Below are 72,089 nucleotides of genomic sequence, written 5' to 3'. Positions count from 1 at the left end.
TTGTACCACATTTTAAAAAATATATTATTTATTTCCTATTTGTTTTTAGTTCTTTATCTATTTTAGATCTCATCTCCATATAATATGTGTAGTGTAGCTGGTAAGAATCTTTTCTCATTCTGTAGCCTACCACTTTGTCTGAATGATGGTTTGCTTTTTATATGCAAAAGATTTTCAGTTTCATGAGGTCCCATTTATTAATTATTGATGTTAGCGTCTGCACTAATGTTTCAGAAAGGCTTTTTTTTTTTTTTGCCAATGAGTTTCAGGGTATTCCACACTTTTTCTTGTATCAGGTTCATTGTATCTGGTTTTCTGCTCAGGTCTTTGATCCATTTGGAGTTGAGTTTTTTGCAAGGTGATAGATATAGATCTATTTGGATTTTTCTACATGCAGTTATCCACACTGACCAGCACCATTAGGTGAAATGCTATCTCCTTTTCCAATGTGTGTTCCTGGAAATGCTATCTTTTTCTTTTCCAGTCTGTGTTTCTGGTTGTGATTTCTTTAACACAAATCATGTGTTTATAAGTGTGTGGATTTATGTCTGGGTCTTCAGTTACATTTCACTGATCACTGTGTCTGTCTTTACACAAATGCCAAGCTGGGTTTTCTGTTTGCTTGTTTGTTTTGTTTTTAACTGTAGTTCTGCAGTACAACTTGACATTGGGGATGGTGACACTGCCAGCAGTTCTTTTTTTATTCAGTCTTGTTTTACTTATCCTGCATTGACTTCCTTCAGTTGTCTTATTGCTCTAGTGATGTGGGAGTGTCATATATCAATCTGTTGATTTCATTGGTTAAGTAATAATAAACCAACTGCTTGGCCTCATAGCTTAGAACATAGGTGGGCGGAATAAACAGAATAGGATGCTGGGCGGAAGAGGAAGTGAGGGCAGACTCTGCTCTGCACCATGCTCAGCTCTCCCGGGCAGATGCACGCAATGAAGCTCCTCCGAGTAGGCTAGAATCTTCCCGGTAAGCGCACCTTGGGGTGCTTACACACATTATTAGAAATGGGTTAGAACAATATGTAAGAGCTAGCCAATAAGAATCTGGAACTAGCCGGGCCAAGCAGTTCTTAAATGAATACAGTTTGTGTGTTGTTATTTCGGGCATGAGCTAGCCAAGCGGCCGGGGTGTTGGGGACGCAGCCCCGCCGCCGCTCTTGTTTCAACACTCTAGCTAAGCTTTCAAGTATTATATGAATAAAAATTAAGAGAGTAGACAACCTTTCCTTGTTCCTGACTCTAGTGGAATGGCTTTGAGTTTCTTTCCATTTAAGTTGATGTTGGCTATGGACTTGCTATAAACTGCCTTTATTATGTTGAGGTATGTGCCTCTTATCCTTGATCCCTCCTGGACTTTTATCATGAAGGAGTGCTGGATGTTTTTCAAAGGCCCTTTTTTGCATGTAGTGAAATGGTCCTGTGGTTTTGTCTTTTAGTTTGCTTATAGGAAGGATTACACTATTTACCAATATATTGAACCACCATGGCATCTCTGAGATGAAGCCTATTTGTTCTTTTTAAATATTTTCTTGGATCCAAGAGAGTGGTGGGGAGGATAATTGGTTATGGAGAAAAGGAAGGATAGGTGAAGGTTACAATTGACCTATTTGTTCCCATGGTCCAAGTGGCCTATGAGTTCACAGGGAGAGCCTGCTGGAGTGGAGGTCTAGGATAAAGCAAGGAGTTGCAGTAAGGAAGTTTGGAGGGAAAGATCTGTGTGATCCATTGGAGGTAAGTGCAGGGTGGGAAGGCAGGCCAGAGCAAGTTTCTGCTACAGAGTTGGTGATAACGCTGGAGGGTTGGTTTTGTAGGAGCCAGAGGAGAGGTGAAGATTTGCAGTTAACCTACCTGTCTCCCTAGTGGGAGTCTAACTTTTTTTTTTGTTTTTTTTTGGGGGTTTTTTTGTTTTGTTTGTTTTAATGCAACAACCGATTTAAAAACACCAACTTATCAATGAGCAAATTAAGGGATGCTTGTACAGAATTTATTGGTACAAAAATGAGGAGGAAAACATGTGAAATTTTGGCCGAACATGTGCATTTCCCATTTCTGCCAAGGAACTTGCTGGCAAAGAGTGAAATGCCTGTTGGACATGGAGGCTGGCCTGTTGCCCAGTGCAACTGGCCCACACCTTGTTTGGCATCACAGATGGAAGATTTTGTATGCTCACAGGGCCAGTGGATGGTATTTCCACACAAGTCTTCTTGTAGTCACCTCAAAAGGTTTCTCTTCTTTCAAAAAGATAAACGGCACTTTTGATAAGCCAAGTATGGTCTAGGGATTAGCAGCAAAATATCAACAGGGAATGTGTTAGAAGTGTGAGGTGTCAGTCTCTACCCCAGATCTTCAAACTCTTTTCTAGACCCCCAAATGACACCTGCACTCATCAAATCTTGAGAAGCACTAATTTGTACATTCATCATCACATCTTCATCCTGCCATTATCCCTCAAGTGCTGGGACTACAGGCTCTACCCATGTCAGTCTTCAGACAAACTGAAACAAAGTTGGAAATATCAAACCTTGAAACATACCATATACTCAGGAACCAGTGCTCAGCCCCATATTTTATGTGCCTGCACTGTTAGAAGATTGCCTGAAAAGCAGGCCAGAGTTGGAACTATGATTGCATGCTACCCATTCACAACGACCAAGTTCTAGGTCTGCTTCACCTCATTTCCTGCGTTGTCTGCTACCTGGAAACAGAGAACTTCACTTCAATATGGCAGCTGCAGCCTTGAGGTGAAAGAGATAAAGAGTCACCATTATAATAATCAGGTTTTCCAGGGAAAGTTTCTTGTGTAATAGGATACAGGCATCCATACAGAAGGCAGAGTGATAGAGAATTGGGAGATGGAAGATGCAGTATGGTGAACATGTGGTGCATAAAAATATTGCTCTTAAAGGAAAGGAAAGGTTTAAAAGACAAAGAAAGTCATTTCCAGATGAGATGACCTGGAAAGTTAGATGTCTCTGAAGCACAGTTAGTGTATTTTCTCCAACTGAGTAGGAAAAAAATGTTTGGCCAAACCCCTTGTAATGATAATTACATTGGTGCCTGCCTACATTCCCTGTCTCATTATTTTCTGTAGGGTTAATGTTAACAGATTAGGAGTTTTCTCCCTGACCTTTTCTCTCTTTTTCTGATATTGCTTCCCACTTTGTGAATTCTGACTTTCCTGCCAGGTTGTACAGGAAAGACGTTTAGAAGGAACAGGTGAGACAAACAACCCGTGTCCAGTACCCATGATGAATTGATTACTACCCTGGTGAAAAGGCTGTGCTCTTTATGCTCAACTATTGTAAAAATGGCTTTCAGTGTAAGTTTTCAGAACTCTGTCCAGTCTCTTGGCATTTGGAATAGTACCAACAATTCAAGTACAGCCGTGCTGAAGAATGACGAGTTGGTGGGTAATTTGAATCACAAGATTTCAACAGCTCAGTGGAGCTGGGCTCCGAAGAGAACAGAGCAGGCAAAAGAAATGCCGACCGCAACCATAATGAAGGCAATCAATCCATCATGGTGACCAGCAAACAAGTCCGTGTTAAAATGGATCTTTGTGCCTCCTGTCATGGTGACATATTCAATTAGGCAACATTCTATTATTATTTCTCAACTTTTGTGGTTTAACAAAAACATTATTGAAACAAGGAGAAATAATTCTAAACACAGGCAAAAGAAAACCCTTTGATCGGAAGGGTAATAATGTCTTTCACAACCCCTGACAAGTAAATTATGAACGGTGGCAGGAAACCTCTGTAGCGCAATGGTAGTTTGAATATGTTCTGGCCATTGTGGAGGTGCCGGGGGCTTGGGAATGTGTGTTGAACCGCTGGGAAGGAAGATGACTTTGTGTTCCCTTGAAGGCTGATGGCTTTTAGAGCAGAGCGAGTCAGGTTAGGACACGGTTCTTCCCAGAGGAGACCTTTATGAATAGTCTTCCTCTGACTCTGCTCTGTGGCTGCAGAAGGGGCAGGTGATTTAAACATCCTTTGCTTTACTTCCTAACTGACATTTTCAAGTGATTCATTTTAAACATGGGACAGTTTACCAAGCTATTGTCCCCAAATTAAGTGAGTTTGTACTTCGTTTCCTGGAGGACAGAACTCAAAATTGAGTGCAGCAGCATCTGAACTTGAAAATGCTGAGAATGGTTTGCACAGAAGACAGGCCTAAAGTCACATGTACCATTTCTAGTACTTTCCGGACAAAACCAGGAAGCTCAGACTACAAGGTTTTTTTTTTTTTTTTTTTTTTTTTTTTTTTTTTTTTTTTTTTTTNTTTTTTTATCTCAAGGGTTGTTGATCTGAAAATAATGCAAAGGAGTAATACTCCTTTGGAAATTAAGTATTACAGTTTCTCAGAAAATTGGGAATCAATCTACCTCAAGATCCAGCAATACCACTCTTGGGCATATACCCAAAGGATACTCAATCATGCCACAAGGTCACTTGCTTAAATACGCTCAAAGCAGCATTATTTGTAATAGCCAGAACCTGAAAACAACCGATATGCCCCTCAACTGAAGAATGGTACATTTGTGGTACATTTGCACAATGGAGTATTATTACTCAGTGGTAAAAAGCAATAACATCATGAAATTCACAGGCAAATGGATGGAACTAGAAAAAGCCTGATTGAGGTGACCCAGACTCAGAAAGACAAACATTGTATGTACTCAACTCTAAGTGGATATTATATGTAAAGCAAAGAATAACCAGGCTACAATCCACGGCTCCAGAGAAATGAAGTAAAAAGGAAGACCCTAAGAGGGATACATGGATATCCCAGGGAAAGGAAATAAGGTGAGATTTCCTGGGAAAACTGTGCCTGAGAGGGTGCAGTAAGGGCAGGGGATGGGAGATGAGGTCATGAGGTAACATGATAGTCAAGGGGAGAGAGGAAAAGAGTGGGGGAGCAATGATTGAGAGATTTTGGTAGAGAGTAACACTATGGGGTTAGGGAGAAACCTGATGCTAGGGAAATTCCCAAAAATATACAACAATGACCCCAGCTAAGACTCTTAACAATAGTGGAGAGGGAACCCGAACTGGCCCTCCCTGTAATCAGATTGGTGAATACCTCAACTGTCATCATAGAACCTTCATCCAGCAACTAACAGAAGCAGATATAGACAGAGATCCACAACTGAGCTCTGGGAATCCAATCGAAGAGAGGGAGGAGTGAATATATGAGAAAGGGAAGTCAAGATCATGATGAATAAGTAAATCTACAGAGACAACTGAACCAAGCTCATCGAAACTGAGGCACTCTAGACCAACAGTTATGGAACCTCCATGGGACCGAACTAGGCCTTTTATATGTGGGAGACAGTGGTGAAACTTGGACTATCTGTGAGGCTCCTGGCAGCACGTTCACCAAAGTCTTTATTTCCCTGGTTCTTGCCATCTGTTCAGTGATTTATTCATATAACAGTTCATAAAATGCATTCAAGCCAATATTTACTAAATCTACATATACACATAATAAATCTACATATACACATGTATATATAATTGTGCATTGAGGTGTGGAACTATCCTTTGGGCTAAACTGCCACCATTTTCGTCTGATCAGCTATATCTATTTATAAAAGATCACTACAGCTGAGTTGGTTGACTATCACCATTCCTTCTTATGAGGATGGGCTGGAAGGTTCGTGGGACCCTCACCAGAGTATCTGAGCATCCAAGCACTCCTCCAAACCAGTTGTATGAAACTCTGCCCTACTTAGACATGGCCTCCGGGGAAGGCTAGTGTGTAGAGATAGGGAACAAGCAGGTGAAGGGGCTCTATCTGGGCTTCCGTAGATGAATCATAATCTATGTGGAGTGAAGACCTTCCAGTGTAGCTGATTTAAGGCTGACTGCACTCCTGCCCATAATCATGCATCCATTACTATAGAGGTATGTTATTTATGTTTTAATAAATAAAACTCTACTGGCTTGGTTGCTTTCCTTTTTTGATCTTCAGGTTGAACCCGTATCTGTCTCTGGATTTTTATTATTCATACTACATATTACTCTGAAGGAAGCCTAATAAACTCATTGGTTCTTCAGAGTGCACTTTGGTACTTCAGTTTGTTGTTAGAAACTTAAGAGGAAGGGGTAGACATGTTCGTGTCTCCATTAGGGAAGGGATTTTAGCAACAGCCATAAACTGTACTACACACAAAAACATATGCTATTGTAATATTAAGCATATGTAATGATATTAAAATGAACTTGCAATGGCTTGGAATTTTCCATATGTCAGATATTGTTTATTTGGTACTGTATGTGTGGTAGGCCACGTAATCTCACAATAACTTCATGAATGAAGTGCTATTACTCTACCCATTTTACTGATGTGGAAACTGAAGAAAGGAGGAATTCAACTTTTGAGTCTAAATTCATGTTTGTGTGTAGCAAGGCAGGAATTTGAAGGTATATTTAAGAGACACTGTACTCATGCTTTAAACTATTTGATTCTGATCTATATTGTTTAAGGTGGGAGGTGGACCTATAATTATAACATAATTATTGTTTATTTGTAAAATGGAGGAAATATAGGGTATAGAGAAAGAGATGGCTTTAGTTTCAGTACAAATTTTAATAGCGGGTGATTCTTTGAAGACTGTATCCTTAAACAGTTTGTAGGACCCTGAGAGAAAATGATAAAGAATCTATGAAGTAGATGGTTGTGATAACTTCAGACCATGACCAAGAGACATAGGTACAGATGGCCAGTGATGCTAGGACATTGTCAGGAAGCTGGTGATAATACAGAAGGCTTCAGACAAGGCCAGCTGGCCAGGGTCTAAAAAAGCCTGGGTTAAAACCAGTCTCGCTGAACATAGCAGACAATGAGGACTACTGAGACCTCAAGAACAATGGCAATGGGTTTTTGATCCTACTGTACTTATTGGTTTTGTGGGAGCCTAGGCAGTTGGGATGCTTACCTTACTAGACCTGGATGGAGGTGGGTGGTCCTTGGACTTCCCACAGGGCAGGGAACCCTGATTGCTCTTTGGGCTGACGAGGGTGGGGGACTTGATTGGGGGTGGGGGAGGGGAAGGGAGGCAGCGGTGGGGAAGAGACAGAAATCTTTAATAAATAAAAAAAAGGTGGGAAGGAATGCTTGGGACGGTTAGGGGTACACAAGCAGGATGCCAATAGTTAGATCTGCATTGTAGGGAAATCATTTCAGCAACATTTTCCAGGTTGAACTAGAAGGGCTAGACCCAAGAAGAGTAAAGCGTTTGAGGCCGCATGATATAAAGGAGTATCTATGTTCATCAAGAAATGGATGCCACAGGAAGAGATGCCATAGACCAGCTATGCTCAGAGCTATGCCTAGCAGTGTATGGTGGGGACCAGGACATAACAAGTGTCTGCTTTTTGTCACAGACTGCTAATTTGGGGGTCTGTTTCTAATTATCTTCCAAATTGTGCTTCTTCATTTTATGGGACAAGGACATTGATACTCTAAATGAATGATCTGCTCTGTTGCTGGCTTCATGGCTGGCCTGCTTTGCTACTCAACAGCTAGTAATGGATATTTTTTTGTTTCACCAGAACCTTGCTGTGCTGGCTATCCCCTGTGTATTATCAAGTGCCCTTTTCCCCCTAACAATTAAGCCCCAAAGATAACAGGAGAAAAGTAATATGCAATTCAATAGAATCTTTGCAATATTTAAAGGTCTAATATTAAGGGCTGTATTGGGTTATTGAGCATTCAATTAAAGCGTCTCAAGTGTTTAATTTAGGATTTTCCATAGGACAGGTATTGTTTGTTAATTAGTTAATTAAATAACAAATGATTATTGAAAACATGCATTAGGATTAAGCAAGCTGCAAGAGAGATAAAGATATCTCCAAGGCAATTAGCTCACTGTAATTTTAATGATAAATGTGTAATTAGACTCTTATTCTAAAGAGATTGCTTGGAATGCTTTTGCAAGCATTAAACAGGCATGTAACAAGATACTTACTTATATAACAAGCAAAATATAATTCTAATTCTTATTAAGCATCAGCCCATGTGTTCAAATGATGCATAATTTGCTAAAAGCAAAAATTTTACAAGTATTAGTACTTATAAAAATATAATCCATTAAAAGCTTATGCAACTAAATTATTTTAAAACCAGATTTATCCCCAAGCCTATTTATTTCCCTTCTTAGACAATTACCGGAGCCTCTCAAATGTATTATGACTCAGTGTGCATTTATGCATTTATGCATCAGCACTTGAGAGGATTACTAGGCACATCACAAATCCCCACCCCCACCCCATCCCAGTGTCTACTTGCAAAGAATCAGTCTTCTCCGACAAGTCTAGAACCTGCCACAGTTCTGGCACATAGTATTATGTACACATTCACACAGACTTGAATGAACGCAGTCAGGAAGTGTAGATGTTTCTGATGATGTATAAATCTGTTTGTTCTGCTTTATTGTAGCCCTGGGATGGCATCTCTTCAGATGCTGTTGTAGATTTACTGTTGGTAGCTAGCAGCCTGGCTGAGTAGGGCTGTGGACCAGCATAGATTATGAGGGCCATGGAAATTACATTAGTGATAATCAGACTAAATATGAGCAAATGCTTAATGAGTGTTTTTCATTTATTACCATAATTTAGACTTTTAGTAGTCCTATAAGGATGGTTGCTATGGCTCATCATCAACCCCAAACTCATTTCTAAATGAGTATGTTAATGGTATCAACAGTGTGAAAACTGAATCCAACCAGAGTATTTAGGGTTGCAGTCTTTGGAAAATGGTTAGGTTTTTGGTGACTTTGTAACAAGAATATAAACCAGCCATAGATACAGACACAGTGTCTTGGGATGTCACCAGAAGGCCCTCATGAGAACCTTGTTGGTTGCAGAACCACACCTGCAAGCCTGCCAAGCCATGAGCTAGATCAGCTCTTTTCTTTATGGGTTTAGATTGCATTAGCCATTTCCTTGCAGTGGCTAACAGGGGACTTGTGAAAGATTAGATATAATTAGAGAGTGTTAGCCCTGTCTGTATTTCCAATGGAGAATCAGAAGGGGTGTGGTCATAGACTGGATTCACTTACCTGTTCAATAGTGAACCATATATTGTGGAAATTTCTTTTAAGTTATTATTTTCAGTTTTTGAAATTAAAATACAATTGCACTATTTCCACCTTGCCTTTTCTCCCACAACCCTCCCTTTGCCTCTCCTTGTTTCTTCTCAAATTCATGGTCTATCATGTTCATTTGTGTTTATTTTGTGAAATCAGGAGTCCCATTATTTGATGTATAGTTATTCTTGTCACATCATCTTGATAATTTTTCTTTAATTTTGGTTTAATATGAAGTGTTCTTCTCTATATTTTCTGGCTAAATTTGAAGTTTACTTAATCTTATGTTAGAGTCGCTCTTTTTCAGTTTACATGTGATTTGACTTCCCTGATTTAACCCTTAATCTATTGCCAGTAAAATATGTTTCTTGGAGACTACAAATACTAGACTAGGGGTTTAAATTTTTTTAAGTGTGTGTGTGTGTGTCAGAGAGAGAGAGAGAGAGAGAGAGAGAGAGAGAAAGACACACACATAGAGACACACACATGTGCATTCTATGACATCCACATGAAGTAGATCAAAGGTCAACTCTTCCAACATTACGTGGATTCTGGGGATGACACTTGGGTCTTCGGATTTGTGTGGCAAGTGCCTTTTATCTGCTGACTATCTCATGAGACCTAGATCTTATTTTAACTCCAGTCAACTACGTATTTTAATTGGAGAGTTAAACCTGTTTATATCTAAAGTTATTATTGAAGGAAGCTTGATAAGTACAGTAATTTTGTCGTTTGTTTGGTTGATTGGATATATGTGTGTCTGTGTGTGTTCCTTCTTTTCATCCTTCTGCTGTCATGAAATTGTTCCTTCCTGCATCTGCATCCTGTTGACTGAGACCACTCCTTTACCCTGCTGTGTTTAGTGTTCTGTTATCTTGTAAAGACTGTGCTTTGCGAACACTATCCTGTTTTGTGCTCATCTTGAAATGTCCTTATGTCTTCAACAAATTTAAGAAGATTTTGCTTGCTACAGTGGCCTAACTTGGTAGTTCCCCATTTTCAGGGCTAGAATCATAATTCTATGCTTTCTAGCTTTTTCTGCATTTCTGATGCAAGATTAATGTTCTGATGTAAGAACATTTTTGTAAGAAAACTGATTTTCCTCTTACAGATTTTGATATTGTTTCTTCATTTTGTGTTTTTAATATCTTGGCTTTAGTTTGGCATGAAAAGGTTTATTTTCTGGACATGCCTATTTGAGCCTCTAAATGTTTCTCATGCTTGGGTATCGGTTTATTTCCCTAAGTATGGGAAAAATTTCTGCTACGATTTCTTCACTGAGAAAAATTGCTGAGACATCTACCCTCTTTGGCCCTGACTGCTTTGGGATTGGCTATGTAGACCAGGTTGGCCTAGAATTCACAGAAATCTGAACATCTTTGTCCCTGCCTGAGATTAATGATGTATCCCACCATGTCCAGTGATTTCATTGAAATATTGTGCTTTTAGTTTTTGTTTCAGCTCTTTCTTCTCTGCCTTTGGGTCTTAAGTTTGGTCTCTGTATCCACATACTGGAATATAGTAGATGCAATAATGTTTGTTTACTTTTTTTTTTACTGTGCTCCAGTGCAAAATTTTCTTAACCTTGTTCCTCCAAACCTGATTGTCTTTTTCTGCTTGGTCTAATCCATGATGTGTGTTTTCTATCAGATTTTTTAAATTTAATGGATTTTTCCTTTCTAACATTTCTGTTTACTGTACTTTTTACCAAATATCAATTTCCTTGCTGAATCTCTCATCCATGCTATGACTTCCTCATCTAAATTGTTGACAAGTTTCTCCAATTCCTGAAATGATTTTCTTACTTTGTGGATCTATTTGTTTGTATTTTCTTTGAGGTCTTTGGTGGGTTGTATGGGTTTTCTTTTGAATTATTCTCTAGGTAGCTGAACTGTTTCAGTTCATTTGAATTTAGTAGTGGAGTTATGATCCTTTGGCTGGTTGAGCTGTCTTACTTTTCCATGCCTTGTAGGCTTTAGTATCACAAATTGCATTGGTTTGGATATCTAGTTGTATTTGTGGATTGTTTCGGTGTTCAGTCTATACTTGAGGGCTTAGTCACCAGTACCACTTGGGAGGAGAGAACAAACTGTTGCAACATCAGGACATCAAATCCTACAAGACATAGCCACAGGCTTAAAATCAACTTAGCAATTAACATATCCCTAATAACCACTGAAGTGAAACTGGCAATCATCTAGAATATTATAGGAACTTAAATCATTTAGAGTAAATAAATGTAGAACTGGCACCTGGTGACAGGAAGGAAGCAGTGGGGAAAGGGAATAAGGGAAGAAAGGAAGGGGGAAAGTAAAGAAAGTTAGGGGTAAAACAAAAAGAAGAAATGAAAGTGATAAAAGAGTAACAGGATTACCCAATAGTCATAAAAACACATGAACAAAATTATATAAATTTAAAATAAAAATGAAGGATGTGTCAAAGAATAAGAAAAAGTCTAAGTATTAGTTAAATATGTAAAGAAAAATAAGAACACAGGGGTGATCAATGGAAAAAAGAAAGAAAACAGATGGTGAGATGAAAAATGCATAAACAAAATTAGATAAATATAAAGGGTAGATCTAAATATTAAAATGAGCTTGGCAGTGGTGGCACACGCCTTTGGTCCCAGTACTTGGGAGGCAGAGGCATGTGGATCTCTATGAGTTCAAAACCAGTCTGGTCTACAGAACTATTTCCATGTCAGCCAGGGCTACACAGAGAAACCCTGATACACACACACACACACACACACACACACACACACACACACACGTATATAACATGAACTTTTTAAAACGGAAACTAGTTGATTCCGTGGAAAAGGTATTTGTTTTGCAAACCTGAGCTCCTGAGTTCAATTCCTAGAATATACACAGTTAGGAGAAAATCATAGCTGTCCTGTGACCTCCTCACATACTCTCTGGTACATGGACTTCTAGCACTCACATAATTTTCCCTCACACACACACACACACACACACACACACACACACTTTAAAAAACAATTAATTATGGCGCCTAGACGTGCAGTTCAGTGAGTAAAATGCATGCTACACGAGCTTCAGGCCTTGATTTTGGTCCCTAAACGAACATAAAAAAGCCAGGCACAATGGTGCTTACTTATATTCACAGTTCTGGGAGCCAAAGGCAGGCAGGTGCCTGAGATTCACTGGGCCAGTGAACACTAACACTGCCTAATCAGTGATCCAGGGCTATATGAAAGACCTGTGATGTGGGATTCCCCTCTGTATGCTGTGAATACCACTGGCTAATAAAGAAGCTGCTTTGGGCCCATTGCAGCGCAGAGTAGGGCAAGGCAGGAGTTCCAAGCAGATAGAGAGGAGTCGGCAGAGTCATGGAGAAGCCATGTAGCCGCTGCTGCAGACAGATGTTGGATGGAAACTTACTGGTAGGCCACAATCATGTGGTGATACACAGATTAATAGAAAAGGGTTAATTTAAGATATAGGAGCTAGACAATAAGAAGTGTGAGCTAATAGACCAAATAGTGTTGTAATAATATAGTTTCTGTGTGATTATTTTGGGTCTGGTGGCTGAGAAATGAACAAACAGCCTCCACCAACAGACCTGGCTAAAAAAAAAAGATGAAATAAAAACAGTGAAGACGACTCCTGAAGGGTATTACTTAAGATTGACTTTCACACACATATGCATATATTCACCTTGGGCCCCCATACATGAACACATACCTACAAGCTCATACACATAAACAATTATAAAAGTAGGATTGAGATGAGACTAATAACAAAGAAGAGAAACAGGAAGAGGTTTGGGGAAGTGGCTTCTCACTCTGTACTCTAAATTCCAGTTTGCCAGAGGGATTTGGAAGAGACAGCTCAGTTGAATGGAAGGTACTTGTCTTTCCCTGTGATGTATGCTGGTGTGAGCTTGCATTTGACAGGCATCAGTTATTTCCCAGACTTGTTGGAAACTTCTTTAAATTTCCTTATTTATGCATGAGGAAGATCTGCCGGCCACAATCAGGTCTGTGGGTTGTGAACTAGACAGGTTACATCCCACACACCTCCATTAAAAACTTCCTAGGTTGTACCTTTAGGGCAGTTAATGTTCTATCTGGGACTTTTGAGAAAACAGGGAAAAATACGCACAGAAAGACCTATCTTTGTCCTCTGAAACAGTGCTATGTTTTTTTCTTTATGGGTGCAGTGAAATTTATTGATGGTATTCAAGAGAGTAGGGTTCCCGAAGCCCATCCTATTATTCTGAGGTTCTCCGGTGGAAAATGTGAAGGAGATGCTCAGTGTCAGGGTCTGAGTTGGGACAGGGACTGCTCAGCAGCTGAGGACTTCTCCCTCGCTCTCTTGTACTTGCTGGGGTGGTTGGTCCAGGGAAGGTCATGTAGGCCATGAGGTCCACCACCCTGTTGCTGTAGCTGTCTGTATTCATTGTCATACCAGGAAATGAGTTTTACAAAGTTGTCATTAAGAGCAATGTCAGCCCCAACATCAAAGGTGGAAGAGTGAGTGGGGTGTCACTGTTAAAGTCACAGGAGACAACCTGGTTCTCAGTGTAGCCCAGGATACCATTCAATGTGCCCTCGAATGCTGGCTTCACCACCTTCTTGGCATCATCATACTTGGCAGCTTTTTCCAGTTGGCATGTCAGATCCATGATGGACACTCTGGGAGGAGAAACATGGAAGATCAGGTCCGTGAGCTTCCTGTTTAGTTTGGGATGACCTACACACAGCCTTTGCAGCACCAGTGGATGTAGGGATGATGTTCTGGACAGCACCATGGCCATGACACCACAGCTTCCAAGAGGTGCTATATATAATCTTCTGGGTGTCAATAATGGCAAGAACTGTGGTCATGAGTCCTTCCACAGTGCCGAAATTGTCATGGATGACTTTGGCGAGGAACGTTAAATAATTGGTGGTGTAGAAAGCATTCTTGACCAACTTGAGTGAGTTCATGTTTCTCATGTTTCCCATTCACCACTAACATGGATGGGGGAATCAGCAGAAGTGGTGGAAATGATGATCCTTTTGGCCTCACCCTTCAAGTGGTCCCCAGCCTTCTCCATGGTGGTAAAGATGCCAGTAGTCTCACAATATACTCGGCACCAGCATCAGCCCATTTGAAGTTGGTGGGATCTGGCTTCTGGAAGATGGTGATGGTCTTCCGGTTGATGATAAGCTTCCCATTCTTAGCCTTGACTGTGATGTTGAACTTGCCATCAATAGAGTGACATTGGAACATACAGACCATGTAGTTGAGGTCAATGAAAGAAATTCCACTCCTGAGTGAGCCTCACATGCCTTGGTTTCATCGCTTAAATCCATGACAGCAAATAATAGGCACAAATTCTTAGTGAGACAAATGTCAACCATTTCTGCCTCTGATTTCTATTTGACTTACAATCAGCATTTAAGGCCAAGAAGCCTCTAGATCCTTGTGTGAGGCTTACATAGGTAATAAGTTCACCTGGTAACATATTCAGTGGAGGCCAGTGAGGACCACTGGCTTGTTCCTAGGAACACATTGCATGAAACCATAATGAAGGACCACCAGCTGGTTGTGGAGACTGAAGAGACCAGTAGTGGGCCAATTATTTGTGGAGGAAAAGGATTTAACCTGAGGGAAGCCCAATTTTTCTCCAAGTATCAGTCCATATTCATTAAGTCAAAGGAACTAATTTGTAAAATAAAACCACTTGGTAGCTTATTCTTCCTGATAAATAATCCAAATATTCTGTCTTTCATTGTGTGTGTGTGTGTGTGTGTGTGTTGTTTCTTTTTTTCCCTGTTGCTCTGATAAAATACTCTGACAAAAACAATTGAAGATAGAAAAGGCACAGTCAGCCCATCATGGTGAGGAAGTCAAACCGTTTGGCTCCATTACTGCTGGGACAGTGTGAAGGACACATAGGTCAATGAAAGAAATTAGAGTTTGGTTAGGAATAATGTAGAGGACACAGCACTGTGTGTGTGGTAATACAACCCATCTACTAGCAGGAAGCAGAGTGGGATGAATGCGTGCACCGGCTAGTGCCCATCTCACTTTCTGCATGTTATACAGTTCAAGATTCCCCACCCAAGAATAGTGCTATGTTCAGTGACAGTGTCCTTCTACCTCAATGCAATGACTATCATCCTCTGAAGGTATGTTCAGAGGCCTGTCTTACAGGTGACTCCAGAATCTATCTCGTTGACAAATAACACTAGCCCCGACTATTTATATACATATAGGTCATATCCATATCATATAGTTAGATAAATATTGAGCAGACACATTGTATATGGAGACTGGGCTTTAATTTCCTGACCACCCAGACCCTAATAATCACACAGAAAATATATTAATTACAACACTGTTTCGCCAAAGCCTCAGGTGTATTCCTAAACTAGCTCTTACATCTTAAATTAACCTGTTTTTATTAATCTGTGTATTGCCACAAGGCTGTGGCTTACTGATAATGCTCTGGCCTCTTTCTCCTTTGGTGGCTACATGGAGTCTCCTTAACTCTGCCTACTCTCTCTCTCAGTTCAGATATTCTGCCTCGCTTTACTATGCTAAGCCATTGGCTGATACAGATTTACTCATCCATCAATAAAAAAGCAACACATATACAAAAGGACATCCCACAACAAGTTGACAATTAACACTAGCCATTATTATATGCATATAGATAATATCCATATCATATAGTTAGCATATTGTTTGCTGCCAATTACCTGATGAATTATGAACAAGGAACTATGGAAACTGCATTTTCTTGCCTTTTCTCATAAAATTCTAAGTGATCCTTTAATAGGTGATTTCCATGGTGATAGTCATGGCTTCTGAAAATACTTTAACTCTTGGCAAGGGTAGGATGGCTTTGCTGTTAGTTACAACCGCTTTCTGACTTGGGTGAATTTATCTTCCCTGGTGCAGTGCAAAAGACACCAGAACAAATGGAGAAAATCAAGCTTCTGTTGGAAGGAATGAAGAGAACAATAGATGATGGGCAGTAGATGTCACAGGGCTCAGGATACAAATCTGATACTAGTATTTCAATCCTCTTATTAACTGGTTACAACCTTTCTAAGGGGGAAGAACATATTTAGTAAGTAATAGCCTCAAAGTCTCACCAACCCACAGGGATCTTTCCTTTCTAAGGAGAATGGGTGAGGGATCCCAAAGTCAGGACCAAGAATCTTCCCGAGAGATGTTTATATAACTCAAAATCACCCACATAATTCTGAGTTTGTTATAAATACTTCTTAGGCAAAGCAACAGTATTAAACCTAACTAGCTCTTACATCTTAAATTAACCTGTTTACATCTTAAATTAATCTGTAGCTTGATGAAGGAACATAGCTTTTTGGATCAGAAAATCAGTATCTAATCTTACCCTACAATTATTATCATATTAGATTAATCTATACTTTTAGCATCAGCTTAAGACGGGATAGAAAGCTAAAACAAATGATGGAGCCCTTGGAGCCCTCTTTATTGTGGAGTCTGTCCGAAGCCTCTCATCAGACAAGAATCTAAGACTCCAGCACAATATCAACACTTGCTGAAAAAGTCACCAGCAGAGAAGTAATATGGTTCTATACAAAAAGATTTTATATGTGAATGTTAACAATAACTGGGTTTATAGCTGAGTGTGTACTACTACAGGGAGGGTCTTCATCCACTCTTGGATATTTCCCGAGATTCTCACAAATAAAACTATTAGCTTTTGCTTACAATATGGTATTGTCCTAACTTCTTACATTTCTTCTAGAAATGAAAAACCTAGAGTTTTGCCATATCCATTGTGATTATATCTACACAACTTTGGACTGCTCCTGGGATCTCCTGCAAAGTTCGTAGTTGTGCTGTAGAGATAATAGCTACAAACCCCACTCAAACTACATACAACCTTTGTAAAGACAATAAAGTGTGAGTCTTTCTTGGGAAACCGACTCTTAGAGAGCGCCTTTCCATTAACCCCGCTTTTGCCCATTCCCATTGCGAGGATTATAAGCATTGTGCCACCATGGCTGGCCTTAAGAATCATTACTGTTTGTTTTGTTTTGTTTTCCTCTTTGGATGGGGAGCGAACCCAAGGGCTCACACACAATTACTCCAGTGTTTTATTCCTGTATGTCTCCAGCACATATGGCCACCATTTATCACAGTACTGGATCCAAATTTATTTTAGAACTTGGCACTCTTTATATTGAGGAAACACTCTTAGTATAGGAATATATTAAAATTAAATTTTGGGCTTAGAGTTATTTAAATCATGACTTGCCATTCCAAAAACATCATATTTTGACCCTGATCATATTTCCTTCTATTATATATCTGTCTTAATTGTTCTTAAGTTCATCTATGTAAGGACTTCCCTCCACATACTATTGCTTTCCTTGGAATGGTGGCAAGCCATTTGAATGTCTTTAAGCATACTTAGCTGATGTTCTAAGCCAAACTTGGTTTGGTAGCTCCAAATGAGCTCTCTTCATAAAGCATTTTAATAGCGTTTGTGAACATCTCCTCTCACTAAAAGCCAAGATGCTCTGCATAAATTGTAAAACAAAATGGGGCATGGTCCATTTAACAAACAACATCTATAGACGCTAATATTTCACTATGTTCCTACGCACTTAATAGCGTTCAGGGAACTTCTAAAGAGATCTGGAGCTATTCGCTAATTATTTCCATTAACTGTTCAAATCTGAGCTTTTTCACGATGTTGGTTATGAACAGTAAAACTAAATCAAGTGATACTAATAATAATTTTCAATTAAAAAACACAAGCTAGAAAATGAGCTGCTATCTAAATCTAGTTATTTGAATATACATATATATTTTCCCCTCCCATGCACACAAAATGTAGTCGAATAAATGGTGAGATTTTATTATTGGATATCGAAAATAATTTTCCCCTCAGGATTTGAAATATTTAAAGCTCTATATCTTGCCTCCTGTCACTTGATCAATTCCCTCTTGGACACCATTTGAAACTTTGTGTGATCTGGTAATTTGGAGCAGAGGTGGGTTAGGAATTAGCAAAGGAGGTAAAATTTGCAATGAAGGTGTTCTGGAATGCATACGCTCAGATCTCAGAAATGTCATCCTCTTGCTCTTGTGTATCCTGTTTGGGAAAGGAGAGACCAAGCAGTGAAACAGAGGCAAAGCTACCTGGTGTCTTCTTGCTGGTCTTCCTTTAGAGCTTATTTGTTCAAAAATCTCTCCTTTTCTTATAGTTCAGCTAAGGGGAAAGGTCACAGACATATTTTGTTTCAAGGCACGGCAGCTAACAACCATTGACTACCTATAGGGCTTTAGTATATTGTAACGGCAACTTGCGGAGTGTAGACTGTTTTGAAATTTGAGGCTTTAATCTGCCATGATTGTATAATCCAGAAGTGCCTTAAATGTTTTTTTCTAGATACTGTTTGGGCATTTTACACTATCTCTATGGCAGTATAATCTAAAACTGTGTAAATGAAAGACGTACAAAAGGAACAAGTATATGCTTGTTTGTTGGAAATAGGAAACTTCTCTATTTCCAGTTGCTCAACTTTTAAATTTTTTCCTTGGTATTTTAAATAATAAAATAAATGATAGAACAAATAGATCTGAATGTTCAAGAAATCAAATCCTAAGCTGACATAAAAAAGCATATATCTCCAATACATAAGGACTAGGTTATGAGAAGAGGAATTGTAGTTTTTATTTATTTATTTAAGATTTCTGTCTCTTCCCCCAGCCGCCTCCCCTTTCCCTCCCCCTCCCCCAATCAAGTCCCTCTCCCTTGTCAGCCCAAAGAGCAATCAGGGTTCCCTGCCCTGTGGGAAGTCCGAGGAATTGTAGTTTGGTAGATTGTTTCTGAACCTAAAAAATCTTAGCAGACAACACATACACACGTATTGTATAAATGGCAGAGGAAAAATGCTTTGAAGATGCTCACTTTGTAAAGTGCTTGCTAGGCAAGCATGGGAACCTAGATTTGTATCCCTAATACTCATATAAAAAGCTGAACATGATAACAACATGATTATAGTTCTACCACTGGGAAAGGGGAGATAGGAAGAGCCATGGGACGTGCTAGCCAACCAACCTAGATGAAACCATGAACTCAAACTGGTGAGAGATGCTGTCTCAAAAGGCAAGGAAGACACCTACTATCTTCTTCTGGCTTCCACAGAAATAGCCATACATCTGAATATGTATTATCCACCCCATCCCACAACTATGCACACTCATACTTACAAAGTAACAGGAACTCAGTGTAGTTGAAACTGAGACTGGAATTTTTTTGCTGCTACTGTCGTTTCTTCCTTCTTCCTTTAAAGAAACTGTGATTTCAGAAGCAGGACCTCTGGAAATACGGGTTCCTGTCCTGAGTTCTAGTGAGACTTCTATCCTGTACCAGGGTTGGACCATGTGACTGGGGATGATATGAAGATCCTAAGTCCAACACTTTGCTCTTACTTCACCAAGTTCAGAATACCTCACCCTCAAGATTCTGATCTGTAAAATGTCCTTGCAGATACTGACCTAATCCTAATATTGTATCATCTTTTTTGGGGTGTTGCAACTACTCATGTTCAAGTATTTCTTGGAACATGATAACTGACTGTCGAGCTTCTTTGTACTTTAGGAGGGCAAATAGGAGCTACCACTGTGCTTCACCTCAGCCATGGCACAATAGCAATGTATTGCAGCATCCTTTCTAAAGAAGCTTGAATTCTGCCACGAATTCTTTTAGATGCCCCAAATTGGAAGAAATAAGCAGTCTGAGCCCCCCCCAATTCTTGCTGCAACCCATTTTTAACATATTCAATTCTATCGTGAAAAATGGGTGTGTGGTAGCTAAATACAAGTGCATATTTTTAATAGCAATTCAGGGTTAATGTGTTTTTCAACCAAGAAATGTTTAATCTCCAAGGCTTAATGTGCCATTTATCTCTTGCATTTGGAGATCACCCATGCTGGTGATTAAGTTATCTATCTGATATTTATTTGGATGAATGCAAGGAATGCACAATCAATATTCTATGAATGCAGCCAACTATTTGGTATGGATGGAAATGTGCAAGATTGAGTACCCGAAGCTTAAAACATTTCATTCTCTGAAATCTTAGTTGAAAATGCTGAGATGAGCTGCAGTAAGCCTCATCTGAACAGAAAAAGCCCCCAACCTCACTAATAAAACTTTCAGATTTTTTGATTGAATGCCATTTGAAATTACCCTCATCACGTTAACGTGCAATAGGTAGCGTGCAGTAGGGCTGCCTCTCGACATGACCCTATTAGAGATTGCCACTTGTGAGGAAATCTATTCAAAAGCAGAGTCTGTATTAAGCTGGATACCAGGTCAAATGACACTATTTGGGGGGAAAATGGAGAGGTACTTCAGCCTAATGATTTGTGAAAAGTTAAGTAACAACAAATTCCATGAATATGAAATTGTGGGAAGAATACTCTCATCGCAGCTTTCAGCCCTCAGCTCTCTGTGCAGAAGGTAGCTGCGAGGATTAGAAACGGCACCTGCTGGCGTGCCTGTCTCGCCTTTTCTCTGAAAGGATGCTTTTTAAGATTGTGATTTTAGAGCATGTGAGATGGAAAGAGGAAACTTCAGTTTGGGGTTCTCAAAAGTTCTTTTTTCGTCAGTAAAAGGGAAAGGTAGAAAGTGCAGTGTGAGTAGTCTGACATTTCTTACCTATTTTTGCTTCGAAGAACCTTTGTATATTCATGTAGTTGGCTGCAGAGATGTTGACAGTTTCAGCTGGAAGCTGGAGAAATCTCAGGGAAAAGCCAAAACCTGCCGTATGCATTAAAAAAGGATGGAAATTGATTTTGGGGTGCATTTATGAATTTATGCTTGGTTCCTGAAACTTCAATTTTTTTATGTTTTCTTCATAAGAATATAGTATGTGTTAAAATAACAGTAACACACAATACATTGATCATCAAGGCATATCAATTCCAAAAGGTGCAGATAAGCATTGTGCAGCTTCCCTAGATGTTTACAAACTGAACATAACCTTGTGTAAAAGCCCCCAAATCAAGAAATAGCACACCCCTTTTTACGCTTCCCTCCAGCATTGTCTCTACTGAAGGTCATTACTTGGCTTTTGGATTCATTTTGCCATTTCTCCACCTGCAACATTCAATCATTCTGTGTGATCCCTTTGAGCCTGGTATCCCACACTCAATATCGCATTTGTCAGATATACCTTTAACTTTCATATTTTATTTTGCTTTGTTCATTCTCTTTGTTGTGTTTTTCATTATGCAATTATGTACTTCATTTGTGCTGAACATTGTAGCTAGTACAAGTACTATAGTTGTGAGGACTCTGGTATGGGCTATGTGGTAATCTGCTGGGTGCATACGTAGGAGTAGGACTTATGGGTCACTCACTGGCTGTGGCCATTATTTACATTGAGTAAATATGGGCAATCAGTCATCTAAAAGGGTGGCTGTTTGCTCTCTTGTAAGCTGTAAGTAAGAGCCTCGCATGTTTTCATCCTGACCATTGTCAGTTCCTCCCTGTTTTATTGTAGTTACCTTTGTGGATTGTTGACAGAGATTTCTATCCTGCCTGGTCCCGCAGTCGTTCAAGTCCCAAAGAAATACACAGCGGTCTACATTAATTATAAACTGGTTGGCCTATTAGCCCAGGCTTCTTATTAACTAACCCTTACATCTTAGCCCATAATTCTTGTCTGTGTCAGCCACGAGGCTTGGTATGGTGATAAAGGCAAGGCATTCTCAACTTGCTTCCTCTCTGTCTGGGTGATGACCAAAGACTGAATCCTTCCTCTTTCCAGAATTCTCCTGTTCTCATTGTCTCACCTCTACTTCCTGCCTGGTTGCCCTGCTTATACTTCCTGCCTGGCTGCTGGCCAATCAGCATTTTATTAAAACACTACAAGAGATGGGATACAAGACCATTGACCCACAGCAGTGGATGAGTGGCCATTGGTAGATTTGTGATTGTTGAGGATCTCAACGTTCTCTGCACAGTCCTGTATTCAGTGTATGGAGTGCAAGGATGGTGTTTGGTTAGGTTTCCGGATTACTCTGGTAAAGGTTTCTAAACAGAGTGACAGCACCTAGTGAAACCGAGGTCAGTATGACATCTGCGAGTCAGTACTTTGGAATGGTGGGACACACCTCTCTGCTAGACTTCCTTTCAGTGGCTTCGCTAAGCACCGTGCTTTCTAGGGGATCATCTTGTAGAACCTAGGACTTTTCTAGATACTGGCCCTTAAAGTCCCTTGGTACCCCTCTGTCTTCACACCCAGGGGCAAGTAAGTTAAAGCAGCCTTGAAGTCTGGATTTGCTTGCAGATTAGAAGCAGCTGTCCCTTGGCAGACAGCTGTAGTGATTGATCAGTAAGAGCCATTTTGATTGGCCACTTTTCCTCGATGCCTCAAAGTTTCCATTTATTATGACCAAATGATGAAATGTGTCTTAGTATATAAAAGTCAAGGAATGTAACTCAATTTTTCCTCTCTTTATTTTAACTATGAACTCATTCCTTAGCATTAATTTCCATATGCTGCTTAAGTGAGAAGTCCTTCTTTGTCTTGATGTCACAATAATTTTCTCTAGATAGATCAGAAATTATTTTATGGCACAGTTATTCCACACATGTGAGCATACAAGCACAGAGAGGAATAAATCATGGCCCATCACAATAAGGCATTTGCTGCCTACGAGTTGACACAGTCACTGAAATCAAAGTGTAGTGAAGAATCACTGGTGTTGGGACAGAAGAAATATGACGAGACAGAAGCGTGGGGATGATTCAATGCTTTTCCCATTGGGGGTGGTTCAAATTTTTTTCCTTTATAAAAAAAGATACATGAATTGAACTTAGAAATAGCAGTAGATATCCAAAGGCATAGAGAAGTTCTTCCTGGCCTCAGAAAGTGAGCAGAAGCTAAGCTATGAAATTGTGCAACCACAAAGGATTCCAGACATCCCTGAGAATGGTGAGGAGGCTACAGCTGTCATCCTGGGTGAGAGGTTGATGTTCACATTGCAGGTGGTCGAGCTGCTTGTATCTTAGCCACTGTGCTGGAATTGGCAGAAAGGACATAGAATTAGGCACGTTCAGCATACCACACATCAGTCATGGCATTGCTTCTTGAAGTGACCTGCCATGACTGAATCTTTCCAGCCTCTTGATATTGGCATACCAGGTGAAGTTAGCAAGTATGGACCTCGCTCCTTATGCTTTCGTGGTATATAAAGCAAACTGAAAGGAGGCAGGCTGGAACCAAAGCACATGTTAGGACATGCAGTATCTTGTTAGGACCAGTAGCAAAGTATAGGAGACGGAGGAACTTAAATGGAAAATCCTCTCATTCTGGAAGCTGTACAGTGATGAGTAAGGTATCATCTGGTTTGAGGAGATGAATTAAAGGGTGTTTTCACTCGGAAGGAATTCAGAAAAGTATTTTGGAGGACAGATGTATCAGTTTATCTTTGTCTACACCGAGTTTTAGATACTCAAAAATTTTAAGTTTGTTTTGAAAGAAGCTGGCTATTTGACTACAAGCTACCTGAAATTACTGGGTGCGAGCAAGAACAGATCATGAGACACACAATAAACCCAATTTAAGGGTTTATTAAGACAGAGAAAGACATGTACACAGGCCTGAGGAAGTTGGTGCAGGAGGAGTGCATGGAGTGGGTGTGTCCAGCTTTTAAAGGTTGCCTGGCTCATACGCATAGGGGCTTACATAGCTGCGGCATGCATGGATCACGTGATCACGCTGCATATAGCTCATGTAGGGCTTGAGGTTCCTGGTGTCAATGTAAATTGCCTGGGCACTTGATGGCGCATGCGTGGTTCTGGAACCTGGACGTGGGCTGGCTAGACATTTTGCCAAAGCGCTGTGTGATGGAAATGATAACATTGCCTAATACTTTACTTATATTCAATTATTCTTCTTTAATAATCCCATTGCTATTTTTCGCTGTGAGGGTAGCTCTCGCCTGAACAGGCAAGAAAATGGAGCGTGTCTAGGAGGAGAAGCAGTCACCGGTGCTCACTAAGATTCAGGAAAGGCTTCCGCCAAAATCTCACTCCTTCTGGATGCTCTTGAAATGGTTTTGCCTCAGTTTCTCGCAGTACGTTTTACAGGATAGTGAAAATAAAATAATATATATATTTTTCATTAGGTAAGTGAAATCAGTGATTCTTTGCCAGCGGCAGCTTCACTGGAAAGAACAAAAGTAAGACACAACATGGAGAGCTTCAGTTGGAGACCTTTCTAAAATTTGACAAGCCGGACCTTTTGAAACAGCTAATACCAACCACAGGTCTGATTGTTTGTTGCAGATGGGTGCCTTTCCAAAGGTGACTGGTAAACAAAGCTGCATTTGACCTACAGCAGAGAACAAGGTTCAAGCAAGCAATAGTGCTCACATGAGATGGGGGCAGGGTAGAGTGAAAAAAATCCGTTTTGTTCAGTGTCAAAAACTGTCCGTATGTGATGATTAATAATTGCAGATATTATTAATGTGTAAACTATTACAGAATAATTGCAGTAGACTTTTATATAATTTCATGTGCTACTATGCATTTGATTTCTCACAGATAGTTCATATAGAATGAGGTTAGGTCAGTCATTCTAAGCAGAGGTAACGTTTGCCTTCCAGGGACAGTTGGCAATGTCTGTGTGTAGGTGGAGGCTGCTCATTCATTTCCGGCTGTCCAGACCTGAAATAATCCACAGAAACTATGTTAATCACAACACTGCTTGGCCAATAGCTTAGGTGTATTTCTGACTAACTCTTACATCTCAAATGAACTAATATCTATTAATCTGTGTATTGCCATGTGGTTGTGTCCTACCGGTAAGATTCCATCTGGCATCTGTCAACTGCTGTGGCTACATGGCATCTCCTTGACTCTGCTTACTCTTTTTTATATCTTTCCCAGCCTGGCTATATAAGTCATTGACAGAAAGCAGTTTCTTTATTAACCAATCACAACAAAACATATTCATAGCCTACACAGGGGACTCTTACATCATCCTACTTTTTTTTTTCATTAGAAGAGATTCAAGGAATTTTGTGGTGATAACCAGTGGTTGAGAAGCACTCTGCTGCAAACCATCCTGCAACTTAAAAGCAGCCCCCTCCACCTAGAATTTTCTGGTTAAAATGTTAATATAGTGGAGGCTGAGAAACCATGGGTTGAGGACAAAATAAATAGCATTTTCCTTACAAAACAAAGAACCATTTTTTTTTCTCTGAGTTGTTTTCCCACTCTGGATCAAGTTCCATTCTTGGCAGATATGTGGCCGGATAGGCATGGCGAGGAAGCTAGCCATGTGTGCACACATGTGCATGCATTCCACTGCTTGATTCCATGCTAGCTGGTGGGATTAATTGTATTTTAAGCCTTGCCATTTGGGTATTGGATGGAATTAAGCTATGCTGGTGTTTTATTTTTCATGCATAAAGGCAATACAACCTTGAGCTTCATTGAGACTCTTACAAACCACTGAGTCTTGAATGAATATAGCCCATTGCCTTTCCCCTTTTGCTTTCACTTTTTAAGACACACTGATGGAATCTGCTTTGACTCTGCTCTAACTACTTACAGAATATTTTCATATACATTTTCCTATTCAGTGTATTAAAGTAAATGTCAGTTGCAGTGGTACTCCTCTGTTTTTAGAAATGAAGAGATGGAAACCTGTCACAAAGTGCTTCTCCGGGGCTCAGGACCGGCTAGTGTTAAAATGCTTGCATTTAATGTTTAACAGTGGTATTTATTTTCATAGTGTTGTAAGACTTGTAAGTTACCTTGGGGCAGAAGAAAACCTTACTAATTAATATCTTACAGTGTTAACAGGGGCAAAATACTTATTTTTAATGTCATTTTTCTATGCCTAGTAATTTCCCCTTGACTTTACTGACTGTAGATCATGAACTAAGAAAACAAAGTAGAGAACCAGTTTGAGTTGATTCTCCAGTTTGCATCAAATTTCTTTCCTGAGTGCTTACTTGGGTGGCCATCATGGAAAGGCTTGCAGTGTACACACTTACACATATGTATTATCTAGCCATTTTTACCTCATGTGAAATGTTGAATGCACCTGTTATTTTTCAGATACATAATTATACATGCTTAACAAATTCCACAATGTAAGGGCCAGAAAAGATTTCCTATTTGATACTCTTTACACAAGGAAGGTAAGTCACTAATCAGTGCCAGTTTATAAGAAGAGAAACAGGATGGAGGAGGCCAAACCTCAGCTATCCTAAATGCACGTTCTATAGACATCCATACCAAATGTCTATCTTCTCTACATGGTTCTGTGTTTGGGAACAAGTTGGGTGATCAGCCAGTTACTTGTATGGGTGTGTCCTGTTTCTAGTTCTTTGAGCCCCTTATTTTAGGACATATTTCAGTTCTCATCACAAACTCCCTGATTCTGAAGCTCTTACAATCTTTCCACCCCCTCTTCTGAATTGTTCCTTGAGCATTAGGTGTGGGGACATTTTGTAGATGTATCCACTGTGACTGGGTTTCCCGGCTCTGCATTTATTTGGCTGTGGTTTTCCTTAGTGGTCCCTGTCCATTGCAAAGAGGAATTTCCTTGGTGAGCAGTGAAGACAGCACTTACTATGGATAGAAGGGCTGATGTGTGTAGATTGTTGCTGGGATTATGCTGGTTTAGGAAATTAGCCTCTGGAAATTAAGCCTCTGTCCAGTCAGTCCTGCTTAGAAGATCCTTCCCATCCCCCTTTGCCAGTCAATTTAATCTGTCTTTCCCCATCAATTTCTCAATTGATTATTTATCATTGGGAAGACGCTGCTTTTTATTCGCTGGACCACTACGTTGGGTATCACTTGAAAACACTTCTTAAGCTTTCTCAAATATTTTCTGCATGACCTTGGTTTCTTGAAATGGAAGTCTATCTGAATTCCAGATTTTTTTAAGTGAAAAAAAAAACCCAAAATTAAAAAAACAAAAATCAAAAAGGCTGATGCGTTTGTTGAAGTGTATGAAGGTCCAGGAAGTGAGCACTTTTACTGAAACATCTGCCACATGTATTAACTGTACTTTCAGGGAGGGACAAAGGTTAGTATTAGTTTTTATGACCCAGTGATGCTACAAGTAGAATTCCATCTGTTAGCAAGCATGCCTGTGCCATCTCCTTCCCTATTGTCAAGATCAATAGAGATGGTCTCTAAACTTTGTAAAAAAATCCCATTTTGTGTTTTGAAGTACCTAGAAAATAACAAATGCTTTGTTAAAATGTGAAAAAGTATATCATCTTTATTAATGGCAGGCATCTTATCAGTGCTTATCTGATCATCCTGAGAAAGCCCACATAAAGAGATGCTGTATCTCAGGAGAAGAATGGCTCTAAAGAAAGCCAGACAGCAATCAAGGCTGATTATGTAGAGAAATCAAAACCCCCACCCATTGCTTCTGGGAATAGAAAATAACACAGCCACTGTGTAACATAGTTTGCCAATTTCTCAAAATTTTAAACATAGGCATTTCCTACCACTCAGAAATTCAATTTTGGTGTCCTTTTAAGAGAAATGAAATTGTGTGGCTCCATAAAAACTTGCACATGCACATACATGATTGCTTAAAGCAACTTTGCGCAGAATAGGGGGACACTGGCAGTGACTGAAGTGTTTATCAGTTGGTGATGGATAATACAGTATATATATAATGAAATTCTTTTGAGGAGGAGAGGCGCTATTAAGGATTGAACTTAATGCCTTTCACTTGCTAGGCAAATGTCTATCTCTAAGCTATAGCCCCAGTCTTCCTACAATGGAATATTACTGGCAACGCAATGGAATGACATATTGGCACACATTAAAATGTTGTTGAGCCTAAAAATAGTAAGTTAAATAAGAAATTAATCACATTGATCACCTTTACCGCTCTTAACTTCGCTTATAATCTCACAGGATCCTTTTATATGAAATGTCAAGAAAAGGCAAGCTTAGATCAGGAGTTACCTGATGCTGTGGATGCAGAGGGGTTAAAAGTATACTGAAGTTGTTTTTCTCTGGGTGATAAAAATGTTCTAAAATTAGATGGTTGGTGCTGATAGTTACACAACTCTGTAAATTTATTAAAAGTGTTAAATTATTTACCTAAAATTGGTAAATTTTATTAAGTGCAATGAAGGTGCTATAACTCAATTTAATATAGAAATTTATTTCCACTTATTATTCTTAAAATAACAGAATCAAAAGCACAACATAGATTCAAACACCAATACTTATATTTTGAGATTGTATTTCATAGTAATAATTTTCCAGAAGAATCCATTGGACTTCATGGCAGGCATTCTCTGTCACTGTTTTTTGGATGACAATTCCCTCTATCAACAGTCTAGCTCCTGTTAGCTCTTTCTGTCTTTGTCTCATCACTAAGTAACCTTTTATGATGTTTAAAATACGGGTGCTAAGATTGTTTTCGATATATAATTTGAAGAGTTTGGGTGAATTGTATAATGAGAAGACAAAAGCCTGGGAGGGAGAGCTTGGGATGTAGCTCAGTTGGGAGAGTGCTTGTTTATTACACTCAAAGCCTGGGGTTCAACATCAGCACCATATACACTGAGTCCAAGCTTATAATCCTATCATCTGGAAAAGGCAGACAGTAGGATAAGAACAATTTAAGGTCATTGTTGGCTGTATAGTGAATTTCAAGCCAGGGCATATATGACCTCACCTTTAAAAAATATTCCAAGAAGAACTCTTTCAATACAACTCACAGAATTTTGTCCTTCAAGAATAATGGCATCTGAAATCTTCTCTTCTGTCTACAAGTTACCCATAATGCCAAAGTGCAGAGACCAGATTTTACAGTCAAACTTCAGCCGAGTACAAGTGAATGGTCCTGGACCACCAGCATTAGGTAGAAAAGGGAGGAGGTTTACGATCAACAATGGAAGGAAGCAGATGAGAACAGGGAAGTCTGCATTTTTATCGACGTTTCTGAAGATGCTCATCTGCCTGTCTGTCCATCTTTTGAAGTTTGGAGACCAGTTCTGCTCCCCCACAATCTCTTCTCCCAAACACTGGGTCCATTATCCTTCCCTTTAGATGGAGACAGGAGAATCCGAAGTTTAAATTAAATTTTGGCTACATTTTTTTTTTAAATCACAATACCTGCGAGTCACCTCTCTGTCCAAGGCAGAGAGACCAAATCAAAGCAGCAAATGGAATGTGTAGGTTATTTGCAGATTGTTGCAGAGCAAATCTAATCACCAGCCTGCTGAAACTCCATCATTATTTCCCTTGACGAGAAGATCACAGACTTAAATATTGCGAAGGAGGGAGAAGTGGCCATAATCCAACTATAACAGTAACAGCCAATTCTGCTGTGATGGGAAGAGGCGCCGTATTAGTGCCAATACATTAACCAACTTTCCAATTGCAGTGGGAAACTGATTGCCATTACAATTCCCACAGCACTTCTCCATAAAGGTAACTGCATTGCTTGAGTAGGGTTCCTTTCCAGCTCTGCTTGTCTAGCGGGTAGAGGAGGAGAGAGAAAGAACGAGAGAACGTTTAGACACATTCTCTGTGTGTAACAGTCTTGGGCAAATCAATCGGCTTCTATGATTCTTGGATGGCATTAACAACATGAGAGTGAGAATACCTACTGTGGCATAACGGTACCACAAGTTCTTTAGCACCCTTATCAAGAGATGGTTGTCTATATCCTCTCTTCTTGCATCTGTGTGGACTCTGTGATAATGATTTTGATGGAAATGGCATTCTGCCAACTTTGGGACAAAGATTTCATAGGGCCATCAACTTTTACTATCTGGTTTCCTAGGAATCCTCGATGGTCACTGAACAAGCCTCACTGTGGTCCAACTACTAGGCTGTAGGGAGAACATGCCAGTGGCTCAACTGAGCATCCCCGGAGACTATATTCTTGCAGTTGTCTTGACAGAGGTATAGGCAGAGCAGCCATAACATCTTTGATAATCCAAACGAGCCAACCCAAAGGCTGAGTATCAAGTGACACAGCTGACAACATATAGAGCAGAATTGAAGGGCTGAGCTCCATCCAAATTCCTAACCTACAAATACAAGATGGAAATTTAATTAGTCGATATATTTGATGCTGCTAAGTTTGAGGATAATTTCAATAAACAGCCAAAGACCTATTGCAAAACATCATAGCAGAAAATTAAGTAGAATGATAAAATTATTAAGTAATAGCTTTCAATAGTATTTTATTACAAATCTTCATAGGACTAATAAAAAGTAAATGTTATAGCTTGTTTTGATTTTCAACTGACATCTTTTAAAATAATTTAGCGATCTAAAATCCTTGCTGATATGAACAAGAAATAAGAAGAAACGAGGTGAGGCTGGGGTGATGGCTCAGTGGCTAAAAGCATTGGTTGCTCTTCAAGAGGACCCAAGTTCAGTTCTCAGTGCCCACAAGGTGGCTCCTCATCATCTGTATGTAGCTCCGTGACCAGGAAATCTGATACTCTGACAAGCTTACTCCTTCTCCAACTCATCCAAATTATCCAACATGTTTCTTCTCCACAGCAAGAGTCAAGTCTGTAGTCTCGTTCTTCCACTTTGATGTTTTCTAATAATTTATTTTTCTATCTCCAGAGTCAGTTGATAAAGATACTGATAGCTATAAGTTTAGTTTCTACCAAATTATATTAGTAAGTTTTCCTAGGACATTTACTTTTCTTCCAGAATGACTTCCTTTGGGTTAAGAAGTAGATGCCACTATATTATAAGATACGTATTACATTCTAAAGTATCATTTCTTTCTTATGATTATAAAGTGTGTCACTTGTAGTTGTGGTTAATGAGTGAGTGTTTGTTCTGGTCACAGTTTACTTAACTGGATGTTTGAGTATGTTCTGTGATTTGTCTTTCCTCCATCATTCTTACCCTAAACTACTTGATCACGCCATTTTAAGAAACTCCTGTACTGACTCTCAACACCTTCTAACAATTGCATGAATTTCTGCCGTTTATTGCCTGCTGTTTTTAATTAATTCGAGTCTTTGTTGGGCATATTTGTCCTCACAGCAACCCTATGAGGTGAATGAGAACCTGAAGGATACGGTTATGTAACTTTGTCAAGATCAGACAATTAATTCCACGAGAGACCAAAGGTTGGGCTGATGTTAGGCATTCTGGATTGGGCTTACAACCTTAACATTAAGCATCCCATTGCCAATTATGTATCTTACTGTTGTCTACTAGCCTTATTCAAATTAGATGTGTATGGTACCAATTATCTTAAGTTCTTAGAAATGCTATCTAGGCTAGATGCACCTGTGACAGTAACAGCCTTTCAGTGTTCTCTGCCATGAGTATGGAGAACATACCTTTTGTGTGTGTGTGTCTTAGAGGCCTACATGAATTGTAAGACATTGCCTCTTGTGTTCCACAATGACAGTTCACCCTATCACCTTCTATATGAGGACAGCCTTTCCTTATCAGCTTGGCAATGCTTCAGAGGTACATACTTGTTTCCCTACTTGGTACATTGTGCTTTCTCAGGTGAAAACTGGAGTTCTTGCCCTGTTGAACTCCTCTGTGTAGGTGAGGATTAAATTGACTTGTCCCTTGGTGAGTAAGCAAAGAAGAAAGATTCAACTGGCCGCCAAAAGCAGTAATAACTTGCATCATCTTTGTGCTCCTATAAACATATTAGAAAATCACTTCATAGTCTTCCACAGTCAGTGGGGAAAGTTAGTATCAGTGAAAGTCGGAGTCATCCTTCTATGTAAATAATTGTTCCCATCTGTCTCTCATCCTGTAGATCACCATAAAGTGTACTTTAACCTAGTGGTCTGTAAACAAATGTATTGCCATCCAAAGTGAAAATGGACATAATCTTTGAGGAAGAAGAAAAGTCACCCAAGAACAGAGGAAAGACAGAGGACTGACTGCTTTCACAGGAGAACTCAGGAGGGCCAGAGGACCAACTTATTTTGTAATAATAGAACATTTATATGTTCCTGCTCTCTGCAGGGCATCTAAACCCGAGAAACACAGGTTTTGCTAGTACATGCAGTAAAGTACCCTGTGAAGAAAGAAGGCAAAATGTTCTTTTTATGGCATTTGTAAGTTCTGTCTAGATTGAGAAGTAGTGGCTAAATATGATTTAATGAAGAGTGAGAGCAGAAAATATAGGCTGCTCTTGCAAGTCTAGCACAGCTAAAGAAGAGAAAAACTGAGCTGTGTGTTCTTAGTGGTTCTACCCAGAAAAAGTGCTAAATCTGAATAACAGCAAACTTCTACAGTAGTAGCACTGCGAGGAACAAGCATCATACTAAGGATTTGGGTAGCTAATTCTTTATGCAAGTGTGTGTTTGTGTATGTGCATCAGAAGGCTGTGATGTAATATTTAGGTTCTAGAGGACAGAGGGAGGGAGGGAGGGAGGGAGAGAAAGAGAGAGAGAGAGAGAGAGAAAGAGAGAGAGAGAGAGAGAGAGAGAGAGAGAGAGATTTTAAGGTCTATTCTTGCTGGCATTCAGATGTATATACACTGAACTCAGATACCTCCTTTGTCGTCCTGTGTTAACCTGTTTTGTAGGAGGAGGCCGCTTGTTGGTTCCCAGTTGCTTAGCCCTGAAGTAATCACAAAGAAACTGTATTATTCAAGTCACCACTTGACCCATTAGCTCTAACTTCTTAATGGTTAACTCTTACATATTAATTTAAGCCATCTCCATTAATTTGTATATCACCACATGGCAGTGGCTTACAAGCAAAGTTTTGGCATTTCTGACTCTGGCGGTGGATCCATGGTATCTCTCTGACTCTGCCCTTCTTTCTCCCAGCATTCAACATAGCTTTCCCTGCCTACCTAAGTTCTGCCCTGCTGTAGGTCCAAAGCAGTTTCTTTATTCATTAATGGTAATCACAGCACACAGAGGGGACACCTACATCACTGTTTCTATTTCTGGGTCATTAAAATGAGCATGCTAAATATTGTCTATAAGATCAGTAGAAGGATTAACTAAGTTAATAAAGTCCCTGGAACAGTAATAATATCTGGCACCTCATTGTTGCCAATATCCTATATAGAGCAAGTATTTGTAAGAATACCCACCCGAAGATTTCTTACAGAACACCGGCACTCCTGAAACAATTGACATCATCCATCATTTGTCTTGTCTCTTTTCTTTTCCATGTTATTTCTTCTCTTTGTCATGATTATTCTCTATGTCCAGGTCCTGCACCATCTTCATCTCAGCAGAGAACTCTTGCTAAGACTTTTAACCTCTCAAAGCCTCAACCTCCTAACTTGCAAAACCTACCTACACCGATCCTGTTTTTAGAAATGTAAGTCAGACTTGTATTTTATTTTGTTCCTACTTTAGCTTAATATTGTTTTCAAAGATAGTTAACAATTTTCAAAATTAACTATCCCTAATGAGGAAGGATATCTTCAAATAGTCATCAGTTCATTTCTAGGAACTACCTCTCAGCTGGACAAAGGGATAGATGTTCTAGGTCCTACACAAAGGCATTTTCAGTGAATTTCGTGGAACAAATGAGGTATGCGTTTCACACCTGCATCTTAGGATTAATTCTCAGGATACTGTGAAGCTCAGAAAATTGCTATTTCTTGACCTACAGGGAGGTTAAAACACTTTTGGTAGAAATCGATTCACTTTGAGGTATTTAGCACTGTTCATATTTTGTATAAGTCTCTATGACAGGGCTGCTTTCAATTGGCACTTTATGTAGTAGTTGTAGGAAGCCTATCATACTGAGAGAGGAATCTGAATGAGTGTTTAACAAGATGGGCTATTTTCTTTGTTTCACTTCCAGAATAAAAGTGGGCTATGCCCCAGACCCTGAGCAAACTGGGATATTGGGAATCTCATCTATATCTATAACATAAGAAGTTGCCAAGTGATTGCTGGAAAAATAAAATTAATTTTTCCTGTTGCTTCTATTTTTCTTTTGCTAGGAGAATTTATGTTACACATGGTCAAATAGCATTATGTACAATGAAGGAAATGAGGTGTGAGGGAATCATTCAATAAAAATGATAAATCAGAGAAGATCATTTAGAGAAAAATGCTGGCAGCAAGAGTTTGAGAAATAGGAAGGTCTTGTCACAGGTTTTTCAGAAATGCTTTCTTAGGAAATTGCACCATTTATAGAGTTGTTCTTCTCTTCCTTGAAAAGATAGTGATAAATTTCAAATGAAATTAAATAAGAAATAATGCAGGCTGTCAGTCATGACCTGAGACTAGCTGAAGAAAATTGCTTTCTGAGGGGACAACGTATAATCATAGTCACAACCAACAAATCAGAAAACAAACCCAAAATTATGCAAATTGCTTCCAGGACTAACATGTGACCAGGAGAAAGAGAGAAGGCAAGGGTGAGATCAGCTAGGCTAAAATGGATGAAAGGGCATCATTTGCATAGCATTGAGAGACAAAATAGTGCTGCTGTTCTGAACAATCTGGCTGTGTTGAGAGAAACTGAATCCGTGCACATTGCATGACCCTAGGTTGTAACATACTCTTAAGTGGAGGTGTTACCTGAGTACAGAACAAATGGCACATGTGAATGTTAATAATACTGCTTGAACAGAGAAGGAATTGGAAGCAAGCTAAAAATAAATGTGAAGATAAAAAACAAAAATTTAATTTAAATGTCTAATACTCAGAACTCAAGGTATAAACTAGTTTTTCACATTGTGTTATAAATAGACCTACATGTTATTAACAGAAGACGAATGGCTATATACATAAATTCTATTTATGAAAACAAGCTAAACATATACACGTATCAGTATACTTTATACATTGATATATATATGCACAAAAATAAAATTTGTAGGGTGGATCTGGAAAACAATATTCAAAAACGCTGAATCTGACAAATTCGAAACAGCGGAAACAAAGGAATGTCACAAATTGGCAAGTGAAGGACATGAATCTAGCTCTTTATACCTTAAGTTAAGATCTATTGCCTACCTATACTGTATCTATTATCTGTAATCTACTTATCATCTATTTATAATCTATTATATGTCATGCTTAGTTGTTTTGTCAATATGTTTCAAGATAGAGTCGTTTGGAAAGAGGGAAAATCACCTGAGAAAATGAGTCCAGCAGAGGGGCTTGTGGGAAATCCTTTGGAACATTTTCTTGATTGATGATTGATTATGCCAGTGCCCAGTTCGCTGTGGCAGTGCCAACTCAGAGCTACGGTCCTGAGCAGTACAAGAGATTGAGCAAGCCATATGAATAATTCAGTAAGCAGTGTTCATCCATGGCTTTTGCTTTAGTTTTTGCTGCTTTGAATTCCTGCCTTGACTTTCCTCAGTGATGGGCTGTGACCTGAGAGTTGTAAGGTGAAAAAAAAATTTCTTCCCATGTTTCTTTTGTCTGTGGTTTTATCACAGCCATAAGAATCTAAACACAATCTAACACTAGTGATGCATCTTGCATGTATAGTTTATGCTATCTATCTGTATTAGTATCATTTATCTAACTATGATATATCTGTTATCTATGAAGTACTTATCATCTATCTATTGATATCTCTTTTATATACAAAATATATATTTATGACTTATTTAATCTATTTCTGTTATCTATTATACATCACACATTAATAATCTACCATTTCAATATCTTTAAGCTATAAATCATATATAATTTGTCTCTCAGTCATCTACATATAAATCATCTGATCATCTATTTTAATTATATTTTCTATCATTGATCTTTCTATCATCCATATATGATACATTTGTTATATATCTTTGATGTGTCTACTATCTGTAATTTATCATTTATTTATCAATCTATTATCTATCTATGCTCTATCTTCTATCTATTCTATAATTTCATTATTTTCATATATAATGTATTTATCATCTATTTTCCAACTAGATGTCTATATATACATAATCTGTATTATCTACCTATATAGTATCATCTAACTACAATCTATATATGTGTGTGTATCATCTATAATCATCCTCATTTTTCTCTTCTTACCTATTCTATTATAATTATCAGTGGGCCTGGTACATTAACTGAACTATGTGTTGAGAAAAAGAATTGAAATATTATACTTTTGATTCAGAGACAAAGTAGACTGCATTGTGTAACCGATAAGCTAAGAGAAAATCTCACCACAGGTATCACTGCAAATGCTGGTCATGGACATACTAGATTTTTATGTTCCTTTATTCGGCATACATACTCTCATGCCTTTCCAGACATTGGGAACGCTCTTTCTCTCTCTGGAACTGTAAGTCAAAACAAACTCATTATTTTGTTTTTTAAAATATTTTTAACTCTTCTTTAAGTTGTCTTTGATCAAGGCATTTTATCACAGCAGTCCCAGCAACAGAAATGTAATGAATACAGCTAGGGTATAGATCTGAAAAGTCGCCGGCATGTTGTCAGTATCTGCTATCCTCCAGAGGAAGTTTTATGGTGGAGGAAGCCTCTCAAGGTCAGAAGCTCGTGAAGAAAGGTTATGTGGCAGGCAGAAAGCAAGAGCGTGACCTTCCTGGGAAAGTGGAACTTCTTACTTTATAACAGCTTGATTTCTGGGAACTAATGGACACTGAGAATAGTATCAATCCCTTGTGATGGCTGTGGATCTACATCCTAATCACTTCCTGCTAAGCCCCAACTCTTAAAGGTTCTACCACATCAGTGCCGTCATACTGGGGATGAGTCCTTACAGTCCATGAACCTCTGGTAGTGTACATGTCCCTGCCATATTCAATTCAGCAGTTTCTCAAGGAACCAGACTAAGTGTCACAGCTAATCCCCAACATGCAGTGAATTACACATCCACCCGAGAGAAATAACTTTTGAAAGATAAAGTAAGCAAGAGTTATTTCAGAGAAGACTGATGGAAAACTTTTCTTCTAAAGGGATTTTTTTTTTACTTAGAAAAATCCATTTGTTGACTAAAAGTATATATAAAAAAACAGGCTGATGATAAATCTGGTGGAATCTCATGAGCAGTAAATTAATCAGTGTTAGACTTGGAGAAGACAAGGGTTAAGGGAGACAGAGCATCAGCTATATAGTAAAAGAATATTTTCACTGCTTTCAGAAGGCAATGGGCAGTTAAAAGGTAACTGAGAAGCTTAGACAATAAGATAAGTCTCTTACTGGTCTTCCCTAGCACTGCACACTGGAGATTTTGGACTGTGATGTCTACTGCCTACATCTGACAATGAACATTGTTGTAGTCATCTTACTATGATACAAAGGTTGGACAATGTGACCTATTAGAATTTTCAAGGTTTAGTAATGCAAATAGTACCCTTTCTGTAAGTTACTGAGCTTGATGATATATATATATATTTTTTTTCCATTGATAAAATTTAATGTTGCAGTAGTCTTACCCATTGACTAATCATATGTGACTTTTTTCCTGTGCTTGATAAATCATCTCTGTAACAGTAAACCAAATGATTAAGAGAAGAAAGGCTGTGTTGTTGATGACAATCTTCTATCCATGAAACAAAAATAATTCACAATATTTTAACCTCAAATCTTTAATTTAAACACATATTTCCATTACTTATTTAGAATTGGTATTTTAACCAGTTGTTTTAAGAGAATTCAAATACTATAATGTGAAATCATTTGGGGAATGTAATAGGACTATTTTTACTTATCTTATTTTACTAATCCCTGAGGAGTAGGAGAGTGAAAATGAATTATTTGTGTTTCAGGAAAATTAGACATGTGGCAAACACTTAAAAGTTTGTAGGCAATCCAAGAGACAATCCCCAAATGAAGAAGAATCAGGAGTCAAAGTTGTGAGAGCAGAGTTGGGTTTTAATTATAGAGAACTGATCATTTGACAGAATTTCAGGATGTAAAATTTAGAACTATAATTGTAAACTCAAGAAAGCAACCTTTAGAAAATGCCCTTTACACCTTTATAGATGTGCAAAATATGTAAGCCATGATTTACATGACCCCCTTTAATTTCTGACTGCTACTCTGGGCAGTGGGTAATCAGAATCTGCTGGTAAGTTCTCTAAGGACTGAGTCAACCTGTCCATCAAGAAGCATGCTATCTGTGTACAATGCAGATTTGACTAAATGTAAACATTATGCATACACAATACATATGAAATTTATCTAGTGAACATGGTAGGATTATTTTTGAAAACGTAACAATGAAGTCAATTTTTTTTGGAGTGGGCATTCATTTTTCCACTCCCTATCTTATTTGCCATGAAGAAGTATCACTACAGAGGTTTCAATGTCCAGAATTCTAGTTACTGAGTGTTCATAGTAGGTTACATGCTAGAGAGATTCAGACAAATCTATCAGGGGAACAAGAGCAACTAAAAAAATGGAGATGTAGAGAGAGGAGAAGGGGTGTATTGGTTTGGGGAGTAAATATACTCATAGCATATTATGTATTTTCATAAGAATGGCCATAATTGATAAAGAATCACTAGTATCTTACCAGTATATTTGGGAAAGAAAGGCTTTTATCCTTTATAACACAGCTTCAACTTTCAATGGACCCCAGAATACTTTGTGTTTAACAAGTGGTCTTGCCAACAATTCCTCTAAATTGCTATGACTAAAACGTTGGATGCCTCAAACTCTTCCACACTGATCTGAGTATGTTTTTAGCCTTTCAAATAAGGTAGGGAGAGCCCACTTCTTCAGAACTGACATCCATCTAGCATGTCTAGCAATGGGTGTCCTGGACTGAAGGCAAGGACAGGGACTTTGCACCTTAATGTTGGAAGTCTTTTAATCATAGGTTTCCCCAATAAAATCTATTTCTTAGTCTAGCTACTATTCTCAGTTTACAAGGCTTGTATAAAATTTCACTAAATATTTTTTATATATTGAATGTAATATAGCAGCTGAGAAGATGGCCCAATGAATAAGATTATTGTCTACTCTTCTATAAGTCTAGTGTTCAGTTCCCAGTATTCACATGGTGGCTCACAACCATTCGTAGACTGCTTGATGGTATGCTGTGTGAACTGGACATGCAGGGCTCACAGAAAAATGACTGCTGAAGTTGCCTAAAAAAGGTGAAATGGTCCTTCAGAGTTCCTGCTTCATGAAAGAGTCTGCCAGACATTCTGCAGGACACAGAAGAAAGTAAATGCCAAACTGCCAATATAGGCAGAACTATCTTTGAAATTTCCTGCTTTGTAGAAAAGTGTGCTAGATACTATGGGCCTGTAATTTAAAGATGGATGCCCCAATGGTACAGAAGAACTTTGGGTGATTGCCCAGGTAGCCAGTAGTCTTTGTCATTTCAAGAATTTTGGAAATTGCTACAATGCACACTTTGTTTACTTAGGTAATATATCCTTCTGGAGTCTTTGATGGTTTGAAGAATATATATAGTTTTCCTTAGTTATATTAATATTGTAACTATAATTCTTGTTTAAAACTTGTCTTTTTACATGTAATTTTACTATGTTAAAGTTAAAACCTTCCTTTTTATTTAAACAGAAAATGGGAAATGGTGTGGAGGTCCTTCTGTCTGTGTTGTTTTTATTGGTAAATGAATAAAGAAACTGCTTTGCGCCTATAGCAGAGCAGGACATACCAGAGCTAGATGGGGGAAACTAAACTGAATGCTGGAGAAAGAAGGATGGAGACAAAGAGAAGCCATGGAGCTGCCTCCAGAGACAGACACACTGGAACATTGCTGGTAGGCCACGAGTCTCATGGTAAAATATAAAATAATGGAAATGAGTTAAATTAAGATGTAAAAGCTAGCCAAAAAGAAGTTAGAGCTAATAGGCCAAGAAGTGATTTAATTAATACAGTTTCTGTGTGGTTGTTTTGGGAGTCTAGGCAGCCAGGAAACAAACAAGTGATCTCCTGCTACAGACCTCTTGGATGTTTTCATTATTGTCTAATCTACATATGGTCCTTGTATAAAGACGCTTCCCCCCCTCCCCGAGATTTATATATTTTTATTTTATTTTATGTGTATAGATGTCAGGGCACAAAAAGAGCAGAAGAGGTATTGGATCCTTTAGAGCTGGCATTAACAAATAGTTATGAGCTGCCCTGTGGGTGCTAGGAACTGACCTGAGTCCTCTGAACGAGCAGTAAATCCTCTTAGACACTGAACCATTTCTCCAGCCCTTGGAACAAAGGTCTTCAAGGGAGAAGGCAGAAAGTTATCTTTCTGTGTTTTATGGCTTGCTCTAGAAGAGAGAGATTCTGATTTCTCAAACCTGCCTTGATGAGGAGGTAGGGAAAGAGACAGGAAAATAGGAGACAGTCAGAAATTTTGCATCTGAACACTTGCCAATCTCACCTGAAAGTACCAGTATTACAAGAGGCTATTATGTTTTGAGTACCAGTACCAGAATGCTTTGTGAACAGTATCCTATAAAATGTAGATTTTATTGTAATTCCTTTGACTTAGAAAAACTGCTTCTAAATAGAATCATATTAGTGCCCAATTTAGTGTTATTGAACAGTGTTCATTCTGCTGTAAGCACATACCATTCACTATTTACCCAGTCACTGGTTGGTGGATATATGGTTTATTTCAATTTTCATTATTATGAATCCTACATTACGTATTTATATATGGGTCTTGGTATGGACCTGCATTTTTCACTTACCTTGAGTAAATAGCCAGAATGGGTATACTGCATCATACTCTTCCAAGTGCTAATTTGTGAGACATCTAACCAGTTTCACAGTAGGCATACCGTGTAAAATTCCCACCTACAGCACATGACAGTTAGACTTTTTCACATTTTCCCAAGTGCTTTGAGTTACTGTTCTTTTATTTTAGCTGTTTCAGAAATACTGTAAAGCTGGCTTTGCATTGTTCCGAACGGTTAAGACTCACAATGGGTCTAGATGGTCAGACAGCCTAAAGTCTTACATTCAGCTTAGACTCATGTTGTCATTTGCCAGCTGAGTCTGAAAATACTTTCTGCTGCATAGTCATTGTGCCATCCCTAGTAAGATGGCACCGTTGGACAGATTCTTACTCTGTTCTCAGATACCTTTATCCAAGGTGTGAAAAATGTTGCTTGATATATTTTATTTGGTTTTCTTTTTGTTTATCACTGGAAATAAATTACTGTAGCCATTTATATCTCTTGGATACAAAAACAATACCTAGTTTTTCAAACTTTTGAGCATTTTGAAGTGAAAGCAGAGAATAGCAGTGGGGACTTCAAGGTGCCTATTTTATAAGGACGGATACCAAGCTCATAAGTTTCAGGCAATTTGATTCCTTTTGATACGGGAATGATAAAAAAGTTGTTTCCGGTTTGAATAAAATCTAACTGGTTCTATTGCAAATACTTTGGTTTTTTCTTCAAACACAGGGGCAAGTCTTAGTGCCAGGCATCACATGTGCTGTTCATCAAGGGAGGAAGGCGTTTCATGAACTTGGAGTCTGGGTTCTTGGTTTGCTGAAGATGTGTCTGTCCTAGTGACTAATGAAAGGAAACTTATAATCCCATTCTTTAATATTCATGTAGACCGATGCGAATTAATCACTTCTAAAGATAACCTCACAAATTATAAGTGACACAAGTTTCAGTACATGTTTTATCTCTGTCGATACATACAATAATAAATTTATCAAATATTCAGTCCCAAGGACTAAACAAATAGAAAGAAATGTCTGAAATAAAGGCAATGACTACACTCCCATAAAAAATGGTTTGGCTAAATTCACTAAACTAAACCTATTTATATCTGGCTTGAATTATTTTTTAATTGATTCTTCAGGAATGTCACAGCATGCACCAAGTCCCACTCATCTCCCAGTCCTTCTATATCCAGCCTCACTCTTGTAGTACCCTCCCAAGGAAAGCTAAAAAAAATTAAAAGGAGATAAAAATAAACAATTAAGAAAAGAAGAGAAACCACTTTGCCCTTTCATCTTTTCCATCTGTCCATCACCTTTTCATCACAATGGCATTAGGAGAAGATATGTATTATGCAGTATACTCTTTTGTCCAAACAAGTTTACTTCAAATATCCATTGTGTAATTTAGCCGCACATTAGTTGAATTACAGAAAAGCCTGAAGCAGAAGTAAAAAGGACCAGTAAACAAACAAACAAATAAAATTCCCCCATACACAAAAAACACTATTGTGTGAGCTCACACGCTTCTCTGTCCCCTTTACTCCTCTGACCCTCTGACGTCTGAACTTCAGGTTTTTGACAGTTTTACCTGTTTGACCCTATTTATTTTGGTGCTACTCTTTGTGGTGAATAAGGAGTCTTCTCTTTTATCCTGTTAAAGAAAAGAGGGTGGAGATAGAATGCAGAACTACGCAGATACTCAAAGATTTTTAGCAACTGCCTAATGTCTAACTTTGATAAATTTCTTGGAAGAAATAGAGTAAATGAGCCAAATAACCCTTGTTTCTTTTGGATTAAATTTCAAAGTTTTTCTCATCAAGCAAAATATACCACCGCCAAGCAACCAAAGCCCGTTAGTCTTTACTACATTTTCACTTCAGCTTTGGGTGACATCTGCTTCCTCACTTTATTATGAACTTGAATATCAACTAAGTAGTAATCAGATATCAAGGTGGTTCCCCATCCTCTTGTCAATTTCGTATTATTAACAATTATCGTATTTCTCCAAAGTTATTTGCTCTGAGTTGGGAGAGCGATGGTTGTTCTCTCCTGCTAGGCTGCTGTTGCCATTTGCCTCTGTGATTTGATTCTGTGTGTATAACGCTGTCATAGCTACAGCCCCAATTGAATCACCGAAACTCCCCAGATTCCTTCTTTTACCTAAGTCCTTCAAAGCATCGCCTTTCTTGTTCATACATATTTCATCACCAACATTTTATTTACTTTGCTTCCCAGAGACTCCTCATTTCAGCCACCATTTATTGAGCACTTACTATGCACGAGGGATGTGTGCGGCAAGCCGGAGGCATTCAAAGATGAGACAGATATGATCAAGAATTAGAAGACGCTCCAGTCAGGGAAGGCAAAGGTGCCTGTGTGACAGCACAGAGATTTCTGCAATATGCTTTGATATGGATGCAGCGAGAGCAGAAAGAGTTGAATGTATCTCGAGCATTGTTGGCACGCTGACATTTGAGACATTCTAAATCTGCACTCTGTGAAGCAAAGACACTATTCAGAATTGAGATCTCCCCATTTACATGCTTATTTACATACAGGCGGCCCCGAGTTTTATGTCTCCAGAGTCATAAACCATAAATGGAAATTACTTGGAAAAACAATTGCTCCTGTACCAAATATGTACAGACTTCTTTTTCTTCTCCTTAGTCCCTGAACAATACAGTGTAGCAATTACCTATGTGTCTTTATATTTTATTAAGAACTATAAATATTCTGGGGGTAACTTAAAGATACAGAGGTTATATAGCTTAACAATTTTGGCTTCTCAACACTGTATGGAAGGCATCATTATTCTTATAGGTAAAATGATTGCAAGGTTTAATTGGTTTTTGTAATATGTAGCCTATGGCCAATTCATGATTTGAACACAAATGTCTTTGCAGAATGCCTAACAGCCCTATCATAGCTGCCACACTGAGCAAGGGAACTTTCATAAGGCCAATAGGTGAGTATATTTTCCTTCCTTAGTCCATCTGTCCACTCTACTCATGCCACTAAGCTCAGTGCTGTTGTGCTACACAGCACTGAGGAGCCCCACGCACAGGTACAGAGAGAACATGGTTCCTTGGGCCCAGACATTTCCTGACCCATCTTCATGGCAGAGTATGCCCGATCCATTATAAATCATTTGGCAGCACATATTTCAAGTCTCCAGAGCATGTTGATAAGAATTAAGATGTATTTCCATAACCTTTGTAACCTTCACATCATAAACATTTTAAATGGTCGCCTACATTTTTCATAAAGGTGGGTTATGACTGAGTGTGTGTGCATTTTAGTTAGGAGGGACAACCTCTCAACGCAAGGCAAAGAGTATGCATAACTCATTTTGTGTGATGATAAATTTAGTCACAGTGTTCCCTACTATGTATTTAAATGAATTCTGAAGCTGCCTGAATCGGAGGTGAAAGATGGCTTCTCCCTCCTGCTGGCTTTGTGTGACTTTGATTTCCCTTCAGAATGTGGAAATCTATCTGCTCCTGAAGAACTGCCTGATACATTGTCTTCTTTGATGGTTTGTGTGGTGCCTGCAATCTTCCAACTGTATAAGCTTTGGGAGGGGATATATGTGTGCCTGCTGTCAGCTAGGAGGGCCCTACCGCACACCAAAGCTATAGAAACTCTGCACTGTGAGATTCAGGTTAGCACTCAAACTTAAAACAACAATTACAGAATCAATGATGTTTGTTCTGATCTGAGGCTGTGGGTACACAAATTGAGTTTGTAAAAAACTCATAACTGTCCTGCAGAATCAGAACGAAGTTGAGTAGTCCAAGGCTTTGAATGTGGCCATTGCTTCATTATATTGCATACATCAGTTTTGCTTTCCCCTTCATTGCATGGTGTAAATCATGATTTCTCTGCAGAAAGCTGAATGGTCAGCCTGATAGTAAAATAAGACAGATCCATGATAATAAAATTTAGATAATCTAGTTTCTATCATAACCCCTTAATCAATAGGGTGCCAGAAAATGATCAATAGTATAAAATTTCTTAATTAAAATCAAGGGACATATACATTATGAGTATTTATTTTTTTGATATCCTTGCTCATAGAACTAAAATGTATTACCTCTTGTGAATAGGCTGTGAGATTTCATGGAATGAGGAGAGCAGAATAAGGATAAAATTAAGAATTGTGTTGTCAGGTCTTTGAAAATATCCCTTCCTCCAAGTCAGACTTGGTGTCATATGGAATGTGACAGAAAGGGTTATGTGAATAAGCTGGTGTGTTGCTGAAAAGTTATGTTTTTTCTTTTCTCTTAATTTTTTCCTTTTCAATTCTCTCTCTCTCTCTCTCTCTCTCTCTCTCTCTCTCTCTCTCTCTCTCTCTCTCTCTCTCTCTCCCTCTCTCTCTCTGTGTATTAACCCTAATGTGGGCCCTGTATAGATAGATGGACACTCCATGACTCTCTGAATTGTCTCTCTAGGAAGATAGTTCCTCTTCAATGTCCCTCTGACTTGGAATTCCTTCTTGTTGAGTCTTGCTTGCTTTAGATTTTGACACCAGTATTGTTGTCTTACCCCAGGCACAGCCTGTTATCCGAAGAATGTAATTCCCAGTGCTTGTATTTAAGTACAGGCAGGTGACTAGTTCTTGTCAAAGGAATAGGAGCAGAATGAGTTATTCTGTGGTGGGGCCAAGGGATATTGATGATTCTGAAGTTTCCTTTTGCAAGCTGGGAGGAGAGGTATTTTTTGGATTAGACTTGACACCTTCATGAAGAGATGTCTTGGTTGATACACAAAGGACAAGAAACAATTTCTACTCTATTAGCCACTCAATTTGTTGGTATTTTTTTTTCAGCAATGCTGCGCACCACATCATATGCATCCTCCTAAGAGGCAGAGATACAGAGCTTTATTGAAAGGAATGAGAATCGTGAGAGAGAACCAGGAGAAACACAACTAAAGAGACATTTTCGTCTCATTGGTTTATACATGGGGAAAGAGGCAAAGGGCCGAGAATTATAAGGACAGTTCTAGACACTGGGAAAGGAAAGGCAATAAATTGTCTCCGAAGCCTCTGAAAAAGCATGGCCTTGCTTGATTTTAGCTCTATAAAATTCAGTTTAGAATTCTAGCCTTAAGACATATAAGAGACTGTGTTTGCCTTAGGTCACGGGGTTTGTCGTGATTGGCTACAGCAGCCACAGGCAACTAATTAATGTCCCACAATTTCCATGTTCTCCTCAGCTCTTGCCACTCAGCTTCGCCCCCATACTGGGCATCAAACTGTTGAGTATCTGCCCCCAGTCTCTATGGTATCACTCCTTTTGTAATTCCATGTACTAAAAGCCTGTGAATCCTGCTGTCTACCTAACACCTTAACTGAGGGCTTTGGGGAACTGTAAACTTCACTGTTACAGTGTCTCTTTCCTCATCCCCCTCCCCCCCCTTGCTTTGTCTCACTGAGACACAATCCTGTTACTGTTGAATGTGGAGTTGCCAGTGTCAGAGTTCTTATCTACTCCCGTGCTTTCCAGCCATTTTCAACTGAGTACCAATCTGGATAACCTGACTTCTGAGATATCATACAGTTGCCTGTGTTTCTGTCTTTCATTTCGGAACCCTGTGATCTCTTGCTGGCATCTTTTCATACATTTTGGATTAGACTTCCCACCCTCTAAACGACCATCTTCCTATGAAGGATACTTTCTATGGTGACTTGTTCCCGAGCATGCACAGGTCCATAGGTCTGCTCTGCAGCACTGCAAACAACAATAATGTGTCCACAGCTTCTCTAGCTTTCTTCACGATCCCCAGGTTAATGGACAAGCATACATATGCATTTACTGCATGACCTACCTTTGGAAATTGTGTCTGAAAAGACTAAGCATTACAACAAAAACAGACCACATCCAAATAAAAATTACTCTTGGGAATAAGTCTTGGACTAAGCAATCACCAGCATTATGGCTGTAAGTATTTTTTTTTTTTTTAGAGAACAGCAATACTTCAACCTATGCTGAACTCAGAAGGAAATCTATAGTTGGGAATTCCTTCATGATGTATTAGAGAAGAATAAAGCATCCAAATTCAAGGTGCAGAAAAGGGCCTCTAAAAGCTCAGGCATTGAAAAGCACAATGAATTAGTAAAACTGAACATAGAAGTTAATGTTTAGGAAATATGAGGTTCATAAATAATTGAAAAATTAATAAAAGTGCTCAACTGCCTTGAAGGTTTACTCAAGGGAAAAGGCGAGAAAACAAAAGTATATTATAGTGATGAGACAACAGAGTCATATGTGGGAAATGCACCAACACCTCTGTAAGTAGATATTTGATAAATCTTTTATTAGCAACAGCAATTTTAGTAGAATGAAGAAATTTAAGTGGGAAAAAAGTGAACCAAACCATCTCAACAAGACAAGGGTAAAGATATAGGTACCACAGGGCTGGAAAGTTTGTGATAAGTGACTCAAAAATAGCACAACTCACAAAATTTTATAGATTAAATTAGCTTCCTCCTCCATAAAAACAAAAAAAGAATACTTTTATTCGGAAAACAATGGTCTGATTCTTTGTTTAGTATTTAAAGCAAACAAGACATTTTACTCAAAGCAGATGACAAGCAACAAAACCAATTCCCTAACATGCATCGACATCCTGAAATTTAGTGTATGGATATGGGTTACCAAAAAGAACTTAATCCAATCATTAAAATCAACAAAGTAACAGGTTAAAATAAAAATAACATGGAAGCTCTTTTAAAATAGCATCCTTCAGTAAAGTTTGGCTACTTTTTTATGAAATCTTAGAGAAATGAGAGAACGTGAAGAATACTTTCTCAGTGTTGGGAATATTATCGTAAATTAACAGGCATCATATTTTATAGTGAGACACCAAAGATATTCATTCAATTTTTAAAGCTATAAAGGTGATGAGAATTCTATAATTTATTACAAACTGTGGAAGTTTTACTCAGTAATTTGAAACTATAAAAAGCATATTTGAAGGGCTAGAGAGGTGGCTCAGAAATTAAAAGCCCTTGCTGCTCTCCAGAGGAATGGGGTTCGATTCTCAGCATACTTGTGGTAGTTCACAATCATCTGTAACTTCAGTTCAAGGGAATCTGATGTTCTCTTTCCTGGCACACATGTGGTGAACAGGCTTACACGCAAGCAAAACATCCATACACATAAACCTTTCTTTTTATAAATAACACTTATATTGGAAAGGAGAAACAAATTACTGTGTGATTACATATGAACACTGAGATTGCCAATCAGAAAACAAACAAACAAACAATAAAAACAACTGAAAAGCTGTCAGATCTAACAGAATAATTCAATTTGTTACAAAAATCTAAAGTTCAGCTTAATATATAAAGTTTGTTCAGATTCTAAATCAGTGGTTCTCAACCTGCATATCAGATATTTACATTATGATTCATAGCATTAGTAAAATTAGAGTTATGAAGTAGCAACAAAATAATTTTATCATTGGGGTTCACCACAGCATGATGAATTGTATTAAAGTGTCACAGCATTAGGAAGGTTAAGAAACACTGTTAAAAAATAGTCCTCCCACCTTGGACTTCCCTCGGGCAGGGAACCCTGACTGCTCTTCAGACTGGAGAGGGAGGGGGAGAGGAGTGGGTGGTGGGGAGTGGGGGGAGGGGGAGAGAAAAGGGAGACGGGGAGGAGGCAGAAATTTTTAATAATAAAAAAAATAGTCCTCCCTGACTCTCAGCGGCTACCATTGATCAGTGGACATCTTATGGGAATCACAGTTTCCATGATAAGGATACAACTGTACTGTGGGATGATGTGGGACTGGACAGGAGAGTGAGCTTGAATGGGGAGAAGCAAAGTGCAGATTTGAATTTCAGAGAGGTCTACAAATTCTAATGAAGGTGAATTCATCACATAGCAATACAGAGTCCTGTGGCAGAAGACACAAGTTGGGAGTTTTTAAGAGGTAGACAATATTTAAAATACTAAGAATGAATAAAATATCCCAAGAGCTAGAAAATCTAATGCAAGCAGACCTCAAAGTTTACAGGGTGGTGTATCTGAACAGGAACCTGCAAGGAACGCTGGGAGGCTGTTTAGAAAGGGGTCAGGAGTCAATGCTGTTCTTGAAACCAAATAAAATGTTTCTAAAATACCAGGGACTTATCTACTAATGGCATCTGCTGCCTGCCAGTCAAACGAGAGAGAGAGCGAGAGCGAGAGCGAGAGCGAGAGCGAGAGCGAGAGAGAGAGAGAGAGAGAGAGAGAGAGAGAGAGAGAGAGAGAGAGANAGAGAGAGAGAGAGAGAGAGAGAGAGAGAGAGAGAGAGAGAGAGAGAGAATTGGCTACTGAACTTGGCAGGGAAGGAGATATGCTTGTTTACCTATGATGAGACAGATTTGGAGGGATGCTATAAACAGAACAGAGTCAAGAAAGTATGGAAAAGGAAGAAATTAAAATAACACAAAAATTCTTTAACAATTTCTGTAAAGACAAATAAATAGGTAAAGCGATGGGGTCATAGTAAACTCCGGCCTTCTTGGAAATGAGATCACCTGGGTCCTAGGAGGAAAAGCAATCATGGAAGATTATGAATGAAATGAGAGCAATTCTGCTGTGACTCATGACCACCACTGATAGTCAAGGCCCATTATGAAGAGAAAGTCTTTAATACGGTCATCACATGTTAGCCTAAGAGTTACCAGCTTCAACAGGTAAACAACTCTCAACATAGAAATACAAGAAAAGTGGAAAAAGAAAACAGTGATAGTTGAATGAATAAAGACGGGCAGCAAAGGATCTGAAAGAGAACTGGACAGAAATCGTGGAGCAAATGAGGAGCTTTAAGGGTCAGACAGGAAAAATGGTTGACAGCCTCAATAGTGGATCAGCTCAAACAGGACGAAAAATAACAGCACCTCAAGATAGGTAGTTGAAATGTTATTGTCAAACAGAAAGAATGGAAAGAGAAATATGAAAGCATGAATAAAAATGAAAAGACCATTAGTATACCCTTAACAAATAAACATTGACTTAATCATTTTAGAAAGGTGACTCCTACTTTATGTTTGTTGCTATTGTTTAATCCAGTATTTTTCTTTAAGTACTACTTTTAAAAAACAAGAATTTCCTCATGGAACTATATATGCCTGGTTTTCTAAATGCAATTTGTATATTGAAAAAACATGAACATCTGATGTGGGATTCCCCTCTGTATGCTGTGAATATGATTGGCTAATTAATATAGAAAACTGGCTTGACCTGATAGGGTAGAACAGAGCTAGGTGGGGAAAACTAAACTGAATGATGGGAGGAAGAAGGCAGAGTCAGAGAGAAGCCATGTAGCCCTGCTGGAGCCAGATGGAAGTTTATCCAGTAAGCCACAGCCACGTGGCATTACACAGATTACTAGAAATTATAAATTAAAATGTAAGAGCTAGCCAATAAGAAGTGAGTACTAATAGGCCAAGCAGTGTTTGAAATAATATGGTTTCTGTGTGTATATTTCAGTGATGAGCAGCCGGAAATCAACCATCAGTCTCCCCCCAACAAGCATCTCCTCCTAGCTTCTAACTAGAGAGTTGAGGAGCACGAAGTTAGCTTTATAATGAGCTGATTGTGAAGTATCACCAGGTTGGAGTGAGCAACTATCTTATCATCTAGGAGACTGCAAAAAAACTCAGGAGAGAAACACGATTTTACAGAACCAGTTGTATTGTCTATTTAATATAAGAAAACTATAAAACTAGTGACACTACCAGAAAATGCTTAGACATAGTTACAATGTCCAGGTGAATTTTGCTTAGATATCCATGTTCTACTCAAAGAAATCAGGTGTTTATAGGCATGTTTTATTATAAGTAGTATGTGAAAAACCAAAAGACTGCCTCGTTTCAACAAATGCCATACAGAAAAGTGTTCAGACAGCTACAGAAAAAGTAAAGCCAGCTTCTTAGTCTAATTAGAATGCGGGAGTTGCACTGCAGGATAGAAATGGGTAAATTTTAAATTCCTGGACAGACGAACGTGAAGGGTCAGGAGGAGTGCATTGCTTTATTGAAACCGGGAACTTGATCACTGTATAGCTCCTTCATGAATTCACTGAGCATCCCAGAGAGCTTTGCTTGGTCTGTCAATCCTAAGCATTGAAGATGAGTCAATAGCCTGATATAAAACTTTCCCTTCCTAAATAATGTGAGCGACTATTAGAAAGATGAAATTCACAACATAATCATGCTTTGAAGTTTTCAATTATCTTATTTGAGAGGTGGTGGTCTTATTGAAATAATTATTACGTAATTAAGACTGAGAATAGAGCTTGAAACCTTGAATTTCTAACAAATCCCTGGGTCATGGGACTTGTCTCTCAATCACACCATTTTCATGAGTAATGAAGACATACAATGTGGGAAACAAGTGGACTCCCCTATTTTTCTTGAACTTCTCAGTGGTATGAATACATGTGGAGAAAGAGAGGAAAAAGCTAGGCATCTTCACAGTAGTGCTGGAAGTCTGCTGCACGCACAGGCAAGGAGACCCTGACTTACACCTCCAGTCTATTTCTCCAGTGGCGAATTCCCCTTTGTCCTTTCAAACCCACAGCACTTACCATGCTTTCATGAGTTGAGCAGGGGACAAGACCTGCATAGACCCTAAAGACTGTATGGCAGCAACTTATAAAAACAATGCTAGGTACTTCAAAATGCATACTATCTTTATTAAATGGAAATGTAAGATAGTAAAGTTGATAAATAAAGGTGCTAAGCCAGCCCAAATCTAAATATTTAAAGAAGTTGGGATAAAGGTTTGAAGAACAAAAGCTGTGTGAAATTTGGAGAGCATGCTCTTTTTTGTGTGTATTCTCAACTCTGTGATGTGTGGGAGGAGGCTGCTAGTTACTTCTAGGCCGCTTAGCCCAAAATAATCACACAGAAACTGTATTATTTAAATCACTGCTTGGCTCATTAGCTCTAACTTCTTATTGGCTAGCTTTTACACCTTAATTTAACCCATTTCCGTTAATCTGTATATTGCCACGTGGTAGTGGCTTACTGGCAAAGTTTCAGCATGTGTATCTGGTGGAGACTCCAGGGCTTCTCTTGAATCCATTTCCTTTCTCCCAGCATTCAGCTTCTTTTCCCTGCCTAGCTCTGTTCCCTTATAGCTCTACTATAGGCCCAAAGCAGTTCCTTTATGTATCAATGGTAATCACAGCATACAGAGAGAAATCTCACACCATTCTCAACTCTGTGATGTCTATGTAGGATAGAGTATGGATCTATAATGCTAAATAAGTGACTCAGCATCTGACAAGCCTGGAACTTGACTTTAGGAATATTTGCTCTCATCGTTGTCCTCACTGCTTAGTCAATATTAGCCATGATAACAGGAGAAAGTCATATAGGTTGGCGAATCTATTGACATGTAATGATCATCCTGTATTATTTCTGATTCAAGTTCTAAGTTCTTTGATATCCTCAAGAAATGTGTAAATGAATAATAACTCATCTTATAAACATGATCATATATGCCAATAGTCCATGTTATATACCAGATCATACATGCAAGCAAATCTCTGACCCACAAATGCTAAAGCAGCTAAACCATATAGTCAAGCAACAGTTTGTAACAGAATAATGGTCAGGAGTTAGCTAATCAAATTTTCCATTGTTTCAACTCTAATTCTCCCACTCAAAACAGTTAATTAAAACTTCTGGGGAAAAAAAACCAAATATGTTGTTGCAACCAATCACACATATTCTCAGGTTTCTAGTTAGTTCATCTCTTCTTTATTCCAACCACCTCTAAATATTTCCTCTACTTACCCCTCTAGCCACCTCTCTAGCCACCTCCTCTTACCAACCACTGCCTTTAAACCATATAATTATTTATTGTGCCTCCCTTTGAGTCTCTGTCAAGTGCAAATAAAAACACAGACAACTCTGCATTAAAAATTTGCCTTTGCAATAAAGTAGAGGGGGCCTGACCTTGACTTGACCTGTATTCACACTGATGATTATCTTAAATATCACCATAGAGCAGAGCCATCATCCAGAAATTGATGGAAGCAGACAGAGACCCACATTGGAGCACTGGACTGAGCTCCCAAAGTCCAGTTGAAGAGTGGGAGGAATGAGAATATGAGCAAGGAGGTCAAGACCATGATGGGTTCACCCACTGAAACAGTTTCCTGAGCTAATGGGAGCTCACCAACTCCAGCTGGACTGGAAAAAAATCAAACATAGGGCCAAACTAGTTCCTCTGAATGTGGTTGATAGTTGCACAGCTGGGGCAGACTGAGGGGCACGAGGATTTATCCCTATTGCATGTACTGGCGTTTTGGGATCCCCTTCTCTTTGGATGCATACCTTGTTCAGCCTAGATATAGTAGGAAGGGCCTTGGACCTTCTACAAGGCAATGTGACTTACCCTCTCTGAGGATTAGATGGGGAGTAGGGTGGGAGGGTGTGTGGAGGGAATGGGAGGAGGTGAGGGAGTGGGAACTTGGATTAGTATTTTTTAAAAAAATCTAATAATAAAAAAATTGCCTTTGCCTTTACTTGGTTAATTTTCCTTTATTTTTGCAGTTTTCTTGGAGATTCCGTTGCTGTGATACTTGAAGTGCTCATGTCATGGTTCCCAGGCTTTGACTACTAAATTGTACATGGAAGACTCTGGCATGTTGATCTCAGTGGGAGTCAACTAGTCTGAAACGATAATTTGGTACCAGGTTCTTAAACAGAATCTCTAGATTGTGCTCCAAAACTGTTGATTCTGTTTGGTACCTACACATTCCATTTTCTGGGAATCCTCATGGAACTAGGCCACTCCTTTCCATTCAGTTCCTTTATACTACCTTGTGTCCCTCTGTTTTGTGTTGTGCTGCCTGAATATGTTCCTCTTAGGAAGAGCCACAGACTGGAACACAAGCATGTTGTGTGGCCCCTCTAGTATCAACCAAGTGCTTGAGTTTGCAGTTTTCACCATATGGGTATCCTCTTGTATACCTTTTGCTGTGGGTCACTGATGAAACTAGATAAGGCTCTCCTTCCACCTATGTTGTTTTTTATTCTTTGGGTTTCATGGCTTGGCAGATAGATAGATGGATAGATAGATAGATAGATAGATAGATAGATAGATAGATAGATAGATAGATAGATGATAGATAGATAGATAGATGATAGATATATAGATGATAGAAAAATAGAATTGAGAATAAACTAGCTTTCTGACTTTGAAGAAAGCAGATTGTCATTACAATCTTCATACTTGACACTATCTGTAAGTCACATATCTTTCTGCAAAGTTGTGATAGAAGCCTTCATGTCAGTATCCACTCTACAAAATAGGATTGGAACAAAACTGTTCTTTAAAAAAATCCTAAGAAATAAAAGGACCAAAGCATAAATTTGAATTGCTTATGGAGATCATACAACTGAAAATTTGATTCACTGTTGTAATGGTTAGTTTTAACTGTCCATTTAACACAATCTAGAGTCACACAGGAAAACAATCTTAATGAGAAATTATTTAGATCAGTTTGACCTGGTTGCTTGTCTGTGGTGGACTGTCTTGGTTGCTAATTGATACATGAAGACTAGGCTGGCACCATTCCATAGGCAGAATCCCAGGCAGGCTATGTGTGGAGGAAACTAGCAGCATGCATGTGGTCATTTGTCTCTGTTCTCGTCTGTGTCTGTGGATGTGAGTAGACAGGCTACCTCAAGCCCCTGCCACTGTGACTTCCCAACAGTGATGGATTACAGACCAGAACTGTGATGTAAAATAAATCCTTTGTCTCCTACGTTGCTTGTTGTCAGGGCATTTTATCACAGCAGTAGAAATGAAAATAGGACAAGGCCCACATGACATAGGGTTGTTACTCAGCATGCCACTATGGCAGGTGATGGACCCCTGGGAGTAGAATCTTCGAAGAGGCCTTGGGTCACTGGAGGCATGACTCAGTTACATCAAGTGCTTTGCTATAGTATGGGAAGCAGACTAACACACTGCTACTGGATTATTTGACCAAACGACCTAAGGAATTTGACAAATGTGGGCAACACAGATTGGACTCATTTACTAATCTTGGCATGCCTTGTCTTCCTTTTGACTCCAGCACCAAATTTCTCTTTTCTTTTGTTATTATGACTTCTCTTTCACACCCCATTGGCTCCCCTTACTTCCTTTTATCCAAACTCTTTACCTCTTCCTGATGACCTCCTAAGTTGCTGAATACCAATTTCTGTTGGTAACTAGGCAGGCTGGTCTATCTCTCCCACTATCTAGAGCTACAAGCAATCACAATTGAATCCCCCAATGCATCCTGTATTAGAAGTATATCATTAAGGTTTTCCATCAACTTAGCAGAGGCCAGAAACTGCTTTAGAAAAGTATTTAGAATTTGTTTGGAAACATACAATCAAGGTTGCCTGATTTAGACGTGTTTTTTTCAGATCTTGATCCGAGCTGCATATGCAAACTTTTGACAAAAAAGGATAATTGTACAAACTCAGAAGTAATATTTTTTCTACAATAAACCTAGTAGCTAAAATAAAAGGCTCCCAAATAGAGACCATTTCCTAAATGCTATAAATAGATAATTCTCATAAAAATCCATTGGGCCACAATTTCTTCATGCAATAAAGGAAAGCTTAATTAAGGGTGTGCAATGTCTCTCTTACTTGAACTGCAGTGACTCATGTAGAATGTTTCCAACAAAATCAAGATCGGGCTTAAACTTGCAGCCCTGTGTATCAAACAGCTGGTGTTGTATTTCTTAATGGGCTACCTGCTGACAACCACATTTGTAGATATTTTAGACAGAAGGGATAGTCTAAACCAGAGCATCCCATCTTACAAAGAATAAACCAGGACAAAGAAAAATTTATATCATATCAAGGAAGATATTCCAAACAAATACAGAATACCTAGTACCCTGTCTTACCCGCAAGTGCTCAGGTAGATTGACTACAAATGTGGATCTCATCAGTTCCTGGCCATCACCAGTCTCGGCATGACATGTCTTCATGGGCACTTCCTGCATTAAACTTTCGTTTCTTGTGTTTATAACTACCTATCAATTTCCCCTGTCCTCCAGCCTTTAACACAATCCTTCACCTTTGAGTCAACACTACATCTCGCTCTGTGGCCGCCTAAGCGCAGCTTTCATAGGGAGAGACTTTGCAAAGTTTCTTGAGGGCTCAGCACAAATGATGTGAGTACTTATTAAGAGCCAGACAATTTCCACATTCAGAATCAAGTTGTGTCTGCTTCACATAAACTTTTCCCCCTCTCCATTGTATTTGATGTATATCTTAGGTGAGGTCTTAATATCACAATTGATGCCATATAGTCCAAAAGTTTATTAGCACAGGAAGAGAAATTGGAATAGAATACACTAAAATTCATACAGAGCCCACCTAGCTGCTACACAATCTTTTTCAATATCCACTGAAACTCAACCCTCAAAGTGAAGGTCTTATTTCCAAATGGCATCTTGTCATCTCCTGTTCTGAACAGAGTGTATGTAACATTCCCGACGACAGAGAAACAAAGTGGAAAAGGGTTCAGTTTGTTAACAATCTCAAGGTATCCAACAGACTTCTTTCTATTCTCAGGAGCACCCAATGAAATATCATCCTAACCTTATCTGCTCCTAAAAACAATTGTCGCATCCCTACAAACTGTCCTCTCTCCTTTCAATGTGTCCTTAGCCCCTGATGGCTAGATAACACACTTTTGCATTCAACTGGGTTTGAGAATGATAAATGGAGAAAGTTATGCCTCAGAGGTTGGGTTTGCTCAAGACCCCTGCTGTATTTCCTAAGTCTTCATTTAAGTCTTATAAGGCCTAAATTTCCTTTGTGGATTGATTCTGAAATGATGCATAGAAGATTTATTCAGAGAGCAAACACCTTATGCAAAGCACAAGGAAACTAAGGAAAATGATTACTTTTATGTGCTCTCAGCCATAGCCCCAAAGTAACATAACGTTTCAAAGTCTAGCATTTCCTAAAGCATAGTCTATTTATTTATATTCTGACTTCTCTAAAGATGGAGAAACAGAAGGACCAAAGTGTGTCAAAAATTACCACAAACTCCTCAAGAAGGGACAATGGAGACAATTTCTAGAATTTTCTTTGGGATATTTAGGTAGTAGGTGTGAAATCTTTCTAGTATAATTGTAGCTCTTGATTAGTGAATTTTAGTACTGTATATTAATTTTATATAGTTGTAGTGATATTTCATTTGTATTTTAATAAATAAAGTTTGCTCGAAAGTTAAAGAGAGTAAAATAGCCACCCTGGCCAGTCTTACAGACCATGCAGTGGTAACATATACTCTTAATCCCAGTAGACTAAACCAGTACACTAATTTGCTATAGAAACCGGACAGTAGTGGTTCACACCTTTAATCCCAGCACCAGGGAGGATTATAAAATGGGAGGAGACAGCTCTCAGGTGCAGTCTCATTCTCAGGATTCCTGGAGGCAGGATCACCATTTTTGGACTGAGGTAGGGGTAAGAGCCAGTTGTTGGCTGTTTTGCTTTTTTGACTTTCAGATTGAAGCCCAATATCTTTCTCTTGGTTTATTAATCATGCTGCATACAATAATGGACTTCATAATAGGATCTTTGTTTTAATGTATTATTCTTTGATTCATCTTCCATTAATTTCTCATCTTGCCCCTCCCACTTAGGTTCCTTCCTTTTCTGAGCATGTCCATCTTCTACTTTAATATTGTATTTATATGACACCAGTGTGCCTTCATTTGCGCATGCACAAGCACACACACATGTGCACACACAAACACACACACACAATGTAACGTTCAAATAGCATTTGTCCTTCTGAGTTTGGTGATTTCACTTAGTATTATGGACTCCCCCACTTCCATGCACTTGTCCTGTAAATGACATAATTTTGTTCTTTGTAGCTGAATGAAATGGCTTGGGTATATCTGTCACCTTTTCTTTATCCAACTATCTCTTGATGGGCATCTAAGCTGATTCTATAACTTGGTTATTGTGAATGCTGTTGAAGAAATAGAAAGCAGTAGCCCTTTATCAGGTAGAAATTGACTCCTTTTGGAATCCAAATATGAGCATGTCTTTTCAACCTACAAGATATCTTATTTTTCTATTTGTATATTTGTAATCTGCATAAGCTCTTAGGAGCTTAACATCATGAGACCCATCAAAAACCCAACCCTTACAATAAGTTCACTCTTTCCTGTTGATCAAGGCTCGACCCCTATCTTGGAGCAGCAGTTGCTACTTTAAACTTGTTGATCATCTTTCTGAGCTAACTTTAGGCCCCTCCTTTGATGTCATGGATCTACCCCAACAGGAGAATCACCATTGGGTGAGGGCACACAACACATCGTTCAGTCATCCAATTAATTAACCTCTTGAGAATTCTGCTACTCTCTCATACACACTTAATGCACTGACAACTCCCCCCCCACACACACACACTCACCTCTCTTCCTCCCACCAGAAAGGGAAAACACACTGTTTTACATAGAAACCTTTATGTGACTTGCTCAGATTTACTGCAGACTTTCATTGAGAAGTGAGAACAATTACTTGTTGATAGAACTACTTCAGAGCTGAAATTTTGAAAAACATCTACAGGATTTTTTTTTATGTAAGAGTATAGTTTTTATTTACCTGTGTCAAGATCAGACCAAAAGGCAGAAGTCCTTCAGAATCCCACACCATGAGAAAGAGACCTTGATCCAGTTTTGGCCAGAAATTACCTTTTTTACCCAAGGTCATCAGCTTGTTTTAAATATCATAACTGTCTACTTCTGAAGACCAACAGCTTCTAGAAGACTTTTACCCTTGGGTTCTGTTATATTCAATGCCCCATGGATGTTAGAACAGGCAATATGTATATATATATATATATATATATATATATATATAGTTAAATTACAGGTACTTTGTTCTCTAAAGTTGATCCTTGGGGCCTATGATACTAGTTTCTTTCTTAAATTGAGTAAATGGAGTTCCTTGTTTCCAGGACTTTACCAAAACTATTCGTTGTTCTTTATTTTCCCCAGTGGTTCTAGTGAGGGCTGTTTACATCTAAGTGATCCTATGAAGGTGTTTTCTTGTCAGGTGTTTGGTAGGATGAGACAATACAGGAGTCAAAAAGACTTCATGACACAGTGACTGGGACAGGGAACAGAGCTAAAAGATGATCTAGGTCTTTAGCCACTCCTGAACTGTTCTGCTTCTCGAACTTAATAGAGCACTCAAAAGGGGCATGGGACTTTAAAGTTGCATATGCCAACAGAATGTGGCCAGATGTGTATGAAAATGAGACTTACAACCTCTACAACATCCAATGAGCAAGCTAAACCATACCCCTGCTGAAAATTGGCCCAGATGACCAATAATTTCCAGTTTCTCTATTTTTTTTTTACCCTGATTTTAACTCAGAAACAAGCAGAGAAAGGCAAATATGTTCCTGGAATCAATCACATAAGCTTTCCACTACTTTTAATTCCCTCTAGCATCTCTGGACCCACAGCCTTCAGCTTGAGTATTTCTGAAGCCTGCAGCTGATCTTCTCTAACCCATAAAAGTTCTCATTCACCTGCCGAGTGCCTTGATTTTCTACCAAATGCACTTGATGGTAGCTATCTCTTGCTACAGAATGCTCTGAATTCTCATCTGTTCTTATTTTTGTGCCCTTTGTAAATTCTGTTCCTTGTGGCCATAATTATGTATTTGCTTTAAGTATTGTTTTCTTCTTAGGGCAGTGATTGAGAAAATGTTCGTGTACCTCAGAATTATCTAGAAGACTTGTTTAAACAGAATTTAGTGGCTTAACTTCAGAATTTGTAGTCCAGAGAGTCTTTGGTGGGACCAAAGTATCTGCATTGCTAACAAGTTTTCAGATTATGCTAATGCTGTTGGTCACATGACAATTGGAGAAATATTTCTTTAAGCCAGCAATATGATTTAGTGACAAATGCAATAATACCTTGATTTATGTAGTGGGTTTGCTCAGAATGGGGCAGTTGAATAAAATCTATGAGCCCAAAGTCATATTTTAAGTATGACCTTCTTTGGAAACAGACACCTTGAGTTGGAGTTATGAGGTTATAAGAGGAAAAGAAATGAATTTGGTCAGAGTTGGAAGAAAATGTCTTCAGCCTGCTCATAATTATGATTTGTTTTGTCCTTCTGAGGTAATTAGCCATACTTCAGCAAAGACAAGTAGGACACTCTGTACTTACTCATGCATGACAGATAGATCGCAATACAGCTTCCCGTTGTGCAAAAGGAGAGAAGATTACAGGGTTAAATTAGTTAAAACTGTCATTTACAAGACAAGACTTGTAATTTAGGAATAACATCTGGGTAGTAACTGACTACCTCCTTACTAGAATCCACTGACATTTGAGTAGAAATAGGGATATGGGATGTTTGGAGATGAAAAAAGTTGAGGTTTCAATCCTTATCCATGCAGCAAAAAAAGATGCGGCAAGTGACATTAAGAGTCAAAGACACATATCACGGGTTGTTTTTTTTTCTTCGTCTATAGATTCTAGATTGTATGTAGATGCATAAAGTCATACATATACATAGATGTGCATATATAGATACATGAATATATAGGCATATGAATGTAAGAAAGAGACCAAGGAGAAGGATATAGACTAGTAGGAAGGAAAAGGGGGAGAACTAAAGAGGAAGGGTGAATATGGTCGAAGTACATGACATCCTTGAAAGAAATTCTATCATTATATATGATGAATATGCACCACTGAGAACATTTTTAAGGGATCCAGTGGATTGGCAGTGGAGCACTGCTATGAGAGCCCACATGCTTCCTTCATAGGTTGCATGTTAATCGTGTTGCCTGAGATCATTGCCCTTCCCTCCCATCAAGTTAAGTAATCCATTATTTCAAGTTGGCATCATTTCTTTCCTGGCTCCCTCCTCCTGTGTTCCTAAATCCCTCAGCTGTCCCAATAGTCAGTGGACGCTTCCTGTTTTCAATTTTATCTTCAATCTTTATTTGGATGCTTTTAGTTTGAAAATAAACACATGATAAATCTCAGCATGAATTGAACAATTATATGTTTCTGTGTAATGTGTCTTTCTCAGTTAAGCTTTCCTTTTGATAAAAGGGACAGTTAAGCACTTCTCTTTTGTGTGAGTTCTACCCCAAGGAAGCAATATTCAGGAGAACAATATGTAAAGTAGCCAGTTTGGGGGGCAGGGAGATGATTCAGTGGGTAGGAACACTTGCTGTAAAAAATGAGGATTTAAGACGAGTCTTAGGACCCTATAGTGGAAGCTGAGAACTAACTGCTACAAGTTGTCCTCTGACCTATGAGTATGAATGAGTATAAACACACACACAGAGAGACACACACAGAGACACACAGAGACACAAGCAGGCACACACACAATCTAATACATAAATGAGTGAATATGTAAGTGTAAAAAACATTTTAACTTTTACTTTTACTTTCAAATATCTGTATTTGGGGATAATTTTATCCCCCCTTAAATATTTGAATCATTGATATATATGTTAAACTGGAGCTTTGAGCACATTTATACTTCACAATTAAAATTACTTATTCGTGACTATTTCAGGATTGAAGTAAAATTAAAAGCACTGAAATAATGAACATTGAAATGCTAAAAAAAACATTTTAAATTGCCAGTTCAGGTCTTTGGTTCATAAAATTAAAGAAAATGAACTTGAAAAAACATATATAGCAATAAGAACAGGGCAAAAGCACATCTGAGATCACTGCTTAAAGATGGGACCGCTTGGCTATGTGACAGATTACATTCAAGGTTATGCTACTTGGTGATCAAAAGTGACCTCTTAATAATTTTCTTATGAGCTACAAGCCAGGGAATTATGAATGAAGCCGACTACAGTTTCCTATGAGACACAAAACCACCTACAGTATCCGAAATCTTTCTTCTCTGTTGGAGTCTAACTTCCCCAGACCCACTTTATTGCATATGATAATTTAGCTGTCCTTTGTGGTTTCACGCAGGTCAAAGGGCATCACTGTATGTTGTTTGGGAGTTAAGTTTCTTCCTGAATGAAATCTGGCTGGGCCATTCATTACCTGGAAGCAATAATTGGCTATTCTATCTGGAACAAGCAAAATTAACAATGAAAGAAATTGGCTTAATTGTGTATATGGTTCTCTACAATTCCATTGATGCTTTCTGCAGATGATGTAAGTTTCTCTTCATGACTGAAACAGTTCTAATGTGTGTATGTGGCACATTCTCTTCTTATCTTCCTTGGTCGTTGATTAGAAGTTGGTTATCACAAGCAGGGCTGCACTAGTATGCACTGATGGGCAAATATCTCTGGGATAGCGTGCCTTCTTTGGATAAATATTCAGACGTGGCACTGTCACTTTATGTGGTATGTCTACGTTTAGTCTTTTGAGGACCACCTATACTGATTCTACAGTGGAAGACTAGTCTAAACTCCTATCAGCAGTGCATAAACTTGCCTTTTTGTTCACATTCTTGTCGAGCTTTTGTTATTTGTTTCTTTTTATAGTTTTATTTTTTGGTTTTGTGAGGCAAGGTTTCTCTGTGTAGCCCTAGCTTTCCTGGAACTAGCTCTATCGACCAGGGTAGCCTTGAACTCACAGAGATCCACCTGCATCTTTCCCCCAAGTGCTGGTATTAAAGGTGTGCAACACCACGGTCCGGCTTGTTATTTGCTTCTTAGTGACTAACATTCTGACTAGGGTGAGATGGACTCTCAAGATAATTTTAGTCCATATTGCTCTGATGGCTAGTGGCTTAAGATTTATCATTTATTTGTGTGCATGTGTGTTGCAGGTGTATATATTTATGGGAACATGCAAAGTCCACGTATCTTCTTCTATCACTTCAATTTTTTTCTCTTTTTATAGATATTTGTTATTTAAAAGCCTTCACATACAAGCTATATTGATCATATTTTCCCTCCCCAACTCCTTATAGCTGCTCCCCACCAGCCTACTCTTCCAACTTTCAATTCTCTCTCTCTCCCTCCCTCGCTCTCTCTTTTTCTCTCTCTTTCAAAAAAAAACAAAAACAAAAATAAAAACAAAAGCAAGCAAGACAACAAACAAAAACTAGTGCTTTAAAAATAGCAAAACAATAGTTTTTTTTTTTTTAAAGGACCCTAAAAGGGACACACATGGAGGCCCCAGGAAAGGGAAATAGTTAAGATCTCCTGGGTAAACAGAGAATGGGAGTAGAAGGAAGGGGCTGGGGAATGGGAACATGACAGAGAGTGGAAAGCAGGAGCAATGAAAAAGATCTCCGTAGAGACAGCCATTATGGGGTTAGGGAGAAACTAGGTGCTAGGGAAATCCCAAGGAATCCACAAGAATGACCCCAGCTGAGACTCCTAGCAATAGTGGAGAGAAGGCCTGAACTGGCCTTCCCCTCTAATCAGATTAGTGACTACCCTAATTATCATGATAGAACCTATATCCAGTAACCAATGTAAGCAGATGCAGTGATCCACAGCCAAGCACTGAGCTGAGCTCCTGGAGTTTAGTTGAAGAGAGGGAGGAGGGATCATATAAGCAAGAGGAGTCAAGACCATGATTAGGAAACCTACAGAGACAGCTGATCCAAGCTAGTGTAAGCTCATGGACTCTGTATTGACAGCTGGAAAACCTGAATGGGACAGAACTAAGCCCTCAGAATGTGTATGACAATTATACAACTTCATCTGTTGGGAAGGCTCCTGGCAGTGGGATCAGGACTTATCTTGGGTGTATGAACTGGCTTTTTGAAGCCCATTCCCTATGGTGGGATACCTTGCTCAGCCTTGATACAAGGGAGAGTTGTATGGAAGACCTTGCCAGAAACGAATGAGAAGTCTCTGTCTATGTCTACTGGAGAGGGGCTTGGCCATGCCTCAACTTGGTATACCAGACTGTGTTGATTCCCCAAGGAAGAGAGGCTTTACCTTCTCTGAAGAGTGGATGGAGTTGATGGTGAGGTGGGTTGAGGAAGGGGAAGTGGGAGGAGGGAAGGGAGAGGGAACTGGGGCTAGTATGTAAATTTTTAAAAAAAATAAAAATAGCAAAACAAAACAAAGAATGAGACAAAAAAAAAATCCACTCAAGTCTTCTTTGTGTTGGCCAGCTATTTCTGGGCATAGAATCACCCTGGAGTGTGTCTGATAATCTCAGGTCACCTATTCTTTTGAGACAGGGCCTCTTTCTGAACCTTGGGATTGAATTTTTACCAGTTGGGCTGGTATCCAGTCATTCCCCCGTGATTCTCATGACTCCTTCTTCGTCAGCGCGGGAGTTACAGGCCTGTGTAGAATGCTCAGCTAATTCCATGGGTGCTGGGATCTGAGCTCTAGAGGTTCAAGTATTTAATGGCTGTTTGTGTGAAGAAATTCTGAGTGAATGGGTAAGAAAAAAGCCCTTGGTGAATGCATATTTCAACATTATTTTCTGAGCAACTACATTCCTAGACAGAAAGCCATTGCCTGTGCCTGTATCTTGCAGAGTTTTCCCTATTATTATTTTTTCTCTAAGAATTCCAGGTTTTGATCATGGGCCCTGGCCAGTTTGACATGATTTCTGAAACGAAGACCAGATAGAAATCCTGGCTCCCATTGTCTTGTATGGCTGTCGAGCTTCCACAGAACCATTTGGTGAAGTGTCTGTCTTTCCTCCAATGTATATTTTGGACATTCAATTTTAGATGTCTGTAGATATTTTCTATTCTAGTCTACTGGTCTCTGTGTCCGTTTTTGTGCCAATAGAATCCTGGGATTTTTATTTCTATTGTTTGTAGTATGATAATAGGTAGGTGGCTAGTTCCAGAATTATTCTGTTTGCTCACATAAGCCTTAAGAATTTAGGGTCTTTTGTGTTTCCGTGGGCATTTCAATAGAATTTTTCTACTTTTGTGAAGAATGACATTGGAATTTTGGTGGTAATTTTACTTTATTTTCTTTTTCATAGTAAGGCTGTTTTTCCAGAATATAAATTCTCTTATTTTCTAAACATGGGAAGTCTTTCCATCTTCTAGCTTCTTGTTATTCAATTATTTTTTTTTTCAGTATTTTAAAGTTTGCAGAGGGGTGATCTATCACTTCCTTGATTAGTCTTTTTCTGAGACATTTATTTAAGGCCACTATGGTGAGAATAAATTCTTTACCAAAATGGTTATTAATTATATATGAAAGTTACTGAGTTTTTCATTATAATTTTGTGCCCTGAAAGTTTTCTTGAAGTTTTTATCTGCTCTAATAATTTTCTATTTGTGTCTGTAAGTTCTCATATGGAATTATGCCATCAATAAGTAAGCATACTTTCGCCTCTTCTTATTATTCCCTTATTTCCTTGTCATGTCTTATTGCCCCATCTAAGACTTCAAGCATTATATTCAACAGCAGTGGGGAAAGTGGAAACCTTTGAGCTTTTTCTTGGTTTTGTTGGAAATCCTGTGAGGTTTTCCTTATTTAGCAAAAATATGGCTGTATTGCTGCTGCTTCATGTCCACTGGAAAAGTGTGACACCCTGTAAAATATTTGCTGTATTAAAATGTCTTAGTGTTAACTTGAACTTTTAGAGAAAAGCAAATTAGAGATTCAATAGGGCTAGTCGACAATGTACACAAGACAATAGAACAAAGCAAAGGACTACAAACACAAAGAGAATTGTATTAATATTGACCAAAGTCTTAGTTTAAGTTAGGAACTTGCATACCAAAGCCAGTGTATTTAGTCATCCAAGGATCAGTAGTTCCTATTTAATTGCAAGTTCTAGGTTAATAGGTCCCTAACTTGAGGTGATGCTGCTATCTGGCTGGGCACACACATTTTGTAGTGAGTGGCTGAGTTCTTAATATGATAACTGAAAGGGAAAGGGAAAACTAAACTTGGTGTAAATTTTGAAGCATCCTGAAGATGATATTGAAAAGACTGATTTAAACATAAATGATCGGGATCTGATGGATTCGGACAAACTTACATGAAATAAATGGTAATTTCAGGAATAGCCACAAGATTAAGAGGCAACAGGATCAGGGGAGAAATGATTGTCTGAGAAGTCAGGATCTTGATAAATTTTGAGACACAAAGTAAGTTTTAGGTCATGGAGACAGTAAAAATAATTCAAAAATTTAGAGGCAAGCTCCAGAGAAAACACTGCCACTATAAAAACTAGTAAGTAAAGGGGTTGGTGGATGTGACAAATGGTACCCAGGTAAAAATGCTGACCCATCACATCCAGAGATAGCTTGATATCATTAGCAAGCTTGGCAGAAAATGAAGAACAGACAGCCTTTAGCTGAGAGGTACTAAATAAGTACATACTTAAGGAAACTTGAGACGTTTGGGGGAGTTAAATGCTAATTTTTGAAAGGATATTATTATGAGCTCCGAGTAAAAGAATAAAGGAAATGAATGGAAATGAGGACTTAGGTTCTGAAATAGATCCGGAACTTCTTAAGCACTGTATAAACATTGGAGTGCAGAGAGTAAACAAGCTTCAGCTGAAGTCTTATTCATAAAACATCAGTTAACGTGTGTCATTCAGCTTCTTACATAGTTACAGTCCTTATCTTTCATGTGTTATGGTTCACATGGTTCAGCTTATTACAGCAGCTCAGGTCCAGGACTCTTACCATCAGCTCTGTGTGTTGTGCATTTTATTTAAAAATGTTATAACTGAATATTCTTTTATTTCATGCACTGAACATTATTATATTTATTGTAGCCAGATCTCTTTGTGGTCTTTTAGCATATATACCCCTCTTTTCTTCATAGTATCGTAGCATTCATTTATCAGTTATACGAATATCCAACTTCTTTCATGCTTAGTTATAGTGGCAGAAGAATAACTGATAAGGAAAATGGGCTATAGTGGAGTGTAAAGTTAACTTGTATGAAAATGTTATGATGTAACTATCTCGGGTACAGTGAATGTTTATAATAAAAATTTTAAAGTAAATAAAAGATCGCCTACTCGCTAAAACAATGGCTGATGAAAACTTTTTAAAGAGTAATAAAGTTGTGTTCTCCCATTCTAGTTTCTTTCTATGACAGTTGGAACAGAGGCAGAATTGTAACTCACATCATACTGTGTGGAATAGGAGAACGAAACGGTGTGAGCATGGAACACTACGTCATCTGAGCCTGATTTGTTCATGTCCCTGATTTGCCAAACAACCATACACTCAGAATTTTTCATGAAAGAGATTTTTTTTTTAAATTGTATATTTAGGATTTCATTACAGCAGCCAAAAAACACTTTCTAACCAGTTCAGGCTACTAAAAACAGTCTGAGAAGCCAGTAGATTGCTAGACTCCTCAAGCACAGGCCCTCCCATCTCTCTGTAGTAAGATTAACTACTAGAGCATCCTCTGTCTTTGCCTTCACCCCTGAAGTCTCTACACACCTGTTTTCTCATTCATCCCTCTTTGATGGAGGAAACAAACACTGCTTTTCCAGAAAGTCAACACTTTTCACATATACTCTTAATCGTATCTCTTCCTAACCCTTCAATGACATAATGAATTCTTGAATTCAACTTTTTTCCTTGAATATTCAAATTTCTTAAGCTGTGAAATGTAACTTTTCAATTGGTTGAAAATATTTTGTTGTTATTTTCTGTTGTGTGGAAATTACTTAAACGATAGACCCATGTAAACTGCCTCCATTTCCTTTTCATTTTATTCTTTCAAGTTACCCCACAAAACAACCTTTTCTTTCATTACTAAAACTAATATTCTGTGGTGAGTGACATGGCTCAGCAGTGCTTGTTGTCGAGCCTGACAACCTGAGTTTGGTCCCCAGGGCCTACATGGTAGAAGAGAACTGACGCCCACAGGCTTTCCTCTGACCTTTACACATATGTCACAGCCTGTGAGTGTGTGAAGTGGTTCAGCAGTTAAGAGCACTCGCTATTCTTCCAGAGGACCTGGGTTCAATTTGCTGGCATCCACATGGACACTCTCAACTGTCTGTAATTCCACTTGCAGAAAATCAGACAGCCTCTTCTGGTCTCTGAGGACATAGTGTATAGGTGCTGCACAGACACACATGAAGGCAAAACACCCATGTGCATTACAAGTAAAAATATTTCTCCTTTGTTAATATTGTTGACTGAGGTTCCTGTCCCATCCAGTCCCACCATTGTTAAATCCCAAAGAACTACACAGAGTCCTGTATTAATTATAAACTGATTGGCCTAGTAGCTCAGGCTTCTTATTAATTAATTCTTACATCTTTCACTAACCCATTATTCTTGCTTGTGTTAGCCACGTGACTTGGTACCATTTTGGTGAGGCAGTCACATCTTGCTTGCTCTGTGTCTGGCTTCCTCTCCAACTGGGTGACTACTGCAGACTGACAGTTTCTTCTTCCCAGAATTCTCATTGCCCCGCCTATACTTCCTGGCTGGTTGCCCCGCCTATACTTCCTGCATGCCTACTGGCCAGTCAGCATTTTATTAAACAAGTACAAGAAAAAAAATCTTTACAGGGTAAAACCATTGTCCCACAGCATCATACAAAGTATTTTCCTTAATAATTATTCATAAGAATAAGATGCAAATATGAACTAACTCCCCCATGAAATGAGACCATTTTTACTTCCTCATTGCTACTTGTCTAAACTTAGGTTGGCATTCGCTCTTCGTATTTCATTATCTAATTCTATATATACTTTGATTATTTATAACTTGAAGTGCTTATAAATGTGGTATTAGGTAAGGGGTGGGTCTCTATGATCTCCATTCACTCCACAGCATTACATCTTGACAAACTTCATCCTCTGAAGTATTCAGGTCTCATCTGTGGTGGTTCTTTACATGTATGTCAGGAAAAGCCAGGCAAAGGAGAGGTTAGACAGAGATTTAGAAATTTGCTGTTATGTGTAATATAACAATTGTAATGTAATATAACAATTGTAATGTACCAATCTTTTAGAATAAATTGATCAAGGATTACTCCTCTATTGTCACCTCAACTGACATCTGAAGAAGGTCATGTTTATGGACCTCGCAGATTCACAAAGATGCCACAGAGGATAAGAATGGAATAGTCAAATAGGAGAAGAGATGGAGTTGGGGAGGTCGAAACTTATCAAACAAGTGGGATGTTCAGAATTAAGCTGTTCAGAATTCAGCCTGTAATTAGAGACTAACAAGCAGACCTTCTTTTGTAAGGCTCTGGGTAGCAATAGGAACACATGAATGTTAGCTCTTACTTCCCCTGTGCCACATATTGTGAAGTTTGATTGTTTCTATGTCACCCATCTAAAGTTTGTGATGCAGAGATAGGTCTCAATGGCATTTCCATTTTAGGGTTACTTTAAATATTCAGTGTGTAGGAAAGGAAGCCCAGAAGCTATAAATTACCAATCTACAGCAGATGGCATTTTCCAATGTTGACTATACCATCTACTATCTCATATAATCTGGCAATGTCACCTGTCATAGGCTAGTTGGGCTGCTACAACAAGTTATCATATATAAAGGGGATCAAAAACATCTGTATTTTAACACACAGTTCTGCAGGCTAGGAAGTTCAAGGTCAAAGTGCTCATAGACTGGTTCTCAAACAGCCATCTCTGTAATCAGAGACTACTTGTTTGTTTTTCCCACTGCCCAGACCTGAATAATCACACAGAAACTATATTAATTATGGTTCTGTTTGGCCAATAGCTTAGGCATCTTACTAACTAACTCTTACATCTTAAATTAACCCATTTCTATTAATCTGTATTTTGCCATGAGGCTATGGCCTACTGGTAAAATTTTGGGGTCTTTATCCTCTGGCAGCTACATGGCGTCTGCCTGACTCTGTCTTCTTTCTCCCTGCATTGAGTTTAGTTTCTCCGTCTAGCTCTATTCTGTCCTGTCTAGGCCAAAGCAGCTTCTTTATTAATGAATGGTTAAACACACACACACACACACACACATTCACCATTCACAGCATACAGAGGGGAATCCCACGTCACAACTCTTCTTACAGTCCTTGCATGGTAGAAGAATCAAAGGAGCTTTTCAGCATCTCCTATGAAGGAACCAATCCTATTCATGAATTCTTCACTCATAAAACCCAAACATCTTTCCAAGGCAATGCCTCCTATTAGCACTATGCAGGGTTATGATTTAATTAACAAAAGGTTTGTGTTATTGTTGTTGTTATGGGTAAGAAACACAATCAGGGTACCACAGCTTGCTGCTCACCCATTTGGAGGTTTCTTCTCCCTGAATCTAGATGGACAAATGATTACTTTAGACAAGAGACTGTGGTAGAGTCAATGCTTTGTGACTTTCAGAGTGAGGCCATGGGAACCAGTGCAGATTCTACTATATGTATGGAAGCCATAAAAGCTCTGAGTCCTCCTACCCTGGGCTTGCAGCACTTAAGGAAGCACTGAGCACACACAGAAGTCACTTGACAGCTTGAGTAAAATGCCTCTGCCTGAGCCAAATTCTTACTTTTGTCAGCTATTCTGGTATTGTCTCTGAATCTATAAACACTATGAACCAAAGATAAGCCACACTCACTGGGCCACTGCAGGATCCTGATACATAGATCCCTAAGCCATAAATAATAACTTAATTGCAGCTTTATGGCCTGAAATTTAATATGGTTTGTGATGTGTCAAATCCAGTTAGCATAAAAATCTAAGACACCCTCTTCACACTGATGACGATGATAGATAGGTTTACTAATTGACATCCTTGTCACTTTTCACTAAATTCCTCCCCCAAAAAGGAAGATGAGTGAGTTGGAAGCCGCATTTAGAAAGAAAAGATTTTTTTTTATTATTATTAAAAATGAGGTACCAGAATTGAGACAGTCTATTGGGTGTCACTCAGCTTGTAATGACCAATTCCCCTTTTCTTGTCATTACCGGGGATTATGAAACTCACCTGTGTGAGCTGCCCTTCTTCTTTAAAGACAGCTGAGGAGAGACACAGCCTGCCCCGACCACTAAGTGCTCTGCTTTTGCCTCTGCCAGGCCAATCATCGTGAGCCGGCACACACAAACTGTTGCCCTGATGCTGAGCAGCTGTCTAATTACAATTTTGTTATTATTAATTACAGAGTAGAAAATCATTTGTAATTAGCTCAGCCTAAATCATAGTTTAAACAGCCAAAAATTACATTACAAACTAAAGTGTAATTAAAGCACTACACTAAAGTGTTTATTTAAACCCAGTTTAGTTGCAAATTTTTCAATCAGCTTTTCAGACTCATACATGGATTTAATTAGTCTCCAGTACTGACAGTTTAGTGCATTTATTCATTAAGCATCAATATTGCCGAACAAATGTAAATAAAATATAGACAGAGATGCTTTAAAGGGGCAGTCACGGGAACATCTGGGTAAGATAATGAGGCTGGGAAAGATGTGAATGTTAATGAACCTCCTAAACTGCTGAAAGCCTCGTAGCTCCGGGAAGCCAGGCGTGTCAGCAGGAGCGGATGTATAATGTAGCTGTCAGCTGAGTCGATTGGCCTGGCTGCCTGGCCATGTGGGGTGGGGTCGGAGTCAACTTAATTTCCTTCCTGATGCTGCGATTAGGCACATCTTAGATGCAACTCTGTAGAATTCTGGATGGAGATGAAAGAGAATATCTCTATGAGCTAACCTTTGGGGCTCTCCACATCTTTTCAAGAGCATATGAAGATTTCCAGGGAGAAGCAGCTACTTTCTTGGAGGGTTTAGGGGAAGTGATCTCTATCATGATGAGTGTCATGCACATCCCAATGAGGACATTTTTCACTCGAGGGCCATTGTTTGGAAAACCGTCCTTGCCACACATGCAAAAAATGCCTGAATGCACTTCTAAATGAGCTGCAGATTCTTAAAAGCACTCACAAGGGATGCTCTGCACTTGCTTGGTAGGACTGGCAGTCCTCAAAGCACTCTTTGGAGCTCCTTGCAGTGCCTTCAGAATCGCCCTTGTTCTTGCTGGATTACCTCAATAGGCTCCGCACGTGCCTTCCATTTTGCAGCCTTGTTTCCCCACCAACTCTTTCTTCCTTTGTCATCTTACTGGCAGAATTGCTGCTCTGAGAATGCCAACCTCCTTATGTCATTTGCTTACTTACAACTATGGGCTAGTACTTCCCTCCTCCCATTATCCTAAAATGATGTTCTCTTTCTTTTGTGGAGATCAAAACCCACGACAAAAAAAAAAATAGTGCATAGGTTCTCTTTAGGTTTTAGAGGTGCCAATTAATGGTCATGGGCCCTGTTACTTTGGGGCCCATGTGGCTGCAGTGCATCCTAGTGGGGGTACAGGGCAGAAGAGACCTTCTCATCTCCTGCTGGCAGGAAGTAGAGACAAGGGGTTGGGCTGGAGACATAATAGCCCCCAAGAGCATTACCCCTATGACCTATACTT

General features: G+C 38.8%; 1 pseudogene; it reads right to left on the bottom strand.

Moving 5' to 3' along the window:
* Positions 1-13,342: 13,342 nt before the first annotated feature.
* On the bottom strand, positions 13,343-70,705 carry LOC126512448 (glyceraldehyde-3-phosphate dehydrogenase-like; annotated as a pseudogene).
* Between the last annotated feature and the right edge of the window lie 1,384 nt (positions 70,706-72,089).

The sequence above is a fragment of the Alexandromys fortis genome, unplaced genomic scaffold, assembly GCF_014885135.2.
Source record: "Alexandromys fortis isolate MF-2015 unplaced genomic scaffold, M_Fortis_MF-2015_v1.1 scaffold_10, whole genome shotgun sequence".
Classification (NCBI taxonomy): Eukaryota; Metazoa; Chordata; class Mammalia; order Rodentia; family Cricetidae; genus Alexandromys; species Alexandromys fortis.
This window is presented reverse-complemented; position numbering and strand designations above follow the sequence as displayed.